The 72,089-nt window shown below is 31.9% G+C and overlaps 1 protein-coding gene and 2 long non-coding RNA genes across 3 annotated transcripts; 2 read left to right on the forward strand and 1 right to left on the reverse strand.

Annotated features, from left to right (window-relative positions):
* Nucleotides 1–2,996: 2,996 nt before the first annotated feature.
* LOC136270976 (uncharacterized) lies at nt 2,997–27,663 on the forward strand. Its single transcript, XM_066070025.1, has 7 exons — nt 2,997–3,422; nt 12,317–12,506; nt 12,745–12,855; nt 13,117–13,174; nt 13,570–13,745; nt 27,283–27,438; nt 27,602–27,663. The coding sequence occupies exons 1-7, from the start codon at nt 3,348–3,350 to the stop codon at nt 27,661–27,663; spliced, it is 828 nt and encodes a 275-aa protein (XP_065926097.1). The 5' UTR covers nt 2,997–3,347.
* On the forward strand, nt 15,864–16,412 carry LOC136271047 (uncharacterized). The gene is made up of 2 exons (XR_010708841.1): nt 15,864–16,253; nt 16,351–16,412. It is a non-coding gene; the product is annotated as an uncharacterized lncRNA (long non-coding RNA).
* Nucleotides 27,664–45,897: 18,234 nt separating the features above from the next.
* Nucleotides 45,898–49,541, reverse strand: LOC105324252 (uncharacterized). The gene is made up of 5 exons (XR_010708791.1): nt 48,884–49,541; nt 48,705–48,770; nt 47,904–48,139; nt 46,827–46,981; nt 45,898–45,945 (listed from the first exon to the last, which is right to left on the reverse strand). It is a non-coding gene; the product is annotated as an uncharacterized lncRNA (long non-coding RNA).
* Between the last annotated feature and the right edge of the window lie 22,548 nt (nt 49,542–72,089).

Here is a 72,089-nt window from a genome sequence, read left to right on the forward strand (position 1 = left end):
GCTAGGGGTGAATTTTAAACCCCCCTCTTACATTCAAACATACATGCTTCATAATTTGTACTTTTGCCCTTATAGTACATTATAAAAACTATACTATAATATAAAATTATCAACACCACACTTTTCTTTACTTGGGTCTATACTATGTACTTAACATGAAAAAACCTGACTACACTTCTATATAGAAACAAATGTCATTTTTTTCTAAAGGGAAGGTTTTTTAATTATGCTACTCTGTAATCAAACCATGAACTTAAAAATAACTAGAACGTCCTCCTTTCAGAGGATTGTTGGTATTGTATTGTTAAAAAAATCTGAATGGTTTTTAAATTACCAGTTTCTTATTTACGCAAGATGCAGGGGTCTTTTGGGATTGTTAATTACATGAGTGTTTTTGCGTGGACTCTCATAAATAGTTTTAAATAAATTTTAATATGTTAAAATTATTCTCTTCAATGTAAGTATATGTACTCTTTCATATATTAACCTCGATTGGCGAATGTTTTGTTTTTACTCTTTAATAATCGAATTCCCTCCTGGTGCCTCAACAGGTGTACACTATAGAAAGGACCAGAACAACGCTTAAAAAAATTAAATATGTTCGCAAAATTTTATCATCGAAATTAAACAAGAGTCCGGTTTTTGTTGGTTGTCAACTATGCATCTACACTGAAAAAAATATAAGACAAAGAGTCTTTTGTAAAATTAGTGTCGCTTTTTATTTAATCATCCATAGTCACTTTTTTGTAAAATAAGTTCTCGTTCGTAATTATGCGATTCTGTAAACAAACCATGCGCATCAAAATACCATGGGCGTCCTATATCTGACGAAACTAAGTATTGCATTGTTAAAAAAATCCCATATTTTGATGTTTTTCAAGTCACCAGTTTTATTCTTAATACTAGGTACAGGGGTCCCCGGGGATCGTTGGTATCAGATTTGTTATTCCATTGATAGTTTGAAATATTTTGAAATAAATACATAATATGCTAATTTTTCCTCCTCTGTGTAAGTACATTGTAAATGAATTTTTATAGAATCGAAAACATGTAGCTCATTTTAAAATTATTTCTTAATATCTAAATAACCCTTCTGATGCCTCAGCTAAATTGCTTGCTTTTATCTTAAAAGAAGAATTAAAAACACAACCAAGTTTGCGCAACAATGTCCTGTCTTTATTCATACCGTAATACCAAACCACTAAGCATGCAACATTTTTGGGTGTAAAGTTGCAGCAATGATTTTAAAAAATAAAATGAGGTTACACTAGTCTGTATAACCATGCACGCTTCACTCTTACCTAGCAAGCTATCAAAGCAGAGTGCCGGTGATCTGGAATGGATAACGCATAAATAAAGCACACGTTTTAATGAATTTAATGATTTAATAATTAAAAAGTTTATTTCACTTGGTACATTTTGCATTCATTTTTGTTAAGATTGGATGTGCCACATGATATGAATGCATGTAGTATTTTGCATTCTGAACTTGGACATTCTTCTTACTTTTTAAAGTTCAAGTCCCTCGGACTGAAATGTCACACATTCATTGGTTTAATCATGGCACGGTACTGCCGGATATATTTCTCTGTCCAGCTGCTCAAAATTTATATTCGGAAATATTCCTAAAACTTTGCCTACTTATCAACATTTAGTATTATTTACTACAGACCCCGCGCTCCGTAAATTAACTTTGTTCCTTGTTTTTGAAGCCACTTTAAATGAAATTACAGACATGGAAAAAGTAATTCAAATTAACAGAAAATATTTTGATTATGAAATAATTATGAAAAAATAAAGATAAAAAAATTTGCAGTTAGGGGATAAAAAATGAATATCTGAAAAATTCAATTTGTAAGTAACAACAAAGAACCCTGCGAGATTCGAACTCGGGATATGTACTGATCACAAGCCCAACACTTTATCCTCTCGGTTAGGGAGTAAGTTACATATAGCCTTCGATAAAAACCTTTAAAAAGACGAAAGAAATGTCTTTACGATCCGAGGTGTTATTCCTCCTGAACTTGGAGTAGTGGTCCTTTAAAATGTTCTTTAGAACAAAAAAGATAAGACAGCTTAAAAATTTGCGCATAACTCTGCTTAGGAGAGGGAGAAAACATTTAGAAATAAATAGACACTGAAAGTGAACAAGGGTACAGTTAAGATTTTTTTGTAGACTATTTAGAAGTGAAAGGTGAGAATGAGAATTTTGAAGAGTAGACTGTAAAACACTGTAAAAGTGGACGCGATTTAAGGCCACTTTTACATTGATCGCTTCTCGTGAATATAGGCCTGTTTATGATTGACCAAGGAAAAATATCGGGTTGATAGTTTTTCTAGACGGCGAGATTTTGATTTGATGAAATCCGTTGAGGCTTCAATTTGTTAAACCAGGCTTATTTGTTTTAAATCAATTTAATATAATAATGTTATCGATACATTTCTACCTATAGTCTGTCCCAAGATATAAATTTTCACAGCAGACACGTTAAACGCTGTATAAGTGCAGTCGCAAACGAAAAGCGAAATCAAGGAAGTGACTGTTACAGTGAACTTGCCCTTAGTATAAAACAGGGATTTTGATAAATTCACATTTTCATACAATGCAGAGAGTTATAAATAAATAAAATAAATATATGCATCAAGTCATTATGTTTTAAAAGATGTAGTCTTTCAATTGCAACGGTATGGGCAAATAAATTTTCATAACGTGCATAACTAAAGTTGTGTGCACATGCCATTGGGGTTATGGGATTATATATGTCTTTCGAAAGATAATGATTCAATGCTTAATTTTATCACATTTCTTCTTATTCCTGTTTGTCATAATTAAAAAGTAAAATATCTTTTACATCATTTCATAAAAATGCTTTTTCTTCTTAATCATACAATTCATTGTGTAATCAAACCCTGTGCACCAAAATTCAAAGGGTGTCCTCTATCGGAGGATTTTAAGTATTGTTTTGTTAAATACGCTCCCCATATTTGGATGTTTTTTTTTAACAACGAGTTCTTTTTAACGCTAGGTACAGAAGTCTCTGGGGATCGTTGGTTACAGGTTTGTAATTCTGTTGACTATATAAATTTGTAGTTTGAATCAGATACATATTTTTATTTTTTCTCTTACATGTTAGTAAATGTATTTTTACAGAGTCGGAGAATTTGAGAATATTTAATATATAAACTCTTTAATGCATAAATACTCGTAACCCTTCTGGTGCCCCATCAGGTGATATTCTAAAGAAGAAACCAGAAAAAATGTTATAAAATGTCAAGAACAGATTTACATTACATTGGAAGAATTTTTAAAACACAGAACAACATTACTTACTTTTGAAGGCGTCGAAATGAGTCTGCATTCCAAAGTATGTTTTGTGGTAGTGGGGACTTTCTTAGCCTCTCTTCTCGTTCAAAACGAATGTGTAAGTATATTATTTTCTGTTCTTCATAACATCTTAACTTAGCTCCCTAAATATCTAAAAATTTCATTAAGAAAAAAGAAAGAAAGAATTGATTAGCTACAATAACATTCAGTGCAAGAATTACCATTAGGAACTATTTTGATGAAGTATTTATTCGTCGAAAATTATTGACTATAATTTTTATTTTGTTTTACCCTTTTGTTTTTCATCAATGTAATACTGCGTATTCACGCCCTGAATGTAATCGTCATATGGAATCAAACCATTTTTGTAACGAACTAGAAAATTAGTTACAGTGACTGTCATCTTATTGTACTTTTATACCTATCGAATTGTAAAAAGTAATACTTTATGTAGATTTAAAAAAATTCTTTTTATGTAGGCCTATAAAATACGTTAAGTAAATGTAGTTTGTTCGTACACGTTAGCCGTATTAGGTTTATCGTCTAAAAGCCCTTGCCTAAAGACTCTCGTACGCACAGGCACCTGATGTTTTATATTATTCTCTTTAAAGGATATCATGTCCCCTCTTCCTAATCATACACAAAATACAAATTCCTGCCATCTTGGATTTATTTAAAACTGTCACATCAGCTGAACTTTCGCTTAAAACTCATCGGAAAAATTATTTTGCTTTCTTCTCTGTCTGTAGCCAATTTTTCGCATATCTAAGGCAGTTAATGTTGAACAATGTTTTTTTAAATATTAATGTACGCTTTGGTTGAATCGGTCGAATACATTAAAATATACAAGGTACACATCCCTGCCATCTTGTATATATTTGAAACTGTCACACCTGCTTTATGTTTTGCTTGGAACTCATCTATGATTTTTTTTACATCAGCTTTGTCTTCCCATCGGTCCTTCTAAATCTAAGTATGCAACCAATTTAACCAAAATGGCGAATTACACCTGTCATTAATAAAAAAACACCTCTCAATCTGCATCTCTACTTCCTTAGATATGGGATAAATGGCTAAAGTTGCATCGGTTGTAAGCTTAAATGTTGAAGGAGAAGATAAGAGACGGAGAAAATTGCAAAATAATTTTACCGATGAGTTTCAAGCAAACATCTCAAATTATGTGGCAGTTTAAAATTAATCTTGTCTTATTAAAATTAGATCTTTGATCCGCAAAGTTGCGATCTACTAGGAGCGGATAAAATATCTAGTTTTAATTAGATTGAAATAAATCCGAAAAAACGCCTATGCGTGCCTTGTGTATCGTTAGGGTACATATTTTTATTATAAGAAAAAAAAGATAAAAATATAATGCCAAATGCATGTGCTCGTACGCTACTTACGCACTCAATTAATTTCCTCAGTTTCATAGAAATTCGGTATGATCTTCATTCAACAAAAACAATATCAATGATCTTTTGTTAATGGAGCTATGAAAAAAGATTAAAACATCGATACATTCTGTAAACAAACTCCTGATTTTCAGTATTACATGCAATAATATCAGCGCAATGTTGGTGGTTCCTTATTGAAAGTGTAAAGGGACGTGCAAAATAATCCAACCAGTCTTAAAATGTTTAAAAGGTTAATCTAAATGCATGTACATATACTAAATTCAAGCAAAATAGTCAGCGATATTGATGCAAGAATATGTAAACCAGTTTATATATTTAACATATGGAAACCTAATTATACATGTAGACTTATTTTGAAGATTAGTTACAGTTAGAATACATTAATTTCATAGTTTGCTTGAAAATACAGTACTATATATAGCGCAAGGTACACGAACATGTACATCAGTGGTATTACGAATTTCAGAGAATAAAGCAAATTTCTTTGTCACTATCCTACATGTAGATAATGTTCGTTGGCCAATGATGCAGTTAATCTTTGTAATATAACTCTTTGTTATAAGGTAAATCTTTGAAAACTATTGTCGAAAGCATTTAAATGGTCCTTGAAACATTTGATATCCCAAAATGTATATTCAAAATTGTTACAAACACACACTGCATGAAAAGCAATGACTCATGCTGTCAATCTGTCAATAAGATATATATATATATATATACTAGTATATATATATATATATATATATATATATATATATATATATATATATATATATATATATATATATATATATATATATATATATATATATATATATAATTACTATTCCTTCTTGTATTCATGATTACTTTAGATTAAATAACCAGTATTTGTAGGGGGGGGGTTCTCGTTTTTTTTTAATGTTTAGGAAAGAAACAATGCATTTTTGACAGGAGTATTAATTCTGATATCAATTTATAAATTTAATTTTTTTTTTAAATTTACTGTATTATTAACATGAGGAAGTTTTTGTATTTTTTCTAACCATCTTTTTCAGTTGCGTAAATACACGTATCTCTGTCTTTGTTCTAAAAAGAAAGACATTAATTTATTTATCATATAAGGCACAATTTTTTAAAAATCATATAATTAAGAAGAAAACCGTTTACACATAATTGACGTGTTGACATGTGTTGAACTTAAACTACAGGGTTATTGTTTTTACTATAATTAATACAATCAATGACTAGGCATGCTTTGATATAATATATATTATTTTATAATGGAACCGAAGATGGCTTAACTCACATTATATTATCTTAGCTGCTAAAACACATATTACATTAATGATATCCATTCCTTTCTGAAACAATATCTTAAGTTCAGTTATTCACTTAAAAACTCTAATGAATTTTTATATCAAGCATTTTAATTTTACTATTGTAATCATAAAAGTAATCTAAAATTAATCATGATTACAGGGTTTTTTCAAAGATTAAATTACAATTACTTGTAAACAGAAAACTGGATGATTACTGATTACTCATGATTACTAAGCAACCTGTAATCAATTACAACTGATTACGATTACTGATTATAATTACCCCATCCCTGTTAAACAATAAGGTGAAATTACTGTGTACATGTAACCGGGTTTTGTTGCGGGATGAAGTATGAACACAAAGTCGATTTCAGGGTTCGACTCCTTTTTATTACACTTGTTTGGAAATTATAGGACAATGTAAATTTCAGGAAAAACTCTAGAAAAACACATACATAGAACATATAAGCACATGAGAGACAATACATACACAAACAGTGCACATACATTTACATATAACATGTATTTACTTAGGTCACCTATTTATTCTATTATAAGCAAACAGCAATAACTTGATAATTTATATTAAAACAATATTTCCAAATGATCAGAAATATGTACCGTATTAAATATCATTTAAACTATTTACAGCAATGACAAAAACATATAGTTACCAATTTTTGAAACTGAGTGCTGATCCTTATTTACCAGATTTCTGCATTACATATCATGCATTGATCACCATATATGACCTTATACAATCAATATCGTATGTTTACTTTAAAGTTACAGTCTGACTAATTTAATGAATATAACATTGAGAACAATAATGATAATCCATTCCACAGTTACACAAATTTCAAAACATGTCAAAAGCATTCATTATCCGCACTCATACTAGTTAAACAGATTTATTTATCATTTATTTATATCCTAAACCTATACTTTAGCAATTACTTGTTATAGTTTAAAAGAAAATTACTTACAGGTCTAAGAGTGGAAATTATCGTAAGTCATGAAGTTGACATGTCACATCCGTCTTCACTCTTCACCAAGTCTTGCAGAATTAATTACAAAACCAGATCAGAAAAGAAATACTCTCTTGCACGGTCAGCAGTGACCAATACTGACCAATCACAGAATAATACAAACATCTTTATAATAATGGAACATTCCAAAACAATTCTTTACTATATTTATTTAGACTAAACCCTTATCTTAAATAGGGGTGTTTAGGTTTAATCACACACAACACATACAGTTAGTATTGCAGTGCAGCTCAAAGAATGAGAGATTAATATATAAATGAATTAAATTGAATCAAAATACCTAATACTACATGTATATAAAACTAGAAATTAAAGTACGTCACACTACTTCAAACATATACATTCTTGTATACAACTAAACAAGAATGTACCAAATATATTTTAACACATGGAATTCAACAAAAACATCGTCCACTATAGCCATGTTTATGGATGGAAATTTAAATTGTAGAATTGTTTCAAATTTCAAACAATGAAAAGGCATTAAGAATCTAATATGTATTTTGTAGTTTAAGACATTTACCTCGCAGAACGTAGAAACATTTACATTTTATTAAAAAGTAAAACGAAATAAATAATGCTGTAGGAAACACAATAATAGAATAATTCATTTTTACCAGTGTGGGAGTAAAATGCCACCGAGGGTACAATATTCACGGTCTAGAACGAGGCTTTAATTAAATTGGTTAAAATTTATTATGTTTTAAAGCATTGCAAAATTTAGGCACAATGTTCATCAACAAAAAAATCCTAAATTACGCCTTATTTAACAGATTTAAAAGCCTAATATTGCACATCGTTACCAGCGATATATTTTAGCATTCCCAACACCCTATTAGTTACACGTAATCAAATGACATGCACTTACATGTGATATGGCCAATTAAATTTAAGAGACAAAATTATTCATGAAGACAAGAAAAGGGCAACGAGTAGGCTCAATTAGTAAGCAAGTTTGAGACTAGCATTGGGTGCTTGTGTAAATGAAGGTAACTGCTGTATTTTGTGTGTTCTAAATTCTTAATTGGTTGTTAATTTATCATATTAGTAAGATGTTTTCGATTGAGTTTGACTTAAATTAAAAATTATCAAAAACTGCTAACTTTTCTATAAAATATTTAAAGATTATATTTTCAGACTGGCTGGAGAAGCTTTCGTGAAAGAAAGCAAACAAATGAAAATCTCGTACAATAATGGCCTATAACTATCTCACTTATTTCATAATAACAGTTTCTCTTTTCAAAACACTTTAAGACTTATAAGGACTAGTGTTTTCTTTAATATAGAAATAGAAATAATATTATAGAAATATAGAATAGAAACTAGAGCAGAGCTCGTGGCAAAGCCCCGAGTAGGTCTTCCGTTGTTGCTGCGAGTTGAAAATATATGTTATATGGTGTCAAACGATTATAATTACTATACTTTCAGTTCTGCTTTTGTTATAAAAACGTGTTGTGATTGAAAGCCTGTATATAAAACGTGTTTTGAAACAAAGAAAGGAAGAAAATATTTTAGGAAAACTATTTGTCGAGCAGAGTTTATGTAATCGTTTCAAACATTCTTTAAAAAGTGAGATGTTTAATGGCGAGTTAAATTTTCAAGGGTAGCAAGCATTGTTATAAACAGTATGTACTCATGATTCATGTCAGGAATTGTATTTCTTTTTTAAACTGAACCCGCCTACAAAACACGTAAACCTTTCTCAAAGATAACTTCTATATTAAAATATTTCTAAATTTTTGAAGACTATGTGCACGTTTAGAATTGCGTGCTGACAAAATTTACAGACCCTAAAACGTACTACTACACCAAAAAAGCGTGCGGCCTACGTGCGAGAAACGTTTCGTGTAAACCTTTTAGAGTTTCATGTAAACCGTTTAGCGTTTCGGGCAAAGCGTGTAAATCGTTTCGAGCAAAGCGTGCGAGAACCGTGTGAAACGTTCATCAGATTTCATTCGGAACTCTCTGACAAGTTAATTGTTTCAAAATGGCGCCCGTGTTTTACATTACTTTAACAAAATTGAGCGAATTTTTAACAAACAAAAGAAAGGTATATATATTAAAAGACGACTAGTAACAGATAATTACATGTATATTTAACGTTTTCATGCGATGTTTCAGTACTGAAACAATATTAAAATTCGCTATACATAAAAAATATTAAATACAGTTAGTGAAACATGATTTCTATTGGAACAAACCTAAATCAACTTTAACTTGCACGATCATGTTTTGATAAGCATGTATTTTTATTATTTATTTACATCGATAACTCTTACTGAGACCATTCGGCTGTGTACAAGCAGCACACATAACCTCGGACATCGGGTGAGACCTGCACCTGGCTAAACCTGTCAATCAAACTCTGTGTATTTGTTTTCATTGGATGGTCAGGCGTCTCTCTTTTGTCAAAAGCCAATGGAAAATTAATGACTTCAAGGTAATCGGAATACGTATTTGATGAAGCACACAATTTAAATGATAGAAAATTTATTAATTATTTGAACAAAATTAAATGTAAACATAGAAAGGTAATAAAAAAATTAATTATTATGGGAATCTATACGCATGATTGACAATTCAAATAGATTATATTATGATTTTATTATTTTATGTAGTAAAATCACCCTTCCAACTGTTACTCAATTACATAACAATTGATGACCTGGGGCTATAAATGTTCTGAGCTGTGTGCGCTGAAGCGACACAAGATTATCGGTCGCATGCGGCAATTGAATTAACACAGACTGGCCGAATAAACAAAGGGGTGGGAAAGTGAAACAAAATGTTACACATAAGAAACCACCAAAAATGATTTTCGACAGATCTTGCTATCTTTTCTCCAATTAAAAAAAAAATCCAGCGCGAGCACCAGTCAGCGGGGCGGGAGGAGGGGGGGGGGCAGCAATGAGTTCGCTTCCACAATGAAACTACAGTAGTGATTAATATGTGACCGATAGAATCTAATCTAAAGTTGTTTAAACTCATGTGAATATTTTTTAAAATAATCATCGAATGCCTCAATTCAGGGCATTCCTTTATCGTGCTAGCACCTACCGCAAACATGTAACATGGAACTTTGATTATAATTTGATTTGATTTTTAAACTACCTTATACGCTATCGTATAAATCAATGCTTAATCAACTGTACAAGTAAAATAAATTTATCTTTTCATCTTAAACCAATATAATAGTTGAAAACATAATAAAATATAGTTGTGTCCGTGCAAAATATGAAACATAAACGCGTCATAAGGTACATGTAGAAGAACACGAACCGACCGCGGATCACTTATCCACTCTCGCCGGATCTCCTCAGCCATGTGCGAGGGATTATCATCATTTAAATGTTTAATATTTGAGGGGGGGGGGGGTGATTTAAAACATTAATTGTACAGTTTTTAAAGTAGTTTACATAAACAAACCAACCATTAGTTTATGTCTAACGATTTTTCCGATTTGGAGTAATATCGTTCATTAATATTCATTTACACTCAAATATTTAATTAAATATATACAAGTAGGACAAACTTTTATAACATAAAATTAAAACAGTTCTTGTATATACGGCTATATTAACTCAAACACGTTCATATGCATGTAAGTGCGAATCTTGTGTATTAAATACCCGCTTACCGCTAGGTAATGCAGCCGTCGCTGATCTCCTCGGCCGTGGGCAAAGAATATATTTCGTAAAGGTACAACGCACAGAAACGCACAGCTCACAACCAAGGAAGATTTGAAAAGTTTGCAATATAATGACCTTACTCTATCAAATAGAAGTTATATATTTTAAACTTAAACCCCACAATTGATCTTAGTCTATTATTGCTATAGAGAATGACATTGCTTTTATTAATTAAATGAACTATTTCTTACTTGACATCCAATCGTTTAATCCACAAAAGATTTTGTGTAATCAAAACTAAAACAATTCTTGAGTTCGCGGCTAAATAAACTCATATATGAGAGACGCAACTCTCGTGTATTAGATAACCGCTGACCGCTAGGTAGTCCAGCCGCGAGCATGGTGACCGATTTTCTCGGCCGCGGGCGAGGGAGAGCTTACGTAATGGTACACACACACACAGCTCTGATTCAAGGTAGATTTTAAATGCATGGAGTTAATAAATAAAATGTAATGCATAGAGTTTTTTAATTCCATATTTTGTGGTTAAAAAGAAAAGAAAAAGAATGTTTTGTTTTCCAATTGCCGTTTTTAATGATTGTGCACTAAGAACTTAACAACAATGACTTAAACTCCTAAAAAAAAAGCATGTACTCCAACAAAAAAAAAATTCTTATAAATTAATGCCTCCTGTATAAACCAGCATACTTTCTGCGGCAACTTTATGCCAGTTGTACGCACAAAGACTTTCGTTAACTTGTCAAATGAAAACAGGTACATGTCAACATGTAAAGCTTTTTACACTCATACTACACAAATCACTTACAAAAAAATATTTTTACGACCTTTATGAGATCCCAACAAACAACTTTTCCAGCGACATCTATATCAAAATCCAAACCGTTTTTGAGTTATTAAGCAAAAACTTTTAGGGGCTATTGGCCCTTAATTTAAGGGGCCAGCCCTTTTTTATTGGTGTCAAATGAAAGCCCTTGATATTCTGCACAACTTTTATTCTACATGTTTTAACAAAATATTTTTCGTTAAAAAGATATAAAGGAAAATATGTCTAAATTTTTGCACTTTTTGGAATCCTGTTTTTGACCCCCTACCTTTTCCTAAATAAGGAACGTAATTCAAAAACAAAAACCGATGTATACAACTTCAATGTCATTGTTATTCAAATTCGTTGGATTCCCATTCCCTGCTATCATAGTCTCGGAGCCTTTGTCTGGAAACCAAAGGCCCTAAAAAATTTTAAAAGGGGAATAACTCGTTAACGGAAAGGGAATTCTAACTTTTATGAATTGGTGAAGATAGTGTTTTGTAAATTCCATTAGCCCTGAAAATTTGAGCAAAATCCGTTCAGAAATGAGCAAGATATGAAGCCTCAAAGTTCGCGTCTAGGAAGAAAAAAAAAAAAAAGAAAAATAAGAATAATCTTAACCCGCACAATAATAGAAAGGTCTTCCGTTGGAAACGGAAGACCTTAATAAAATATTCTTTCACTTCATATATCAGTTAAATGATAAAAATACACATTACGCTTTTGTAAGAATACATGTATATAGTTGATAAAAAGAACCCTCTAAACTTTCAGAGAAAGCTTAACGGATACAAGTTTCCAGTGTACGCTACAACGTTTTGTCCAAGAAATGAAACAGAATGGATTGAGAGGTCGTCAACTCTCAACTGTAACAAAAGTAACGGTTACACGTGTTTACCGAACGAAAACTTCGATCAGCTCTTAGAGTACTGTTACATAGTACCTGTTGAAAGGATTCAGAAAGGTAAATGAAATTATTTAAAAGTAAGTGCACATTTTGTGTAATTAGCATTCGTCCATTTGACCTGTAAACAATTCCAATTTCTCTCAGACACCAGACAGTGTTTATTGATTTTCTGTCAAACTTTTTGTAAAATTTAAATTGGGTGCATTAATATTTAAATAGATTAAAACGTTTTGACAATATACAGTATTATTTATCGAGAACTGAGTAACCGTTTTATGCTTTGATTTATTTTCAGGTTTTTGTTTATATTTGGTGAAACGCGCTTCACGAACTCAGTCATACAGCTGCAGAAACTTTGCACAAGGATGTCATAATCACTCTTTCTTCAGCAATGAAATCTATAAATGTAAGTACAAACACTCTAAAAATTGAGTTTGTGTGATTAATATCACACGTATACGCTTACTTACTGAATAGTGAGATAATGATAATTTTGTTTCCAATTCCAAGACAGCAATAGTTACTATAAAATGTTACAAGTTTACCGTTTACGTAAGTGTGATTTTTTTGTAGTATAAGTAAATAAATTTGTAACGATAAACTTTTAAAATCAGAAATATTATATAGACATTCTGGAAACAAACAAGATTATTTTAATGCCTTACAGACCCGGCTTGCATTTCACTTGGAGATGGTTGTTTTCTTGCCGAACCATCTTGTAAAAGGTAACGTATTTTTCAATTTTAATTAAATATTGTCAAATATGTTTTGAATTTTTTTATGTTCATATGTTATTTACAGACAACTGCACTTAGGCTTTTGATGTTAAGCATAGAGAAAACAAAACAGATATAGAAAAACGTATTTTCAATTTTTAATTAAATATTGTCAAATATGTTTTGAATTTTTTTGTCGCTATCAGATATATTTGGCAAATGTTTGTTAATATTAACAGATGAGGATTCAGTTTTGAAATTATATAACGTGAGCAAATACTTACTGTAAAGTCTTGACCGCACCTGTTTGTCTTTTTTATTCAACGAAGTTCTTTAAAATTGGTGTACAAACACTGAAAATTAAAGTATTTTTAATGTTGCTTCAAATAATTTTCATCAAACAGTACAACGCGACCTCATATTCAGAGTACTACACAGCAATTTAAAAATGGTTCTATCAACGAATGGAATAGGAGTACAAACAACGATGATGATGGCGCTCTGTTTGCTGCAATATTATTAGGAATATTCATACTTCTCTGTATTCTCTCACTGCTGTCTGCCTACTACATGATAAAAAGTAAGTTTATTTTTTTCGTCTTGTGATACATTGGACTAATTTTACTATCATTTAATCCCCCCCCCCCAAAAAAAAATTAATGAAAAAATATCCAGTTTTACCTGTGTCGGAAAATTAAGAAACAACTATTCCAAAATGTTTTCGCTCGTTTGTGTCAAACATTTTCCTTTCCTCAAAAATATGAAGACATGACCATATGTAGTTATACAACGTAATAAATAGACACCTGTTTTTGTACATTTAGTGGCTGACATTGTAATTTACATGTTAGATACACTTTTAAAACTTATTTTAATGCATTTATCAAATGATTTAACGATAAATTAACATACAAGTTGAAGTATTTCTTTAAATATATAGATCCATCCTAATTTTTAAACTGAGATAAACATAAAAATGCGAATGAATTTTTATCTTTTTTTTTTCTATATATTAGTATCATGTACTGTTTTCCATTATATTGCACAGTTAGTGCTTCATTTGTAACTCAGTCATATTTTTGTTTCTTGTGTCATGGTAAATCAATTGATACGTAGGTCATACCTAAAGGATTGGTACAAGTTCCCTTTTTATCAATAAGAAACTCTACTTATTCTCAATAAGTTATAAATAAATAAACGGAAGAATATTTTATTTATTTCCAGGAAGGAATAAACTCCGGAAATCTTTTCTGAGACTTTTTTACCGGCTTATTGACCCTAAATAATAATATGAGGGTTGATCCAAAAGTAATGTCACAGATGCGATAAGATTGCGTAAAGTGACAAACATTCGTGCTATCTACCTTATTCAATTCAGACCTGACAATTTTAATGCATTTTGATAATTATTTCTGAAAAAAATATATTTTGTAGAGCATAAGGTAACGATAGTCGCCGCACGATAGCGACGTCATTTCTAGATCTTTGGCGTTCTGGTAGAATTTCGTACTCTATATAAAGTCGCAACGATGGTGTTGTTTTACATTTTTTTTAATCATTTTTGTTTTATACAGTAACTAATTAATCATTTTGTAATCGATGAATTAGTTTATTGGAGTAAAAACCCAGCTTTAATTTTCCTTCAGAGCGTATGTCTTCTATATATCTAATTTATTTATTAACATGACATATGCTTTTATCAGGTATTAAAACCACGATTAAGGTACCCTGTTCACTCACTCTCAATTTTAGGTTCATATATCAATTCCAGTACATTTTCAAGTGATTTCTATCCATCGAAGCAAAAAAATGCATCTTATCACTATTCGCATGTCAAGCCTTTTTACCCCTTGATCTAGAGACAAAAGGCATTCGTAGATATCCGGAATGGACAGTAACGGTCCATAATTTTACAAAACATTTAGAAAAAGTTAATAACATATCTGTTTTAAAATATTTTGTTGTTTGGGGCATTTTCAAATTTTGAAGCATATAATTTATTCATTAATACAGACATTAAAAAATGTAAATTGTGACGCGACGATGTCACGTATATATCATGCTATAAACTTCAATATCTTGTTAAGTGTTCAACGAAATTTCATAAAGATCTTAATTCGGATTAACAATGAGAAGCGTGGTTCATAGTGTGACATTAATTTTGGATCAACCCTTGTACATGTAAATGATAATAATTTTTTTTGGACCTTATCGTATATCTACTCCAAACATATTCCAAAAGTTGCTTGACTGCTGTGTAAATTTTAAAAGAAATTATGTAAACTTGTATTTTGTAAACACCGATTATAGGTTTTTAAGTAGTGGTGAGTAATCAGAAATCACTCATTTAATCAATTACCTTTAAAAAAATCGACCCAACCTGATTGCAATTGACTCTGAATGAAATTTGAATTTCAGAAACCTTATTGCCCAATTACAGTACGCTACTATTCATATTCTAAGAGATAAGTGTTATGTTATTGTGTAAATTAAAAAGGAAACGAAATGTTTTCAGAAGGGATCAAAGGTATTATTGAGGTACTATTAGTCCCCAGGAATGAATTCTTTAAAAAAATATAGCACAAATACATGTACAAATTACCCCAATTCATATTTCAAGAGATAAGTATACTGTGCATTTTAAAAGGATTTTTAGGAACCAGGATATTTGGATAAACGTTATGTCACAGGGCTACAATTGAGTATAATTTAGTATTTAGTAATTCATTTATTTACTCATTCATTCATCCATACATTTCATTATTAACTCATTCATAGTTTACTGGTGTTTGAGTGGTATTCGTGTTCTGTCACGTGATTGTGTTATTTTGGGTTGTGATTTACCAAATACGGTAAAAGCTACTGTATGTCTATATTTGGTAGTGGAAAAACAGGTTTTCATGGGTGTGTATGGTCAGTGCGCAAGTGTGAGTGATAACACTTAATTTATAATGCTTTGCACCATGATTTTAGAACATAACTCGTTTGCCAGCAGACAGAGACAGTTTTACAACTGGTCTGATTTAATAGTTTGAGATTGTCACTAGTTTCAAACTATTACTATTAAGTTTTACTGAAGGCGAATTTGGTGAGAAATACTTTCTTTAATTGTTTTTATCTTAAAATTAAAATATCTAAATATTATAAAAATGTATGCGTCAATTGTATGAGTGTTTTCATTTCAGGTCACCTTCTTATCATCATTATTATTCACGAATGCCATAATAAAGTAATGTTGGAAACTGGACCATCCTTTTATTTATTTATTTTGTACGAGGAATAACGACCCCGTGACAGTTATATTAAAGCCTCTTTTTGATCACCGGAATTAAGGTGGCTCAATACATCACTTTTTGATGACGCAGTACAAAAAAGCATGTTATTCCGGTAATGGCTGATTTGTATGAGACTGCTCTTATGAAAAAAAATTGTTAAATAAATGAATTTAATTTGTTAAATGGCAAATTCATTATTTACATGTATGGGACACCTTCATGTTGTGTCGAATTGTTTATCGAAATAAACAACAAAATCAAGTATAATACTAATACTATTCAAAAAGTAAGGGCTTTTCGACATTCCTTTTTCCACTCTTTGATTTAAAATGTCAGGTATAATCGATTTTTTTTTAAATTCTTCACCGCCTTGGTATAATTAGTTGCCTATATACATGTATGAATTTATAAGTAATGCAATTTTACAAAAATGCAACTTCAGAACTGTAAAAGTAAATACGTTTTCAATTTCTAAAAGATTATTTTCAAAAAATAAAAAAAGGTAAGTATTCATTTCTCGAATAGAAAACTTGGTATGCCTAGAGTAATTCTACGTTCTTTGAGCAAAGCGAGAAAACTTTTCAGAATCAATTTTTCAACGTTTAAAAAGTTGCAATTTCATGCCCTTAGAACTTCTATTAGGAGTCAAAAAGTGGCCCTTTGGACCATGATTTTTAATTTTTTCTCATTGCTCCAAACCAAAAAACCGAAAAGATTTCAAAAATCGGATGAAAAGTAGAAAAGGTTACAGGTAAACAGCTTTGATCCCTCTGGATCCCTTACTTGAAAACTGTTAGAGAAAATGTTAATCCAAAATGTCTTAGTTTATAATAAACAAATAAAAATAATATACAAGGGTCCATTTAATATTTTGTATTTTGCATGTGTAAACCGGAAATATAAAGACCAGAAGTCCAAAAAGGGACATAAGGGAGAACTAAACAATTGCTTAAAGAATTAAACATTAATTTTTAATTTTTTTCCGTTTTTAAAAAATCGTCAACGAAACTTTGTCGAGAAGAATAATAATAATAGAACTAAAACAATAGGTCTTTTCGACCGAAAGTCGAAAAGCCCTAATTATAGACTTTTCTTTCAATTCATTATCATCTTACAGCGTACGTAGTGCAGTGGGTTAGAGGATTCACTATCATAATGGACCTGTAAGTCATGAGTTAGAATCCCACTGGGGATTCTGAATTTTTACATTTCCAAAATTTTCTAACACGTATTATTTGGTCGAATATTGTGTGAGATAAAAATAGGCAACTTTTAAAAAATGGAGACCTATTACACTCCTCTCAGTAATTTACAAAATTGCTTCAGGTTGCATCTCAGAAAATTGCTTCAGGTTGCATTGCAGAAAGGTTAAAAACAAAACTGCTTACAATAATAAATGATGATCAAACCGGTCTTTTTTAAAAGGAAGATTTATTGGAGTAAATATTAGAATTGTATATGATATTCTGAGTTACACTGAATTCAATGATATTTCAGGCCTATTGATGTTAATAGATTTTGAAAAAGCATTTGATACAGTTTCATGGAACTTTATATTCCTAACTTTAACCTTCTTTAACTTTTAGTTTCAATCAAAACGTGGATCAAGTGTTTTTATCAGAATATATCCTCTTGTGTTATTCAAAATGGTATACTCTCCCAATATTTTAACCCTCATAGAGGCTGTAGACAAGGAGACCCAGTATCTCCATACTTATTTATTCTCTGCGCAGAAATTTTAGATAGTTTAATCCGAAACAATAGAGATATTAAAGGAATTGAGATTGACGAAGAAGAATATAAGATATCAAAATATGCTGATGATACATCCCTGATATCAGATGGGTCAGCATCTCTAGTGGTATACTTCAAACATTAGACTATTTTGCAGAAATATCAGGCCTAAAAATTAATTTCAGTTTAACAAAACTGATATGGCTAGGGAGCTAAAAATTCACCATAAATGTTTATCACCAATAAAGATGGAAATTTAATTGGGAAGAAACAACGTTCGATTTACTTGGAATAAAGTTTTCTGTTAACTTAGATGAAATGATAAATCTAAATTATACCAACAAGATGGAACAAATATTAAAGTTAAGAAAACAGTGGGAAAATAGAAAGCTTACCCCGCTTGGAAACTATCAATCATTAAAACCCTTTTTATTCCAAAGATGTATCATTTGATACTGACTTTACCAAATCCTCCAAGCCACTTTATAAAATATTTTTTTGAGAATAAACTGTATGAATTTTTGTGGGATGATAAACTACAAAATTAAAAAAGCTGCAGTTATACAAGATTATAAAGATGGGGTCGAAAGATGATAGAATAATCAGATTTTGTAATTGCTCTCAAGTCTAGTTGGACAAGACGACTAATATCATCCACGGATTCAAGATAGGAGAAATTATTTGAATTTGATTTAAATGTTACTATACCAGAACTTATGAACTTTGGAATACACTTTGTCAAAATTCTAAAAGATAGAACAAGAAATAAATTCTGGAAAGATGTCCTTCGAAGTTGGATACTGGTTTATAAGGCAGATATTTCAAAACAATGTAAAAACATATCAAATGACAACTTATACCATAAGTTGTCATTTGATATGTAAAAACATATCAAATGACAACTTATGGTATAATCCGGATATTACAATTGATAAAGAAACATTCTTTTTTAGAAATTGTTTTGATAATGGGATAAGATACATTAGTGACATATGTAATGCAAATGGTAGTTACATTCCTTTTTACGATTTTAATACTTTTTACAATGCAAAATTAAATTTTCTTCAATATTCAGGTCTTATTTCAGCAATCAAAAGTTATCAAAAGAAGGATGGCAGATGTATAAGAAATGATTATAATCTGAGATACCCAAACATATTAATAATTTTTATGAACTCAAACAAGGGCTGTAAGGAAATGTATAATGCACTTATTTCAAAAACGAAAGGGTTGCCCACATCTGAAAAAAATGGGAAGAAAAGGGATACTACTTTACAAGAAAAGAATGGAACCTCAATTATAATTTGCCGTTTAAATGTTCTCAAGAAACTAGGTTACAATGGCTTTAAACCCAGTTAATTTACAGAATTTCTGCAACAAATAAATACTTATGTAATTGCAATTTAATCAACTCTTCTTCATGCTCTTTCTGTGGACAGTTAACAGAAACAATAGACCATTTATTTTCTGAATGCTACCTCATAAAAGAACTTTGGGACAAAATTAAACACTGGCTTGATGATTTACAGTTAAATATGAATTTTGATAATAAATCTTTTTTATTTGGTTAATATTTGAACAGTGATATGCTTTGAAAATCTATTAATCTTGAAAATAACATACCATTATCAACAGCTGCTTGATGTTATCAAAATACATTTTTATAACATCAAGCAGCTTTTTCAGATAATTTGTCAACAGAGAAAGAATATATAAAAAATTGGGTTTTGGGGAAAAAATTTAAAAAAATTCAATAATAGAATTTTTAAATGTTATAAAGTCATATATTTTTAATGTGTTTGAAGGACATATCCATCATATGGCAAAAAAATTATTTCATTTTGTTGATAGTTAACATATTTAAAATTATCTTACAAAATCACTAAAAAACATTTTGAAATTCTTTAAAAATACTTACAGTATCACTATCATCATTTTAATATTTGAAAGGTATATGTTTTGTGGTCTTCTATTGAAAATTGGAATAATCTTTGGGTGTATAGAGCCACCTTAACGAGGCCGAGTCTAATCATTTCTACCCTAGATATTTTGATGAAATCGTAATTAAAGTGAATCACGCTGTCCGTCATCTGTGCAAAATTCGTGTACGGTTATTATTGTTTTTTGAGACACGTTGAAAGATTTTACTTCACACGAAACTTGCTCATGACCTGAGGGTGTGTCATGACCTTGACTCAAACTTATTTGGGCAAGGAGACAGGGAAATGCAAATTTTGTGTCCGGTCCATGACTTTTTATTAAGAGCCATAAGCTCTTTCTTCACACAAAGACTACTTATGATCTGCGGGTGTGTGCCATTACCTTTACCCAGGATCATTTTGATAAGATCAAGGTCACTTGCAATAGAACTGTAAAATTTCGTGTCCGGTCTATATCATTTTAATGGAAAAAGATTGGAAGTTTCTATTTTATATAAAGATTACTGATGACCCGTGGATATGACATGACCTTTACCCAGAAGCAGTTGTGTAAGTTCAAGGTCATTGTTTAATAATGCTTAATTCCTGTCTGTCATATCTTGTATAAATGGAAATGATTAGAATGTACAATTTGACATAAAGGTTGCCTATGAGGCCACATAAAATTAATTTATAGATTCTCAACCTTTCCCGCCCCGATATATTTATACCCGCACTTTCTAAAGAAAGTTCGGGTATATTGTTGTTACTCTGTTCCGTCCATCCGTCCGTCTGTCCGTCCGTCCGTCTGTCACGTTTTACTTTCTCAAACTGCTCTTACATCTTATAAACCAGCAATCTGAACTCTTAGTGTTTGATTTGGGGTGTCATGTTGTTTTGTAAAAAGGTTTCAAAAATTCTCTGGTAGTCCTGGGGGTCAAATAATTGGTAAAAAATGACGTTTTCTTCCCCGAACTCCTCCTACATTTTCCACAGCAGACAAATCATCTCTTGGAATATGTTTTAGGGTATCCTATAGATGCGCAATAAGGTTTCGGAATTTTCAATTTTGTCCTGGGGGTCAATTAATTGCTAAAAAATGACGTTTTTTTTTTTTTTTTTTACATAAAAACTGGTTAAAAAAACGTCATTTTCTTTTTGCAGTAGCCAAATGATCTTCTAGAATATGATTGGGGGTGTCATATTGAAGTGTGATCAGGTTCCAGAATTGTTTTTTATATTAAGGGGATCAGTGGGCAACAAAAAAATGACGTTTTTTTGCAAAAAAAGTATAGTTCCCAGAACTCCTCTTACAACTTTTGGGGTAGCTACGTCATCTCTGGGGATATATTTTGGGCTGTCCTATAGATGTGCAATAAGATTTTAAAAATCTAAATTTCATCCAGGGAGTCAAATAGTAGCAGAAAATTGACGTTTATCACTCAAAAAAACCCAATAGATCCAAGAACTCCTCTTATGATTTAATGGATAGACACATCATATCTTGGGATATGAGAGGGACTGTTCTAAAGATGTGCAGTAAGGTTTTCAAAATTTAAATTTCATCCAGGGAGTCAAAAAGTAGCAGAAAATTGACGTTTATCACTTCAAAAAAACATAGATCCTAGAACTCCTTTTATGATTTAATGGATAGACACATCATATCTTGGGATATGATAGGAACTGTTCCATAGATCAATGTAGATGTGCATTACGGTTTTGAAAAATTAGATTTGACCCTGAGGCCCATTATCTACATATCTTTTGATGCCCTTTAAGGATCAAGAATGTATATGGTTAAGGGGTGGGAATCTCAACCGTTTTCGAGATATTCGTGTACTTCCTGTTCGAGGGGGGTCATGACCACCCCCGGGGCCCATGACCTACATACCGTTTGATGCCCCTTGACACAAGGAAAAAGAATATATATGGTTTAAGGGTGGGGATCTCAACTGTTTTGAAGATATTACGCGGGGGTGTTAAGGAAGCATATGGAATCTGAGTTGCATGTAATTCCGTGAAATCACAAATCTTAGTTATTATGTACATATTTAAATATCTAAGCAACGAAACGTAGATCAAAAACAAATAAAAAATACTGAAGACAATTTTTTTCCAGAAATTAGTTTGTGTTACGTAGATTTACACATTGATGACGTCATGACTGAAAGTTGAATGTCGTGTGAATTTGATCGGAAAGCATTGTAAACATATTCCAAATATAACTAATCTAAGAACTCTAATAAAGTATTGTGGTGTGATTTATTGAGGATTGAACATAAGAATACTGGGGGAGATGTTAGTTTTATCAATCATTCGCTAAAAGGTATGTAAATTTGCTTTTATTTCTCGGCCAGGCTTTCCTCTGTCGTTGTTTACGATGTGAAAATCCGACTAGAACAACACTACCCCATATATATTGAACTTGAAATTTTATACGTATCGTTAGTTTGATCAATGCTTAAATTGAAAAGTGCTGCTAGAATCCCATGTTTTGTGTTGTTTTGATGCAATTTGCCGTTTTCCGTGCAAACTATATAAAAGTTGGGAAGGTTTTACTAGAACCGGATAAATAACTTTTTAATAAGGACAAACATAGGATTCTAGCAGCGGTTTTGATTAAACTGAGATGTTTTGCTTTCTCTTGGCACGCTTATTTTATTTTGGAAACCGCGGGGTAGTGTTGTTCTATCTCATTTTATGTTAAGGAATATACGTAAGCTATTTATAGTTGTCACGTGATAATGCACCAATGTGGCAGTGATGTACTACCCGATTTGATTGCACTGACATCTATTGTAAAGGATAATTTTAAGTTTTTGATCTTATTCAAAATAATTATTTAATTTCACGATTTTGAATATAACAGTCAAAATAAGACGCTAAATTGCCCATATGCTTCCTTAACACCCCCGCGTAAGGGACTTGCTGTTTGAGGGGGTCAGGACCACCCACAGGGCCCATGACCTACATAACATTTGATGCCCCTTGACATCAGAAACATGAATATATATGGTTTAGGGGTCATGAATATAACAGTTTCTGAGATATATGGTAATTTCAAATTCCTGGGGGGTGGGGATGACCCCAGGGGTCAGATCTAATAAACCCTATATATTGCAAGTAAGAGTCAATATATCATTATGAAAACCCTATATTATTATCTTTGTCCGTTTTCAAGTTATCATTTAAAATAGAGTCTACGATTCTTCCTAAAAGGTTCAATGTTAGACCCCACATCCTTTTGTCACCTGTTATGGTCACGACTTACATGCCATAATGATCTGATGCGCCATGACCTAAGGAGGAATAATATCTTTGGATTAAGGTGGGGATCTCAATGGTTTTTATGATATTTGATAATTTAAGGAAGAGCACTTGGGATCATGACCTACATACCATCTGAAATGCCTTGAACAAAGAAACAATAATATAATATGTACATGATATATGATTCAATTTAAGAACCCAGATATAGATCAATCATCTATGTTTTGTAATACTTCCTACATGTATGTATATATACATATATTAGTTTGTTTTTTTTGTTCTATACTATTCATGTTCATGACTGTAGTATGGCTTAGTCTTATTTTAAATTACATTAAAAAATTGTCAAATATATGACTTAATTTGGAACCCCCACCCCCAAACAAACTCAAATATAACCCCCCCCCCTTAATTGTCGAATAATCTATTAAATCAAAATAAAATTTGGGTGTCTAAAAACTTTTATAAACTGGTAAAAAATGTTATTCTTAAAAAAAATTACATTACACCTTGCATAATTGACATATGATCTATTGAGATATGATCAGAGGTCATATTTCTACCTTGGGATCAATAACTAGTATTCATTGACAAGTTAAAATTAATAACAATAAATGATTCAAATTATAAATGTTTATACTCCACATTCACCCCCCCCCCCCCAATCTAACCTGGTTCTTAAGATTCAGTCTTCTTAATACATTCTTACATGTGTGCAGTAGCAAATTTTAAATCATTTCTTGATTGCTTTTTCTCTCCTGATGCACATTAACATTTTGAAATTGCTTAATTCAATTTTTAAGATTTATAAACAAAATGTTATATGCATGTGTATTCGCCTATTTGGGGCAATTGTAAAGTCTCCTAAACAAAGCAGTGACATCATTAGGCTAGGAATTACCCACATGGATCAAACACTACTGTAACATATGAATAAGATAAAATACTTTATTGGGAGTTGATTTTAATCAACTCTCCTATGCACTTACTCAGGCAAAGCGAGTTAAAGACAACACCTGGGGGTCATTGATGTACTTTACACCATTTGATGCATCGTAATGACATTAGCAGATATTTTGTATTTTCCTGTTTCGTGGGGTCAGAACAGCAAGTCCCATAAGGTCATGACCTACATTGTATTTGATGCATTATAATACATTAAGAAAGAAATACTCCTTCCTTCCTACTATAACTCATATAAAAATGATAATTAAGTGTCTAGTACAGTTACTTACATGTAATACACAAATTTGATAAGAAATTGTTTATATATGGTCAAGATAGGGTCAACTCAATAGTGAAAGTCTGACAAATGAAAAAAACTTTACAAATGCGATAGGATAGGTAACGATGATAAGCTTATTTAAATATTAAAAGATGATGATACAGTATGCTGTCAAAGGGAGATCACATTTAAAAAGTGAAAGTAGAACTTATGTACATGTATGCTGGCATCTCATTATATTGTGCTACTGCTGCTACATGTAATATGCTTACCTATATTAGTCAACATCATAATGATAATCCAATTAAAACACAATAATGAATTCCTTTAGCTGATCTTTAATTAATCCTTTTCTGCATATGGAAAACACAGACATGTATGTATACACGCGAACCCATCTAATCGAAGAGCTGGGTAAAACTAGTACCCGCTAATGATACCTGCAGACCTGTGTTGTGTACGTAACTTCAGACAAAGATCAGTTATTTGTAACATGCATGTATTTTTATGACCTATTCTTCAAATCCACTTGCACCATTTTATTAGGTAAATAACAGCTTTAAGGTGGTGCAGTACACCTGCATATTGTGATGTATACTTCCTATTGAGATAAACAATAAAGTATATTAAATATTAATTAAATATATATTTACCCCCTAAATAATGTTACCCAACATTGAAGCGCAGTGGGTTAGAGCGTTTACATGTCTGTAAGGGCATTGGGGTCCAAGGTGTATTTTTGGTAATTTTACAATTGATATAAATGAATTTTCATTGGGGGGGGGGGGTCTGGACCCCTCACTCCCACCCCTTCTCTAAATCTGTGCACACGGTGATGTACATATGTATGCACACAGAAGCAAATCTAAAACCGGCAACCGCCACGGGGAGGGGGCATAATTTAATTTTGTTTGTAATAATTATATAGACCGTTATACTTTCTATGACATGAAATGTTAAGATGATTGATTAACTGAAAATTCACTGCAAACAGTTCAACCCCAAATTGCACATAAAGTGCTGCTCATGTGTATTATGGGATCTCATCCTTCAGTTATGAAAATTATAATTTTTAAATATATTACCGGAGTTTGCATGTGGCCTTCATTTTTAATTAAACTGGTACAAAACAGTGTTATTTAGGGGCAAACACTTGGTGCGGGTATTACTGTCTAATGACAGCATCTAGTTTATTTTATTTTTTCTGGAAAAAAAATCAGGCTCGGTGTATCGACATTTCAAAACATTTAATGGCTGCCTGTGTATAGTCGTTGGATAGTTTGTTTGTTATCATGGATACACGTCTTCATGCAGAAACAGTAATTTGAATTAAATGGAATTTATTTGGTTTGTACACAAATTCGTTTGTGTACTCATATTAGCATAAAAAATCTTTAAAAATACAAGTTTTCATTAAAAAAAAAACAAGACGGTGAAATCGATATTTTTAGAATAAGAAAAATCCACCCACCCGCCCCAAATTGTTTGGAAATCAAAATATTAATTTTAAGTGGCCTCACCTGTAGATATGTTCTGACTCGGGGTTTTGTCTTGTGTGCAAGTTCGATGTCACTGTAAGAAAAAGAAGACATCCATTAATTCTAATTGTCCCTTTCACAATAACTGCGGTCCTGCTATCTTGCAAAGCAAATTGATATACTCTGCCGAAGTTGGAGGGTAGATAATTAAATGACGTAATTGACCCATTTTATTTTTTGTCTTATTTCATAAAATTATACATGTTTGCTCTGCAGAAAAAAAATACCACGGTGACCGTGATGGGGTCTATAGAGAGTTGCTTGAATTAATTTTTTTTATCGGGAGAAGGGGGGGTATAACATTTACATGTATCAGCCTGCTCATAGTACCTCTAGGTTTGGTTTTTTACCAAAGGGGTTTATTTTTCTTTCAATTATATGAAAACTATTGTATTGTAAAAATTCAGAAAATAATGAAATAAAAAAAATGTTTACCTTTTTTTTGTCGAGATATTATGGCATATATTGGCTTAAAAAACTATTTTTAAAGAAACAACACTGTTAATCTAAAATGCTAATATGTTTCTATAAATGAGCTAATTACACTTTTTTTCTTTGTCATTATGCATAGTTTAAAATGCCGAAAAACGACGAATCAAAGGCGTCATTTTTTCTTTCTTGCTATATATCAGTATCATAATGCATTATCCGTCAACATATATGTAACTACTCCATCAGTTTTCAAAAAAGTTATTTGCATTTCATTTGTAATGTAAGCATCATACTTGATGGATTTTAATATATCAAAAAAGGGATTATGGGTTCTGTTAATACAAAATGAAACCCAGTTTGCTGTCACATTGTAAACTTAGTTCGGCAACTATCTACATGTACCCACTATGAAAATAAAATTATAAAAAATAAGTTACAAATCAACATAACAATTAAAATCATATTCTAGCAGATGATAAGTCTAATGCATAAAATGCAAGAGCAGTATTGGAATGAAAAACAAAACAGACCGACAGACAAACGGTCGGACGAACGAAACAGAATTAAATAATATTTCTGATATTATTTTAAGTGTGGGTATCATTTTTAAAATTACACAATACAATATCTTTGATCCGATTTTGGGGTGATATATCGTTTACATCAAATGACGCCCATACCGTTCTATGAAAATAATACATAAATCTATTTTCTTTAATTACAGTCCATCGAAGAAAAGATGATGTAGAATTGCACGAAAAGGGTGAAAGTGGACCATTACTTGATGATAAAATTCATTCTGTTATTGGAACAGACTGTAGCCACGAAGAGGAAGAGTGTACTTCATCTATTGAAAAAGACAAGGAAAAGATAAACCAAGGTATAAAAGCAAAACACAAAAACTAAAGTTATGTGTAGTTTTTTAATAAATTAAAATAATTACCTTAATCACCAAAAGAAAAAGCAATTCTCACACAATATAATCAAAATGGAAAGTGTTTAATAATGCCTTGATCTACACGGGTGTCTTATTCTACTTTTAGGTAGATTCAATGAACAATGGAAAATTAAACTGACAAACAATTCATCCATGGTACTAACATAAACACAATGATAATGTGGCAATGAAGATAACTAATATTTTTTCACTTTGATCGATTTCCATTTATTTTTTTTTTACAGGTATTTGTATTTTTTAATTTTATTAAAAATCACCAAAACGTGATGGAAGCAATAGCTTTAAAACAAATATATTAGAAAATAGGTTAAAAACCACACGTAGAGATTGACATTAAAAATTTTTTTTATTCTAAAAGCAAACTGCACAGAAAAGTTCTAATATCAAACATATCAACATATCTGATGTACTTACAGTCTCGTTTTGGAGATCGATTATTTCAATGTTGAACTTAATGGTCTATATGACTAATCGTATATCACAGAATGAGCCAAGTTAAGTATTATGTTTTCATTAAAAATTTTCGATAATGAAATAAAGTTGTATAAAGTTATAACAATCACATTTTAAAGAAAGAAATCGATAATGAAATAAATTTGTATTCATCTTTTAAAAATTCTCTCATTTTTTTTTTTTGTAAACGATTGACATTTGCAGTTTCTCGTATCTTGTTGATTTACCTTCACTACATTTACATATAGTTTAACAATGTTGATTAGGCAAATGCTCTGGAATCATTCCCATCGACCTAAATTTCTAACACGTTGTAAGTTGTGAACTATCTAGTAAAAATCCCTACCCCTTCACCTTAGATATACTTCCTGTATATGGCAAGATACATTAAACATGATCCTTCGGGTCATCCTTACCCCCTGGAACTGAAGATAACAAACTTTTTTGAAAACTATTGATATTTTTACCATTAAACCATAGAAGTCTTTGTTCTTTCTGCTATCAAATGATATACAGGTCTTGTATGGGGGTATTTTTGATCCCCCTCCCCTGAAACGAGAAAGTCTAAATACTTTGAGATAGGAAATATTCTTGAGATGAAACCCCATAACCATGTTGTTGCTTGTGTTATGGAGCATCAAATGGTATGACAGAGATTATCCATAGGAGTGGTCCCAATCCTCTGCAACAAGAAATATTCAAATATCTTGAAAACCTTTGGAATACTAACTTTACACCTGTCATATTTTTGTTTTTTGTGTCATGGTGCATCAATAGATATGTAGGTCATACCCAAAGGAATGGTACGAGTCCCCTTTTTATAAAAAAGAAACTCCTTCTTATTCTCAATAAGGTAGAAATTAGTAAACGTAAACATATTTATTTCTAGGAAGGTAATTAAACTCCGGAAATCTTTTCTGAGACTTTTTTACCGGCTTATTGGTCCTAAATAATAATGGATGACAACAAAAAAATCTTGGACCTTATCGCGTATCTAATCCAAACAAATTCTAAACGAAATTATGTAAACTTGTATCTTGTAAAAATCGATTATAGGTTTTTAAGTAGTGGTGAGTAATCAGAAATCACTCATTTAATCAATTACTTTTCAAAAAATCGATCTAACCTGATTGACCCTGAATGAAATTTGAATTTCAGAAAACTTATTGCCCAATCACAGTACGCTACTATTCATATTCCAAGAGATAAGGGTTATGTTATTGTGTAAATTAAAAAGGAAAATCTGGAAACGAACTGTTTTCAGAAGGAATAAAAGGTATTACTGAGGTACTATTAGTCCCACGGAATGAATTTTTGAAAAAAAATTATAGCACAACTACATGTACAAATTACCCCAATTCATATTCCAAGAGATAAGTATACTGTGCATTTTAAAAGGATTTTTAGGAACCAGGATCTTGGGGAGGGATGAAGGTTTTATTTAAGCAAGCCACATATGGTTCCCGGAATTAAGGGGGCTCTATACACCACCTTTTGATGGCGCAGTACGCAAAAAGCATGTTATTACGGTACTGGATGATTTCAACTGAGGGAAGTTGTATGGGACTGCTCTTTTCGAAAAGATTGTTAAATGAATGTATTTAATTTGATAATTGCACAATTCATTATTTACATGTATGGGACACCTTCATGCTGTGTCGTAACGTTTATCGAAATAAAAAATAAAATAAAGTATAATATTATAGAATTTTCTTTCCCATCATTGTCATCTTACAGCGAAGCGCAGTGGGTTAGAGGATTCACTATTATAATAGACCTGTAAGTCATGAGTTCGAATCCCATTGGGGATTCTGAATTTTTACCGTTCCAAAATTTTCTAAAACGTATTTTTGGGTCAAATATTGTGTAAGACAATTCTTAACCGGTGAAAGTATTTCATTTATGACGTACTTTATTCCACATTGATATCGAAAGATTTTCCATACGACCTTAAGGGAATGCAAGGGTGGCTTTAAATTTATCTCAGGTTGGGATACATAAATCCTCTAAGTTTATCTTCCCCTTTATTTATTTGACTTAGTTTTGCATTAAAGCAAATATTTACATATATAGGCCTATAATAAAATAAGAAGTATTTATCATTCCAACACAATATTTAGGAATTTCTTTCAACTCAAAAATTGAAAAGTCCCCAAGGTGTTTGGGCCTTGGAAATTAGGAACAATAACTCTAACCTGGGGAACTTTTATACCAAATAAATTTTTTTAAGTGTTAATTTGCAATGATTTTCATTCTTCATGTCACATTTATTAAAATACATTTTTTCATAACATCAAGCAGTTTTTTCAGATAATTTGTCAACAGAGAAAGAATATACATTTATGAAAAATTATGTTTTGGGGAAAAAATAAAAAGATGCAATGATAAAATTTTTGAATGTTATGAAGTCATATATTTTTTAATGTGTCTGAAGGACATATCCATCATATGGCAAAAAAAAATGTTTTATTTTGTTGATAGTTAACATTTTCGAAATTATCTTGATCAGAAGTTTGTATTGGAAGTTTCTATTTTATGTAAAGATTACTTATGACCTGTGGATATGTCATGAACTTTACCCAGAGGCAGTTGTGTAAGTTCAAGGTCATTGTTTAATAAAGCTTAATTCCTGTCTTTGTCATATCTTGTATAAATGGAATGATTAGAATTTACAATTTGACATAAAGATTGCCTATGAGGCCACATAAAATTAATTTATAAATTCTCAACCTCTCCCGCTCCGATATATTTTATTTTATTTTTTCTGGAAAAAAAATCAGGCTCGGTATATCGAAATTTCAAAACATTTAATGGCTGCTTGACATGTGGATAGTCGTTTGATTCCAGTCATGTTTGTTATCATATGGATACAGATGTCTTTATGCATTAACAGTGAGTTGAAATCAAATAGAATTTATTTGGTTTGTACACAAATTGCTTTGTGTACTGATAAAAGCAAAAAAAAAAAACTTAATAAAAAGTTTTTATTTAAAGAACATGACGGTGAAATCGATATTTTTAGAAAAAAAAATCCATCCACCCGCCCCAAATTGTTTCGAAAGCAGGATTAAAATCAAAATATTAATTTTAAGTAGCCTGACCTGTAGATATGTTCTGACTGGGGGTTTTGTCTTTTGTGCAAGTTCGATGTCACTGTAAGAAAAAAAAATCCACTAATTTTATTTGACCCTTTCACGAAAACTGCGGTGCTGCTATCTTGCAAGGCAAATTGATATACATTGCCGAATTTGTAGAGGGTAGATGATTAATTGACGTAATTTCATTTTTTGTCAAATTTCATATTAATTATGAATTATTATAAATAATTGGTTTTTTACCCAAGGGATTTATTTTTCTTTCAAATATATGAAAACTAGTGTATTGTAAAAAATCACAAAATAGTGAAATTTTGGAAACCGCGGGGTAGTGTTGTTCTATCTCATTTTATGTTAAGGAATATACGTAAGCTATTTATAGTTGTCACGTGATAATGCACCAATGTGGCAGTGATGTACTACCCGATTTGATTGCACTGACATCTATTGTAAAGGATAATTTTAAGTTTTTGATCTTATTCAAAATAATTATTTAATTTCACGATTTTGAATATAACAGTCAAAATAAGACGCTAAATTGCCCATATGCTTCCTTAACACCCCCGCGTAAGGGACTTGCTGTTTGAGGGGGTCAGGACCACCCACAGGGCCCATGACCTACATAACATTTGATGCCCCTTGACATCAGAAACATGAATATATATGGTTTAGGGGTCATGAATATAACAGTTTCTGAGATATATGGTAATTTCAAATTCCTGGGGGGTGGGGATGACCCCAGGGGTCAGATCTAATAAACTAATAAACCCTATATATTGCAAGTAAGAGTCAATATATCATTATGAAAACCCTATATTTTTATCTTTGTCCGTTTTCAAGTTATCATTTAAAATAGAGTCTACGATTCTTCCTAAAAGGTTCAATGTTAGACCCCACACCCTTTTGTCACCTGTTATGGTCACGACTTACATGCCATAATGATCTGATGCGCCATGACCTAAGGAGGAATAATATCTTTGGATTAAGGTGGGGATCTCAATGGTTTTTATGATATTTGATAACTTCAGGAAGAGCACTTGGGATCATGACCTACATACCATCTGAAATGCCTTGAACAAAGAAACAATAATATAATATGTACATGATATATGATTCAATTTAAGAACCCAGATATAGATCAATCATCTATGTTTTGTAATACTTCCTACATGTATGTATATATACATATATTAGTTTGTTTTTTTTGTTCTATACTATTCATGTTCATGACTGTAGTATGGCTTAGTCTTATTTTAAATTACATTAAAAAATTGTCAAATATATGACTTAATTTGGAACCCCCACCCCCAAACAAACTCAAATATAACCCCCCCTTAATTGTCGAATAATCTATTAAATCAAAATAAAATTTGGGTGTCTAAAAACTTTTATAAACTGGTAAAAAATGTTATTCTTAAAAAAAATTACATTACACCTTGCATAATTGACATATGATCTATTGAGATATGATCAGAGGTCATATTTCTACCTTGGGATCAATAACTAGTATTCATTGACAAGTTAAAATTAATAACAATAAATGATTCAAATTATAAATGTTTATACTCCACATTCACCCCCCCCCCCAAATCTAACCTGGTTCTTAAGATTCAGTCTTCTTAATACATTCTTACATGTGTGCAGTAGCAAATTTTAAATCATTTCTTGATTGCTTTTTCTCTCCTGATGCACATTAACATTTTGAAATTGCTTAATTCAATTTTTAAGATTTATAAACAAAATGTTATATGCATGTGTATTCGCCTATTTGGGGCAATTGTAAAGTCTCCTAAACAAAGCAGTGACATCATTAGGCTAGGAATTACCCACATGGATCAAACACTACTGTAACATATGAATAAGATAAAATACTTTATTGGGAGTTGATTTTAATCAACTCTCCTATGCACTTACTCAGGCAAAGCGAGTTAAAGACAACACCTGGGGGTCATTGATGTACTTTACACCATTTGATGCATCGTAATGACATTAGCAGATATTTTGTATTTTCCTGTTTCGTGGGGTCAGAACAGCAAGTCCCATAAGGTCATGACCTACATTGTATTTGATGCATTATAATACATTAAGAAAGAAATACTCCTTCCTTCCTACTATAACTCATATAAAAATGATAATTAAGTGTCTAGTACAGTTACTTACATGTAATACACAAATTTGATAAGAAATTGTTTATATATGGTCAAGATAGGGTCAACTCAATAGTGCAAGTCTGACAAATGAAAAAAATAACTTTTGCAACTAAAATGACAGAAACTTTACAAATGCGATAGGATAGGTAACGATGATAAGCTTATTTAAATATTAAAAGATGATGATACAGTATGCTGTCAAAGGGAGATCACATTTAAAAAGTGAAAGTAGAACTTATGTATGCTGGCATCTCATTACATGTATATTGTGCTACTGCTGCTAGATGTAATATGCTTACCTATATTGGTCAACATCATAATGATAATCCAATTAAAACACAATAATGAATTCCTTTAGCTGATCTTTAATTAATCCTTTTCTGCAAATGGAAAACACAGACATGTATGTATACACGCGAACCCATCTAATCGAAGAGCTGGGTAAAACTAGTACCCGCTAATGATACCTGCAGACCTGTGTTGTGTACGTAACTTCAGACAAAGATCAGTTATTTGTAACATGCATGTATTTTTATGACCTATTCTTCAAATCCACTTGCACCATTTTATTAGGTAAATAACACCTTTAAGGTGGTGCAGTACACCTGCATATTGTGATGTATACTTCCTATTGAGATAAACAATAAAGTATATTAAATATTTATTAAATATATATTTACCCCCTAATAATGTTACCCAACATTGAAGCGCAGTGGGTTAAAGCGTTTACATGTCTGTAAGGTCATTGGGGTCCAAGGTGTATTTTTGGTAATTTTACAATTGATATAAATGAATTTTCATTGGGGGGGGGGGGGGGGGTCTGGACCCCTCACTCCCACCCCTTCTCTAAATCTGTGCACACGGTGATGTACATATGTATGCACACAGAAGCAAATCTAAAACCGGCAACCGCCACGGGGAGGGGGCATAATTTAATTTTGTTTGTAATAATTATATAGACCGTTATACTTTCTATGACATGAAATGTTAAGATGATTGATTAACTGAAAATTCACTGCAAACAGTTCAACCCCAAATTGCACATAAAGTGCTGCTCATGTGTATTATGGGATCTCATCCTTCAGTTATGAAAATTATAATTTTTAAATGTATTACCGGAGTTTGCATGTGGCCTTCATTTTTAATTAAACTGGTACAAAACAGTGTTATTTAGGGGCAAACACTTGGTGCGGGTATTACTGTCTAATGACAGCATCTAGTTTATTTTATTTTTTCTGGAAAAAAAATCAGGCTCGGTGTATCGACATTTCAAAACATTTAATGGCTGCCTGTGTATAGTCGTTGGATAGTTTGTTTGTTATCATGGATACACGTCTTCATGCAGAAACAGTAATTTGAATTAAATGGAATTTATTTGGTTTGTACACAAATTCGTTTGTGTACTCATATTAGCATAAAAAATCTTTAAAAATACAAGTTTTCATTAAAAAAAAAAACAAGACGGTGAAATCGATATTTTTAGAATAAGAAAAATCCACCCACCCGCCCCAAATTGTTTGGAAATCAAAATATTAATTTTAAGTGGCCTCACCTGTAGATATGTTCTGACTCGGGGTTTTGTCTTGTGTGCAAGTTCGATGTCACTGTAAGAAAAAGAAGACATCCATTAATTCTAATTGTCCCTTTCACAATAACTGCGGTCCTGCTATCTTGCAAAGCAAATTGATATACTCTGCCGAAGTTGGAGGGTAGATAATTAAATGACGTAATTGACCCATTTTATTTTTTGTCTTATTTCATAAAATTATACATGTTTGCTCTGCAGAAAAAAAATACCACGGTGACCGTGATGGGGTCTATAGAGAGTTGCTTGAATTAATTTTTTTATCGGGAGAAGGGGGGGTATAACATTTACATGTATCAGCCTGCTCATAGTACCTCTAGGTTTGGTTTTTTACCAAAGGGGTTTATTTTTCTTTCAATTATATGAAAACTATTGTATTGTAAAAATTCAGAAAATAATGAAATAAAAAAAATGTTTACCTTTTTTTTGTCGAGATATTATGGCATATATTGGCTTAAAAAACTATTTTTAAAGAAACAACACTGTTAATCTAAAATGCTAATATGTTTCTATAAATGAGCTAATTACACTTTTTTTCTTTGTCATTATGCATAGTTTAAAATGCCGAAAAACGACGAATCAAAGGCGTCATTTTTTCTTTCTTGCTATATATCAGTATCATAATGCATTATCCGTCAACATATATGTAACTACTCCATCAGTTTTCAAAAAAGTTATTTGCATTTCATTTGTAATGTAAGCATCATACTTGATGGATTTTAATATATCAAAAAAGGGATTATGGGTTCTGTTAATACAAAATGAAACCCAGTTTGCTGTCACATTGTAAACTTAGTTCGGCAACTATCTACATGTACCCACTATGAAAATAAAATTATAAAAAATAAGTTACAAATCAACATAACAATTAAAATCATATTCTAGCAGATGATAAGTCTAATGCATAAAATGCAAGAGCAGTATTGGAATGAAAAACAAAACAGACCGACAGACAAACGGTCGGACGAACGAAACAGAATTAAATAATATTTCTGATATTATTTTAAGTGTGGGTATCATTTTTAAAATTACACAATACAATATCTTTGATCCGATTTTGGGGTGATATATCGTTTACATCAAATGACGCCCATACCGTTCTATGAAAATAATACATAAATCTATTTTCTTTAATTACAGTCCATCGAAGAAAAGATGATGTAGAATTGCACGAAAAGGGTGAAAGTGGACCATTACTTGATGATAAAATTCATTCTGTTATTGGAACAGACTGTAGCCACGAAGAGGAAGAGTGTACTTCATCTATTGAAAAAGACAAGGAAAAGATAAACCAAGGTATAAAAGCAAAACACAAAAACTAAAGTTATGTGTAGTTTTTTAATAAATTAAAATAATTACCTTAATCACCAAAAGAAAAAGCAATTCTCACACAATATAATCAAAATGGAAAGTGTTTAATAATGCCTTGATCTACACGGGTGTCTTATTCTACTTTTAGGTAGATTCAATGAACAATGGAAAATTAAACTGACAAACAATTCATCCATGGTACTAACATAAACACAATGATAATGTGGCAATGAAGATAACTAATATTTTTTCACTTTGATCGATTTCCATTTATTTTTTTTTTACAGGTATTTGTATTTTTTAATTTTATTAAAAATCACCAAAACGTGATGGAAGCAATAGCTTTAAAACAAATATATTAGAAAATAGGTTAAAAACCACACGTAGAGATTGACATTAAAAATTTTTTTTATTCTAAAAGCAAACTGCACAGAAAAGTTCTAATATCAAACATATCAACATATCTGATGTACTTACAGTCTCGTTTTGGAGATCGATTATTTCAATGTTGAACTTAATGGTCTATATGACTAATCGTATATCACAGAATGAGCCAAGTTAAGTATTATGTTTTCATTAAAAATTTTCGATAATGAAATAAAGTTGTATAAAGTTATAACAATCACATTTTAAAGAAAGAAATCGATAATGAAATAAATTTGTATTCATCTTTTAAAAATTCTCTCATTTTTTTTTTTTGTAAACGATTGACATTTGCAGTTTCTCGTATCTTGTTGATTTACCTTCACTACATTTACATATAGTTTAACAATGTTGATTAGGCAAATGCTCTGGAATCATTCCCATCGACCTAAATTTCTAACACGTTGTAAGTTGTGAACTATCTAGTAAAAATCCCTACCCCTTCACCTTAGATATACTTCCTGTATATGGCAAGATACATTAAACATGATCCTTCGGGTCATCCTTACCCCCTGGAACTGAAGATAACAAACTTTTTTGAAAACTATTGATATTTTTACCATTAAACCATAGAAGTCTTTGTTCTTTCTGCTATCAAATGATATACAGGTCTTGTATGGGGGTATTTTTGATCCCCCTCCCCTGAAACGAGAAAGTCTAAATACTTTGAGATAGGAAATATTCTTGAGATGAAACCCCATAACCATGTTGTTGCTTGTGTTATGGAGCATCAAATGGTATGACAGAGATTATCCATAGGAGTGGTCCCAATCCTCTTCAACAAGAAATATTCAAATATCTTGAAAACCTTTGGAATACTAACTTTACACCTGTCATATTTTTGTTTTTTGTGTCATGGTGCATCAATAGATATGTAGGTCATACCCAAAGGAATGGTACGAGTCCCCTTTTTATAAAAAAGAAACTCCTTCTTATTCTCAATACGGTAGAAATTAGTAAACGTAAACATATTTATTTCTAGGAAGGTAATTAAACTCCGGAAATCTTTTCTGAGACTTTTTTACCGGCTTATTGGTCCTAAATAATAATGGATGACAACAAAAAAATCTTGGACCTTATCGCGTATCTAATCCAAACAAATTCTAAACGAAATTATGTAAACTTGTATCTTGTAAAAATCGATTATAGGTATTTAAGTAGTGGTGAGTAATCAGAAATCACTCATTTAATCAATTACTTTTCAAAAAATCGATCTAACCTGATTGACCCTGAATGAAATTTGAATTTCAGAAAACTTATTGCCCAATCACAGTACGCTACTATTCATATTCCAAGAGATAAGGGTTATGTTATTGTGTAAATTAAAAAGGAAAATCTGGAAACGAACTGTTTTCAGAAGGAATAAAAGGTATTACTGAGGTACTATTAGTCCCACGGAATGAATTTTTGAAAAAAAATTATAGCACAACTACATGTACAAATTACCCCAATTCATATTCCAAGAGATAAGTATACTGTGCATTTTAAAAGGATTTTTAGGAACCAGGATCTTGGGGAGGGATGAAGGTTTTATTTAAGCAAGCCACATATGGTTCCCGGAATTAAGGGGGCTCTATACACCACCTTTTGATGGCGCAGTACGCAAAAAGCATGTTATTACGGTACTGGATGATTTCAACTGAGGGAAGTTGTATGGGACTGCTCTTTTCGAAAAGATTGTTAAATGAATGTATTTAATTTGATAATTGCACAATTCATTATTTACATGTATGGGACACCTTCATGCTGTGTCGTAACGTTTATCGAAATAAAAAATAAAATAAAGTATAATATTATAGAATTTTCTTTCCCATCATTGTCATCTTACAGCGAAGCGCAGTGGGTTAGAGGATTCACTATTATAATAGACCTGTAAGTCATGAGTTCGAATCCCATTGGGGATTCTGAATTTTTACCGTTCCAAAATTTTCTAAAACGTATTTTGGGTCAAATATTGTGTAAGACAACCGGTGAAAGTATTTCATTTATGACGTACTTTATTACACATTGATATCGAAAGATTTTCCATACGACCTTAAGGGAATGCAAGGGTGGCTTTAAATTTATCTCAGGTTGGGATACATAAATCCTCTAAGTTTATCTTCCCCTTTATTTATTTGACTTAGTTTTGCATTAAAGCAAATATTTACATATATAGGCCTATAATAAAATAAGAAGTATTTATCATTCCAACACAATATTTAGGAATTTCTTTCAACTCAAAAATTGAAAAGTCCCCAAGGTGTTTGGGCCTTGGAAATTAGGAACAATAACTCTAACCTGGGGAACTTTTATACCAAATAAATTTTTTTAAGTGTTAATTTGCAATGATTTTCATTCTTCATGTCACATTTATTAAAATACATTTTTTCATAACATCAAGCAGTTTTTTCAGATAATTTGTCAACAGAGAAAGAATATACATTTATGAAAAATTATGTTTTGGGGAAAAAATAAAAAGATGCGATGATAAAATTTTTGAATGTTATGAAGTCATATATTTTTTAATGTGTCTGAAGGACATATCCATCATATGGCAAAAAAAAATGTTTTATTTTGTTGATAGTTAACATTTTCGAAATTATCTTGATCAGAAGTTTGTATTGGAAGTTTCTATTTTATGTAAAGATTACTTATGACCTGTGGATATGTCATGAACTTTACCCAGAGGCAGTTGTGTAAGTTCAAGGTCATTGTTTAATAAAGCTTAATTCCTGTCTTTGTCATATCTTGTATAAATGGAATGATTAGAATTTACAATTTGACATAAAGATTGCCTATGAGGCCACATAAAATTAATTTATAAATTCTCAACCTCTCCCGCTCCGATATATTTTATTTTATTTTTTCTGGAAAAAAAATCAGGCTCGGTATATCGAAATTTCAAAACATTTAATGGCTGCTTGACATGTGGATAGTCGTTTGATTCCAGTCATGTTTGTTATCATATGGATACAGATGTCTTTATGCATTAACAGTGAGTTGAAATCAAATAGAATTTATTTGGTTTGTACACAAATTGCTTTGTGTACTGATAAAAGCAAAAAAAAAAAACTTAAAAAAAAGTTTTTATTTAAAGAACATGACGGTGAAATCGATATTTTTAGAAAAAAAAAAATCCATCCACCCGCCCCAAATTGTTTCGAAAGCAGGATTAAAATCAAAATATTAATTTTAAGTAGCCTGACCTGTAGATATGTTCTGACTGGGGGTTTTGTCTTTTGTGCAAGTTCGATGTCACTGTAAGAAAAAAAAATCCACTAATTTTATTTGACCCTTTCACGAAAACTGCGGTGCTGCTATCTTGCAAGGCAAATTGATATACTTTGCCGAATTTGTAGAGGGTAGATGATTAATTGACGTAATTTCATTTTTTGTCAAATTTCATATCAATTATGAATTATTATAAATAATTGGTTTTTTACCCAAGGGATTTATTTTTCTTTCAAATATATGAAAACTAGTGTATTGTAAAAAATCACAAAATAGTGAAATAAAAAAATGTTTACATCGTTTTTTGGTTCGGTGATAGTATGGTATACATTGGCTTATAAAGTAATTTTTTAACGAAACAACACTATTAAACTTAAATGCTAATATGTTTGTTAAATGAGTTAATTACACTTTTTTCTTTGTCTTCATGCATAGTTAAAAATACCGAAAAACGACGATGTGTAGGCACCGTTTTGGCATTTTACACTTTCAAATTCATAAAATTACAATTTCTCAACTAAGAGGAAAGTTAAAACTCTGTTTGCTTGTATATATAGTATAGTATAGCGGTTAACAAATTGTGTTATCCTATGGTGAACGTATTATAGTATACCACAACACTTTCATCTCGATACGATCCGGCCTCAATACTTACTTCATCTCTTATATGCACTGACACAATAAAATTAAGATGTGATAAGGTGCATTTACATGCTGCGTACAGGACGTATGGGTTGTCCTGCAGTTTGAAAATTAATAAATAATGGACCACTGGTGTACCAAGTCTGGTGACAGTTGCACTTACTTCAGTGGCCGGACGCATATACATGTAAACAAGTTCATGTCCAAACTCAAAAATAAAATCATAACAAATCAAAGTATTGAAATTGCTTGTAGACGAGGGCACCATTTCGGAGGAAATTATTATTTTGTTCCAGGATTATTTTTAACATCGAGATCTAGATACGCCGAGCGTTTCCTTTTTCAAGTGCCTCATTTTATATAACGTTTCGAGGTCATACCACGTGTAAGAAGTCCTTAACATTTTGTTCTCTGGCTGTTTATTTCTATAAAATTGGTCAATGTATACCGGTATATGCCTCTAATTCCACTGACAATTGCTGTCATTCAAAACAACAATTTTAAAACTTAAGATATAAACTGAATTCCGGATGAAAAACTCTAACAGGCAATTGCGCGCTTATTATATTGCGATAAAAATTTTCAGTACATGTACGCTTTCTATTCTTTTATCAAACTGTTTTTAAAAAGGGAAGTACTCAAGATTAGGAATTTAAGCTTATAATAAAATAATATAATTTATTGCATTTAGTTTTAATTTAAAAAATTTCGTATTAATATGACTCCTAGCTTGTTTGAAATCTATACAGCGTGTGTTGTTGTGTCCACAGGGACATATAATAGTATTATTTTATGCTTGATTTTTTTATTAGCAAATAGAGTAACTTTTCACATTGAATATAATTGTCTCTGAACAAGCACTGCTGACTTAATATAACCAGGAACTTAATTTTCATTTTTAATTTAATTAATTTAATTTTTTTTTATTTTAAATTTGCAGCTTACTCAACTTTTTATTAATAATACAAGTTTTAATGATAATATGACCAGTGTTTGCATCGTATATATATTATACAAATATTGACTGGGGTTGAGGGCAACATTTATTACATTAGCCCCCGAGGGACGAAATATTGCCCGACGCGAAGCGGAGGGCAATATTTTCGTCCCAAGGGGGCTAATATTATCAATGTTGCCCGAAAACACAGTCAACATTTGTTTTGTTATAGGAAGAAACGAACCAAAATTTAAGAATGTAATTGAAAACAGATCGCCGTAAATTTCTCAGCTAAACAAACAATTCACGAATTCCATTTTTTGTGCAAAGTTCATTTTCAAAATATCCTCAGCATCAAACGGTCACTGGTGATTTTCCGCCGCCCGTATGAATTAACATACAGATGTTCTACCTGATTTTACTTCAAAGTTATTCGCATATCCTTATATCCGTAATGATAGCAAACCGTCACATTGCGCGTCTGTTGTTTGCTTGTGTTGTCTGAATGTCTTTTATGACGTCACCTTGTTTTGGAGTCGCGAAGAGTTATTTATGTCAACGTTTTGAATCAACAAATCAGAATCGATTAATTGAAATAGAGAGAATATTCTCAAGGTATTATTCCTAGCCGTTCAATATTTAAAAAATATTGACCGGTCAATATTTTTCGGACGAGCTAATATAACAATTATTGACTATTCGTCTATATAGAGTTATATAGTGAGAATTTACTACTGAATATAACAAATATAAATATATGACTGCCGTCGTGAGAAAAGGGTCCTTATCTTTTGACGTCACAATGCTCAGAAAACGACGTCAAAGTAACAGCATTGTAAACGCATTTTTTTTATTTTCTGTTTCTATTTTTTTTTTGCGTCTGTGTTATGTTTTCTGAATAACCAGAGTCTGGCCTTGTTTTAATACCGCGATTAAAATTTGTTTCAGTCAAATATTACATGTTGTTTTTAAAAATAAACATTTGATAAATGAAATATACACATTTAACGTCAATATCTACACATTTCGAACGCGTAATATTGCACCCAAGTTGAGACGTCATAAAATTGCTGCTTTTGCATCCGTTATGAAACTTAAACACCACATTCATTTTACATTCTAGGGTGTGATGAAAATACGCTCAAATTGGAAAATCACTTTTTTTTTTTTATAAATCATTGTTAGAAACCAAAGACCCGTCTCGCATAAGCGTATAATTGAATGCGAGACTGGTCATGGATTTCCGATGATGATTTATAAAGTAATCTGAGTAAAATTATAGTTTGCATGAGCAATATATACATGCATGATTTAATAAAGTACAAAAAACAAAACTCAACTGCACACTCGTTGTTGATAAGAGGGGTTGAAGGCTGAGACATGCCGAATCGATGCAGAGCAGTATTATTCAAATCTAACAGTTATCTGTGCAGTAATTACTGTGAAACAATACAAGTCAAATATTTCAAATTATAAATTTGGAAGTTCATCTCACGGGAGGCGATTCTACATTTTTTAAATTAGTCGGAAGGAACACGAGAGAAGCGGCTATGTGTCAATTATAGTGCTACTGCCGACATATAAAATAAATTCTCGCATATTCTATTACAATTTAAGAATTTGCGATCAAATTTTGAAATTTTTTAACGAATTAAGAGACAATGTCAGTAAGCATCGAGCTTCGCATGGAAAGTGAAAATTTTAAAAATCATTTAAAACCATACTAAGTTATCAAAAGAGAAGCAAATAACAAATTTTTAACAAATTTTGAGTGATATTTTTTTTTGCTTGGTTTCCATGACAACAAAACAAATGTTTTGTTCCATATTGTCTATTAGTGAACAAAATCCTTGAAAAATAGGGATCTAAATATACAAAATGGGCCATTTTAGAGTTAAAAATGTACCTTTTTAATAGTTTACCTAAAAAGACAGTCATTTGTATAATATAATTTGGATGGAATTATTATTCAATGAAATGACATCATAGTTGCTATGACAACCAGAAGAGGATATGTTTTACTAGATACAGTATTGTCATAAAACAAAGCCATTTTAAACCCTTTTTTAAAAAAAAAAGCAACGACCTCTGCAAAAATAAATTATATCAGCATAATGACAGTGGTCAATATTATGTACATAATCAATAAATTTGGGTAGTTGGTTTTCCTAATTTTTTTGGCAGAATGATGAATATTTGCAATTTTCCACCATTTTTATTTCAGTTGGCCCTCTACATCGCCTATAAAAATTATGTATTAGTAAAAGTAAATATGAACTAAACATTCAATATGACTTGATTGTTAAGTTTTTACTTTTTAATGCTTTTTCTTTGTGCTTTAGGTCCATAGCAACGCAATTTTGTCCATAGCAACATCTTTTTGACACATCAAGTCATTAATTTATTTACGTTTATTTAACTGCATATATGTAGATTATTTTTATATATTTTTTTTAAATATTATGAAAAGAACATTTTATTATCATATTTTTCTTTTTATTCAATTAAATAATTCCCATAGCAACATAATTTTAAGCATAGCAACACATTTTTTGACACAGAAATCAGACCTAGAATATGTTTTTAATGACTGTATGTAGCTATATTTGATATTTTAAAAACATCATTAGTTCTTTCCAATCACTTCCATTCTCTTTTTTTCTAAATCATGTCCATAGCAACATTATGTTCTCCCTAGCAACACATTTTTGCCATACAAATCAGACTCGAGATAGGTTTTATAAGCCTTCACACACTTTATAAGTTACAATTATGAAATGTTTAAATTTTAAAACTCATAAAAACTTTACCAAAATAATAAAAAACACATTATGAAAAGGATTTGTATGGCAACACTTATCTTTGTGTGTAGAGAGAGAGAGAGAGAGAGAGAGAGAGAGAGAGAGAGAGAGAGAGACACACTTTGACGGAGATACAAACTTTATAATTTTGATAAATTTAACCAGTGTTTTTAACAGAAAAAAACCATTATACATAGCGGTAATTTTTCAATTGTTTGAATTTGTTTTCTTGTTAAGCAAAATTAACAGCAGAATATGCTCTACCTTACTACCGGTAATTTAATAGAAATGCAATTTTAACCATACAAATTTGTTTAAGGTAAAGTTTTGACTTGGTTACATAAAAAGTTATTTAAATATTTCTTGCTTCTAACAGAAGGACATCATACATGTATATAAAAATTGTTCATTGCCTAAATTTGTTTTTCCTAATTTTTTTTAACAAAATTATCACCCCCGTTTATGACATCTACAATGACTAACCTCAACAGTTCAAAGTGAAGAGTTTCAGTTGAAAATATACATGATGCGTTCACATAGCACACAAACAATACTACATTTTACAAGCGGCCCATGGTTCTTATCGGTCACCTGAGTACCTGCAGTGTGGCTCTTTCAATGTATATTCATGTGCATTATAATTATAGGGCTATTATGAAATCATTTTTATTATTCCGGGATAGTTTAATCCAATAAACTTTCAAAATTCTAAAAAAATTATTAAAACGTCATAGCATAACATACAGTGACATAATTGAACAAATCTTAAGAACAAAAAAATAAATGGGCAAAAATTACACCACCCTACCCTATACACAATTATTAGAGACCTGTCCTTACAAGAAAACTCCTGATCCAGGGGCCATGAAATTCATAACTTTGAAAGAGGCATTCTTCCTTATCATAACTATATACTTATTTCATCGGATTAATACCCACGAGCATAGGAGAACTACTGCATTTAGAGCCCCACCCTAACACCAGAACACCTCACCCAGGGCCATGAACTTCCCAATTTTGGAAGAGGCACTCTTCCTCATCATAAATATATACCTGGTATGTACTTCAGTGCATATATTAACTTTGGTTTAAATTGGTTCAGTGGTTTCAAAAAAGAAGCTAAAAATGTTCAAAAGTTTACAACCAATGTACAACGAATGATGACGGACAAATACAGATAGCAATAGGTCACCTGAGTGACTCGGGTGGCCTAAAAATAGTGAATCTGAAGTTCTAATAAAATGCTAAAGTGGCCAAGCTTCTGAAATTGTCCAAATCATTTTCAGCTTCTAGGTCCTTTTCTTCAACCATCTGATCACAACAGAAATCCTCCTCCTTTTTAAGTCCAATCTGCAGAAATAGCTGGAAACTTGATTTCCTGAAAGGAACTCATCAATTCTGAAAATGCGCTTTCCTTCTGCATTTCTCACTCTTCTCATCTCGGAGGCTACATCTTCTGGGTCAAGTTTATGACCACTGCTTTCTACAACCTCAAACTTTCAAGAAAGATTTTTGAGATTCAGTGAATCACTTAAACTCGCATTAATATTTTGACTTCAAAGCCCATCCTTTGTGAAGAACTTCAGCAGAACCAACTGGATATGTGTCTACTTCATTTTCCCCTTGTGTATTCTCCTTATCTGGCCCTGGGGCCATAAAACTTAGACGAGCTTACTTTTGATCTAAGTCTCACTTTTACAAAAGAAACATATAGTGGAAAAGTGAGACTGAGATCAAAAGTGAGCTCGTCTAAGTTTTATGGCCCCGGGGCCTGATTCCATCCTTTTTATAAGATGTTTTCTACAATTGGAACACACTCCTGTAAAAGTTGAAAAACTATTACAGTAAATGATGGAGATCTCATCTAACAAATTCAAACAAGAGGCCCAGAAGCCACATCACTAATCTGAGCAACAATAGCTCATCAAATTAACTTCATGGTATCAGAACAAAATATCTAAAATAACAATTAAGAGTATACCTTGTTTAAAAAAATCTTTAAAATTTACTGCACATATTCCTATGTTAAACATCAAATCCCTTTTTAAAAGACTTTTCAAAAGATTTTTTCTACTTATATTCCTTGGTTAAAACTGACCCAGTGGTTCTGGAGAGAAGTCAAAAATGCAAAAAGTTTACAGATGGATGGAAAGACAGACAGACATGTGGATGTAATCAGAAAGTAATCAGAAATGCTCACTTGAGCTTTCAGCTCAGGTGAGATAATAAAAAGCAAATCAATTATTTGATTACCTACGTTTAATTTTGTGTAACTGTTTGAAGAGCCAACATGGCTGAAAGCGCTCGCAGTAAAGAATTTATTTAATTTGGACTGTAACAACAGTCATTACAAAAACTCAGTGGTCCGAAGACTGCGGCCAGAATTTTTTTTATTCCTGCCAGTGAAATTAAAAAATTGACAAGTATGATGGACTTGTAAATATTTTAAAAGCCAAATGTCTAAAACAATTTGTAATCAATTTTGAATGTTACACATATGGATATATGGGGGCAAGTAAATTTTTTTGCAGGCCAATATATTTTGACAGACTACTGGTCCTAGGCTTTATTTATCAACACACACAGAGAGAGAGAGAGAGAGAGGAGAGAGAGAGAGAGAGAGAGAGAGATAATATAGAAATAAAGATTCTGTGTTTTTAATCTCAATGCCATATATAATAATCAAAATAATTGACAAACCTGAACCAATTCTAATAAGACAATCATAATACTTCTTCAGGAAGAATGACTGCTCTTTTGTTATGGTTCCTTTTGAATTGCTCTTGCTTTGGTGATTACATGTCCATCCAAGGGAACACATCATACCTGACCTCCATCCAACACCAAGAACATATCTAAATAAGATGTTAAAATTCATTTGTAAATGTGTTTTCATTACTTAACTAATTTTTTTTCACAAATGCCCACTGCATGGTCAAGTAATGATGCAATCAAAAGTTTTTACACATACTTTTGATATAATCAATCTGGCAGGCATATTTTTTTTTAATTCTACATTCCCAGTTATGTCTACTAATGCTTAATTTTTGTCTCACTGACAGTTTTACAATTGTCACTCAATATAAAAAAAATATGGTCAAAATCTTAAAATTTACTTTGCAATTTCTTATTTCACATTTTTTGACTTAGTATGCATCTGTAGACTTAATGCTGGTAGATTAAGTTTCTTGTGTATGCTGAACTTTTTGATGATCTGAAAGAATCTACCTCTATCTGCATTGTAATAATTGATTGATTCACAGTAATGCACAGAATATATCTTGCAATTAACATCAATATTAAAGAAGAGAAAGATAAGTGAGGAAAGACAGAGAGATGGTTACATAAGGAAATGCTCTTAGTTAAATTCACAAGTACAAGTATTTATGTACACTTCAGTCTATTTATACCTGTACTTATTTTTCCTGATTCAAAACATTAAAAACAAAACAAAGCAAACAACATATGAATTTGTCATTTGCAAGCTAGTGTCTGTCATTGTCAAACTGAAAGCACAGTTAATACAATTAAATTAGATGCTTTGAGATAGAGAGAAAATGATAGAGAGAAAATTCTAATTCACTATCAAGCAAAGGAAATTTCTATGGGTCATTTTTTCTGTTAATTCAGAGATTTACAAGCAACTCTTTCAAAACTAATCACATGTTCTTATTGATAAAGGTGTTTAATTTAAATTCTGCAAGTCTTTGAATTTAATTGTCTGATATTCATAACCATATTATGAAACATGATACATTCATAAGACATGTCACATACCTGTGTTTTGGACAGATGGTAAGTATTTCATCATCTTCACTGAAGAAACCTCCCCTTATTTTCAATAATTCTGATTCTGATTTTATACTTCTTCAAATTGAAAACTGTCGGAGGTGTGCATCTATGGAAAGATTACAACATGTCATAGGAATAATATGTCTTGGCCAGGTCTTTTTGTATATCCACAGGTATCATTCGGTGTGAAAAAGCTAAGCTACAGACAAACTGATTTCCATCTAAAAGAGAACAAGATATCTTATTAATATAAAAGCTTGTTAATGAACTGATATTGAGCATTCATGTATTTCCAAAACAAACATACATGTACTACATCTGAGAATCTAACTATGATAGTGTAATCTTATCAACATGGAGGCTTGATTTGGAATTAAAAATTGAAAATTAAAATTGCCCATTAAAAGAGAATGTATAATAAACATTCTGTCTTTTCGTATGTTTAGTGGGGGGGGGGGGGGGAGGAGAGAGAGATAGGGGTGGGGGTTATGTATTTTTCATATAAATTTGCATTAATTTATGAATGCTTTACATTATTACTGGTAACTTATTTGAAATCCATCCAACATACTGACAAAAATACACATATTTTCAAAAGATGCTGTCATTTCTCCGCAACTTCAAGCGGATGACAATTAAAACAATTAAGACAAAGTTCATGAGGCATTCCAATTCTTTCTAAAAATCTATGTAAAATTGGCAAAGAGTGTATTTTTATTTTAGAAATTAACAATTTAATTGAAATTATTCTAAACTCATCACATATGTTGACGGAACAACACTTACATTTACAAGTTGAATCAGATGTCATTCCTCTGCAATTTTAAACAAACATCAAGCAACCACAACTCCCTGTGAAATCAATCAAAAAGTCACAAATTTTTTATCCGTTTATGAAGCAATATAGATGTTTTACATTAAATATTTTTGGCATAGATCAGACATATTTATAAAATATCACCTACCATTACAAGTTGCTGTAAGTCCTCTGCAAATAAGCAGACTACAACCAACTGAGCAGACAGCATGTTTGGTTTCCACTTCCTGTTAGTTTAATTAAACCTCCGCCGCAGAAGAGTTCCATAAAGGGGGGTAATATTACATATTCAAAATCAAAGTTTGGTTACTTTGCTTTTAATGTTATTTCTTTTATACACATTGACTACCGTTTTTCACTGATAAATCTTATAAACCAATGTAAGAATTTTTTATCTAATATAGAATCAAAACAAATTCAGGTTGCTTTTTAGAGAAATTAATTTTTAAAAATACTTTAAATTTTACAATGAAAAATGTTAAAAAAGCAATTTGGGAAATAATACTTTGACATTCTGATTTCCAAATAAATGCAAAATTTAGTGTTATCAATTTTTTTCAAATTTAACAAAATTTTATGTTGATATGCATTGTTATTTTTACAAATTTGATGATTTGTTGGTATTTTAGTGTTTTTGTCTATTTTTGGTTGTTGCCATGGAAACAACGACCATGTGGCCAAAAATACCACATTTCTAAAATACCGCTTACCTATATTAATCAACATAACAATATCAAGGAAAAATAATTTTTTACACTTTCCACTTATAATATGGACAAAGCTCAATGATTACTGACATTGTCTCTTAAAAAGCTATAACTAATTATAACGGATTAGAAGAGTTTGAGAAATATTTTGACAGCGTAAAAATCTACTCTGATATATCACCTTTAATGAAACAACATTAAAGTATATACATGTATATCTGTACGAATGACAAACTTGTTTATTTTTTGAGCGCAACATACCTGGTATTTTGTTTTCTTGTGCAATTCAACAACCCAAATCCACATGTTGTGTGTACTTTTTGAACTAACGTATGTTACAGTCTTTGTTTAATGTAATTGATAACAAAGGTTTCTGTATGGTTTGTTTTATTCAGACACAGTTACTTTTAATTTTGTAATGTATATTTAAGCCCTGAAATATCATAAAACAATAATATAATTTATTTCATTAGTACAATATATATGTGTATTTCCATCAAGATAATATTTTTACATTATCTTGCTATAATTGTGCTTTAAACATTTAGCGGGAGGTAACTCTTATAATATACATGAATTACATTTCTCCAAAATAAGTCATAAAATATATTAATCAGATATAAAAATATATTCAAAAACACTTTCTCACCATTCTATGGGAACAGACTCGTAATACACCGAATGCGTTGTGAGATTAGAGTAACATATAGCTTGACTTGATTCTGTAATTTGAACAGAATAATTATTACTTAAAATAATCTAATTGATCATATAAATGACCAGTTTAATCAAATATGTGATCATCATAAAACTCTTACATAATATTGATTTGAGAATCAATTAATACTATAATAAATAAACCAAATATTGATCTTTATAATCAACACTGTATTCCATATTAAAAAAATATCTTTTCATTCCAATTCATTAATACTCATTAGTTTGTGATCATGGACTTAATTAATGTTTTCTACAATTTATAGGACAATTAATTCATTAATAGTAAGTGGTATAGGATATTATTATTTGAGTTAACTTACCAGAAAAAGAGCAAGGTCTGGTCCAAAATTCAATTGAGTGTCAATTTTAATATATAGTCTGCTCTGGTCATTGTCCAGACAAAGATTGTCAAACTTGGCGGTAAAACACATAAAGCAAAATATACAAACCAACCGAATTCAACCTGACACAAACAACCAATAAAAACCAAGATCACAAATATCTACTGACCAACAGCTTGATCAAGCACTGCCCTAAGGGTATAAGTACAGGTGTATGAATTAAAAGAAAGGGTGGATCTAACTTTTTTATACGTGTACTGTTTAGATGTATTAATTACAATAACTTTATTTAATTCTATTCAAATCAACAATTTTCACACGTACATAAAAAATCAGTCTTACCATGTCTGAAAACTCACCACTTTTTCATGGATTTATGGCATTTTATATGATTATATTCATCTCATATCAGTTACGTACATGATTCAAAATTCCTTAAATTAAACAGGTTTGTAAACGCAATCATTATACTACATTACGTTTGATATCAAGTTGATAAAATTGCCGTTTTAGAAATCAATTCATGTTTATCGATAAATATAAACACTATATGTGCGACAATTACAATTAATAACATGCATGGTCGTACAATTCACCGTCATAGATGATGGTTTCTCATCTTTTCTTTTTTTATGCAAGAAACAAATTTCGATGATACTGAAGTCAATGTTGATGTGGGTTTGTTACAATGTACAACAATAAAAAAATTCGAGAATCGCGATTTTTCTTAAAACTTCGGAATACCGTATGCAATTTTATGCACTCTATAAACGTCTATCATTTAATTTGTCATTTTGTTTAAAATTGATAATCACTTGGCCGATAGTTGTTGTATTCAATGAGAGAGAGAGAGAGAGAGAGAGAGAGAGAGAGAGAGAGAGAGAGAGAGAGAGAGAGAGAGAGAGAGAGATATTTATTCATTCATCGTGTAACATCGATAAGAAAGTTAGATTTAGTCAAAATGTAAAAATGTTACTTCTCACTGAGTATAAGCTACGTCTATCGGCACTGTACTACCAATTGGTGCAGAAGAATGGACAAATCTAATGCAGAAGTCTTATTGAAATTTACTTGCAATCTTGCATTTTGAAAAAAGCGGGTAATGCTTATATATAATTAATTATTTCAACGATTATGGTTTATAAAAATCGCATCACAAAAATACAAAGGTATGCGTGAACTTACAAAGCAATTGAATAGAAGTGTAGATTCAGCACGTGGGGTGGCTTTTGTATTTTGTTGGTCTGTCGTATTTGATATATTTAATTAGGCGTGTACGAGTACATTTAAACAATAAACACAAACAAATTGTCATTAAATGCTTAAACACACAAGATCTTGGATCTCTTTGTATATTTGTGTTCAGAAAGAGTTGACTAACCAGAATTGACAAAAAAGTGAGTTTGTGATATTTTGACCTTAAGGGCCCTTTTCTCATGACGGCAGTCCCCCAGCAATTTACTTAAAAAAAACTTCTGTCAATATGTGTTTACACTTGTACACGTGTATACACGCACAACTCTAATCCGCTTGTAAAATCACGCTGACAACCAAAATCACTCTGAAACATCGACAGCTCTGCCGGACAGGATTAGTCACGCATCATTGCACGTGACTTGGTAGACTACCTATGCCCCCGTCAACTAACTGTGTTGTATTATTTCGCGCTAAAGAGTAAACGCGTCTGGACGTTAAATTTAGCTTTCATTATTCTTATAGTAGGCTGAATATGTATACCAAGCATATCACAGAGTCTGCGTCATCTGTTTCACATTTGGATATTTTACTGGAAATAGACATTGATGTTGTTAATGGTAACAACAAAACTTTATGATAAACGTGATGACTTCAACTTTTCTATAGTCAACTTTCCTTTTCAGCTCACCTGAGCTGAAAGCTCAAGTGAGATATTCTGATCACATTTTGTCCGTCGTCTGTCTGTCCATCCGTCTGTAAACTTTTTTTTACATTTTGAACTTCTTCTCTAAAACCACTTGCCCTATTTCAACCAAATTTGGCACAAAGCATCCTTATGGAAAGGTGATTATAAATTGCAGAAATAAAAGACCGATCTTTATTTAAAACGGAGAAAACCTCGAAACTGTAGAAAAAGGGGGTGCAGTTTTAACAAGAGGCCAACTGGCCTTAACGGTCACCTGAGTAGCATATATCCCATACACAAACTTGTCATGGAGTCTCATATATGCATCTAATTAATTAGGTTTCATACTGGAGTAGAAAAATTATAAATTTGTAACGACGACCACATTTCAAAAAGAACTGAAACCTATAATTTTAGTGAAAAACTAAAAGATCTGGTCTACAAAATCATGAATTTAGTTTTCCTTTCAGGTGTGTGGGAGTAAAGAAGATAAGTTTTTAAATTTATATGCATTAACATCTATACATCCATTTTGGCCCTGCCCTTATCAAACCCATCCTTGAGGGGACATGAAAATTAAAATTTCAGTAGAGGACTTCCTGGTAAACATAATTATTAGTCCGGTTTTTTTTTTAAACAGATGTGTGAGAATAGAGAAGAAGATTTTTAAACAGTATATGCATTAACACTATATTGCCATATTGCGCCCCCCCCCATGTCCTGAACCCCTGATCCAGGGGCCATGAATGTCACAATTTAGGTAAAGGAGATTGTGGATATCATAACCATATATTCAGTTTTTTGCCCACATGTGTGGGAGTAGAGAAGAAGATTTTTTAAGATTTAAAACATTTTTACTATATGGCCATATTGGCCCCACCCTAGAGCCTGAACACCTAACAAAAGGGTCATGAATTTCACAAGTTTGGTAGAGGGCCTCATTGACATCATAACCATGCATTTAGTTTTTAACAAATATATATGGGAGTAGAGAAGAAGATTTTCTAAGATTGAATACATTTTTACTATTTGGCCATATTGGCCCCACCCTAGAACCTGAACCCCTGACTCAGGGGTAATGAATTTCACAATTTTGATAGAGGGCCTCATGGACATCATAATCATGCATTTAGTTTTTAACAAATATATATGGGAGTAGAGAAGAAGATTTTCTAAGATTGAATACATTTTTACTATTTGGCCATATTGGCCCCACTCTAGAGCCTGAACCCCTGACCCAGAGGTCATGAATTTCACAATTTAGGTAGAGGATCTTCATGGACATCATAATCATGCATTTAGTTTTTAAAAAAATATGGTAGTAGAGAAGAAGATTTTCTAAGTTTTAATACAATTTGACTACATATATATGGCCATATTGGCCCCACCCTAGAGCCAGAACCCCTGACCCAGGGGCCATAAATTTCACAATTGTGGTAGAGGGCTTCATGGACATCATAACCATGCAACCAGTTTTTTCCTTACATGCGTGGGAGTAGAGAAGAAGATTTTTGAAAATTTGGTTTTATTTCATATTTGGCCCCGCCCGTGGCACCCCAGGGTCGGTATGCCATGAATTTCACAATTTAGATTCTTTCTACCATAGATGCTTCACACCAAAAATGGTAACGATTGGCTTGGTAGTTTTCAAGAAGAAGTTATAAATGTAAAATTGTTAAAGCACGACGACGGACGAAGACCAATTGCAATAGGTCACCTGAGTGACTCATGTGACCTAAAAATCTTCTTCTCAAGAACTACTGAGTCTAATTCATTATAATTTAGCGTAAATCATCCTTATGGGAAGGAAAATATACATTTCAAAAATTATCGGTGAATTCTGTTTCAAATTTGAGTGATTTAAGAAAATAAAAATTAAGAGATAATCGCGGTCAATCAGTTTATAACTTCGGGTTCGGTATTCCATATCGAAAACGAAAGTGCTTTGTATGAAGCAGCCATGTTTGAATGTTGACGCATGACAAACGGGTCAAACTGACAAAGATGAATTTGCTTGTTGTGCAACAGTTTACGTGCGAATTGATACTTGGATGCTAAATATACTTGTGCCGATTTCGTGAAGTAAATTGAGGTTAAATCTTTCAATGCGTTGACATTCTTACTCGTGACTGTGGTTTTACGTTTTAATGAATTTCGTTTATGCTTTTTAACTTGAGGGCAAAATGTCTCCTGTATTTTGGAATTTTTACGTATCGAATCAAATAAGGACTTCGGTAAACCATGCATTGATAATTGTTTACCTGCGCAAAATGAGCAAAATCTGATGCACTAACAACAAATTATATTATAAATACTATACATTCTATTGGAAATCCGGTACGATCGCTACGTTATGGTTGATTATAATGCAACGTGTTTTGTTAAGATGCTCTGCATTTTCAGTCTAAACGGAGATTGTTTTTGCCGCTTTCTATATATATATATATATATATATATTTATATAATGAAAAATAAATTGTGCTCATATGAAAAGTAAATTATGCTCTTTCTTTGCTTTAGTGCATGTTTCTTCTGTTTTAATTGGTTTCAATTTCTGTTTACTAGCCATATTCAGCTGTGTCAAGTTTCGAATTATAAGCAAAACACAGAGCTTTGCGCACAGAACTGAGGCCATGCTTTTGTTCATTCTGAATAGGAAATACCAAGTTTTAAAATATTAAGTTAAATTCAATTAACTCCTGTGAACAAAAATTTACTCAAACCACGCAGAATTGTGAGTTTTGCATTTTGCTTATGATCCTACGATTGACGCTGAAATTTTGATTTCTCACTAAACGTTAAATACTTGTATAGAAAAATTAAAAGGATGATATGCTGTAACAACTTAAAGGGTGAATCTACACCAACTTTGTTGGTTTTTCCGAAAGAATCAAATAAAAACGACCTCTTTAAACAGTTTAAACATTACTATTACGGGGATAAATGTATTATGGCTATTCTTAAGAAAAATTTACAGCGAAAAATTATCTTGATTTGAATAAAGATGTAAATAAAGGGTGGGCCTAAGTAAGATAGAGCGATATGCATGTCAATACATTGCAGACTGAGGCTCATTGAGAGGGGTGGGGGTGGGGGCTAGACCTTTTCAGAAATCTTGACGAGCAAAAAAAAAAAAAGGTTTTGAGTACGGCTATGTCTAACTTTGCAAAAAAAGTTGGGGGAACCCTCCCCCCTCCACCCAGTTCCGACGGCTATGCATTGATTATACAATAATACATATATTATAAAAAAGCTCTTTAACATATCACATGACACATGTTTCATTTAAGTGTATTCTTCGATCAAGTGAGTAAGGTTATAAAACGTCGCACGAGTTCGTGGCTGGTAAACAATCGTTTATAATGCGGAAGATCAATCAAATGTTCTAATTTGAGCGCCTTGACGTGCAATTTTCTTTTTTCACATGTTTTGGAATTTTTTTTAATAAAATACAATAGCTAGTACAATGTAGTTGAAGATGAATATGTACTATGTTGGCATATCTCTGCCCCTTGTGTGCAAGTTGTTTTTCCATCAAATATGTCGACATGCAAGATAAATATGTTGACATGCAAGATAATTATGTCAACATGCAACATAACTATGTTGACATGCAAGAAATTGCAATCAGATAAGAATTATACAAAATCTCAAAAATTCTCAAATATTTATGCAAGATGCAAGATGCAAGATGAATATGTTGACATGCAACTTATAAGTTGTATGTCAACATAACTTAGTCGCATGTTAACATAACTAAGTTGCATGTCGACATAAATAAGTTGCATGTCGACATAAAGAAGTTGCATGTTAACATAACTAAGTTGCATGTCAACATAAATAAGTTGCATTTCGACATAAAGAAGTTGCATGTTAACATAAATAAGTTTCATGTTGACATCAATAGGTAGCTTGACATCAATAGGTAGCGTATCTAGCATCTTGAATGTCACATGTTGGCGATATTTGAGATTTTTTATAACTCTTATTTGATTGCAGTTTTCTTGCATGTCAACATAGTTATGTTGCATGTTGACATAACTTTCTTGCATGTCAACATATTTATCTTGCATGTCCACATAATTAATAGAAAAATAACATGCACACAACGTCAGAGATATGCCACCATAATGTACCTACGAGGGTCAATCAAAAAATACGAAGACTGTTCTCATAGCTATGTTACTTAACGTCATATCATTACTAAATTTGGTAGACATAATTTAGCAATAGTTTCAAACAATTTGCAAGAAAAAAAGTTAATAAATTCCTTCACTTCTAAGAATTATTTAGAATCTTATCCTGCAAAAATGAGGTCACGGCGCACGGTCAAAATTTGTGTTCTGTTAACAATAAACTATATAATGTTGAAAGTAATATCTCTATAAATTGGGCTTAAAACCAAATGATATTGAAACCTCACATTAATTAAAGTCATGGTATTTTATGCTCCAAATAATGACGGGATATATTGTTTTGTCGAACAGATATTAGTTACTAAGGAAAGATAGTCCTCTTTAGAGTTGACTAAAAAAACCGACGTCGCCGGACGTCACGGCGCAAAGAGAAGTACAAACAAAATAGATTTAACTTAGGAAAAAGCCGATACAAGCTGTGAAATTGCTCAATGGTGCAAAAAACAAGTCACCATTTATTTGCAATTTTGTGTTTAACTGTTATAAAGTTTGTGGGGTAGGTGGTTATTGTATTTTGAATATCAAACTGTCCGAAAGAGATCAGAAAAATCTGTAAATATTTGGTCAAAAAATAAGTAACGTCAACCGACGTTCAGGGTTATCCTTACTGTAAACTAAGAGATACACGGTCAGAAAATGAAAAATTTGATGAATTAACTTATGATTCTCGAACAAATGTGTGCAAATAAGATGTTTAGTGGTTCAGTGCCATTTTAAATTGTAAGGAGAAAGACACAAGGGACTAAGCGTGATATAAAGATGGGGTATATCTATAAACTGTGCGTGTTTAATCTTGACGTCATGTTTCGAACGTTACCGTGCGCCGTGGTGACAAAACATGCTGTTTTTAAAAAGGTGTAACAAAAATACTGTATCATCAAATGGACTAAAACTTTGCATATCACTTACATAAGTGTTGGTACACAGATGAATCTGTTAAGTATGACTTTCATGAAAAATATATGATAGACAGCCACATTGTCTTCGTATTATTTGATTGACCCTCGTATATGCATATACTCATATTTAATTTGATCGTTTTATAAAGTGAGGGGGCAAAACTAAAATAAAGGGAATTGGAAGTTAACAGTGTACCCCTACCAAAAATTTAGTTTTATATCTTGCTTAGGATCTTATTTTTGGTAAAAATGGTATTTCATACGGGTATAATGTCAAAGATTAATTGTAGGAAAATAGGTGTAAAATTTGGATACAGTATATTTTATGATATTTTTTTTCTATCGAAGGGCCATATGGCATAATATCCTTTGAAGACCCATATAGGCCATTGCTGCTCAGGTGAGCGATGTGGCCCCATGGGCCTCTTATTTATGTAGCAAGATACCTTCATCACAGTTTCTAATGCAAGGCAAGTTACTGAAAAACAGGCTGATAAAACAGGACTATCAACAGCCTCGCTTGAAGTTATCTTTTCGTACGTTACATGGTCGATACAATGACCTTGTCAGCATATACAATCTTCCACTGGGCCGCATGCTGACTGCCGAGGTGTGCCGAGAGCCTCATTCTACATCTCCTTTTTAGAGGTCCGAGTTTCATTTCTTCGTTTTATGGATTTTTGAGATGGTTAACAGTTTGTTATTGTCATTTTTTTTTTACTTAATTAGGTCTTTCCACCTTTCGGGTGAAAGACATTTTGTATTTTTATGTTTTTTATTAGGTCTTTCCACCTTTCAGGTGAAAGACCTTTTGCTTTTCCTATGTTTTTTATTAGGTCTTTACACCACAGTGTAAAGGCCTATTGATATTATTAGGTCTATACACCACAGTGTAAAGGCCTATTGATATTGTTCTGTTTGTTTTTAGGTCTTTCCACCTTTCAGGTGAAAGACCTTTTGTATTTCTTATGTTTTTAGGTCTTTCCACCTTTCAGGTGAAAGACCTTTTGTTTTCTTTATGTTTTTTATTCTTATTTTTTTTCTCTATTTTCCAATGGACAGCTTTTTTATTATAAGACATATTGAAGCAATTTTTCCTTCATATAATTATGTCTCCCCTTTCAAAGGGGAGACATATTGTTTTTGTCGACTTTCTTATTCTTATTCTTCTTATTAAGGTCTTCCGTTTCCAACGGAAGACCTTATTGTTATTGCTTTGTTTCTTTTTCCCTATTCTTATTAAGGTCTTCCGTTTCCAACGGAAGACCTTATTGTTATTGCTTTGTTTCTTTTTCCCTTTTATTTTTTTTTTCTTACGCTTTTTTGTACAAGCGATTTTTTGAAAACGACTTGACCGATTTTCGTGAAAATTTTAGATCTTGTAGATATTGATAAAAACCTTATATATAATTTTTTATTTTAATGACGTCATTTCCGTTCGGGAGATATTGACGTTTTAGTGATTTTTAGAGGGCCATTTTGTCCTGCTATCTCCTCCTAAACGAAAAAAGATATTGAATTTAAATTTTCAGGGATTGTAGACTAAAGATTGTAGATGTGTTTAAAGGCATTTGTGGTTGTCTGGCTTCAAAGGCGTCGAAGCTCGCCTGGGCCCGAAAATCGAGTTTAAAAAAACGACGTAATTTTTAATGGTTTTCGTTCTTTATCTCCTTTCCTGAAAATATTTTACCATAACATATAGAGCAAATAAAATTTATATTTACAGGATCTTCCGTTTGATAACAAGAAAAAGGGGCTGGTCCTTTAAATAAGGGGCCAAAAGGGCTCTAAAGTCTTTCTCCTATGGCACTTTACTGAGAAATATTTTGTAATATGTTTAAGAAGCAAAAATGTTCATTTTTTACTAATAAAACTATACATTATAAATTTATTATTATGCGTTACGTAATTAGGGGTTTTAAGGGGCCAAAAATCCAAAACTTCGATCGAATATATCTCAAAAAGGACAAATATTTTAAAAAGCAATATAGAATAAAAGATGCTTAGAATGATGTTTTAAACAATATTCAATCATAAAATTTTTGTTATCTGGCCCCAATAAGGAGATTAGGGGTCGGCCCCTTAAATATCATATCCCAGATAGCTCAAAAACGGCAAAGAATTTCTAAACACTTGTTGTACAAAATATGTTTAATATCAAAAGAACTTTCGTATGATGCCAAGAAAAAGGGGCTGGCCCTTCAATTTAGGGGCCAAAAGGGCTCTAAAGTCTGTCTTCCATAGCACTTTACTGAGAAATATTTTGTCACATGTTTAAGAAGCAAAAATGTTCATCTTTTACTAATTAAACTATACATTATAAATTTTTTATTATGCGTTACGTAATTAGGGGTTTTAAGGGGCCAAAAGTCTAAAACTTCGATCGAATATATCTCAAAAAGGACAAATATTTTAAAAAGCAATATAGAATAAAAGATGCTTAGAATGATGTTTTAAACAATATTCAATCATAAAATTTTTGTTATCTGGCCCCAATAAGGAGATTAGGGGTCGGCCCCTAAAATGTCCTTTCCCAGATAGCTCTTAAACGGCAAAGAATTTCTAAACACTTGTTGAACAAAATATGTTTAATATCAAAAGAACTTTCGTATGATGCCAAGAAAAAGGGGCTGGCCCTTCAATTTAGGGGCCAAAAGGGCTCTAAAGTCTTTCTTCTATAGCACTTTACTGAGAAATGTTTTGTAATATGTTTAAGAAGCAAAAATGTTCATCTTTCACTACTAAAACTATACATTATAAAAATGTTATTATGCGTTACGTAATTAGGGGTTTTAAGGGGCCAAAAGTCCAAAACTTCGATCGAATATATCTCAAAAAGGACAAATATTTTAAAAAGCAATATAGAATAAAAGATGCTTAGAATGATGTTTTAAACAATATTCAATCATAAAATTTTTGTTATCTGGCCCCAATAAGGAGATTAGGGGTCGGCCCCTTAAATATCATATCCCAGATAGCTCAAAAACGGCAAAGAATTTCTAAACACTTGTTGTACAAAATATGTTTAATATCAAAAGAACTTTCGTATGATGCCAAGAAAAAGGGGCTGGCCCTTCAATTTAGGGGCCAAAAGGGCTCTAAAGTCTGTCTTCCATAGCACTTTACTGAGAAATATTTTGTCACATGTTTAAGAAGCAAAAATGTTCATCTTTTACTAATTAAACTATACATTATAAATTTTTTATTATGCGTTACGTAATTAGGGGTTTTAAGGGGCCAAAAGTCCAAAACTTCGATCGAATATATCTCAAAAAGGACAAATATTTTAAAAAGCAATATAGAATAAAAGATGCTTAGAATGATGTTTTAAACAATATTCAATCATAAAATTTTCGTTATCTGGCCCCAATAAGGAGATTAGGGGTCGGCCCCTAAAACGTCATATCCCAGATAGCTCAAAAACAGCAAAGAATTTCTAAACACTTGTTGAACAAAATATGTTTAATATCAAAAGAACTTTCGTATGATGCCAAGAAAAAGGGGCTGGCCCTTCAATTTAGGGACCAAAAGGGCTCTAAAGTCTTTCTTCCATAGCACTTTACTGAAAAATGTTTTGTTATATTTTTAGGAAGCAAAAATGTTCATCTCACATTTATTTAACAACATATTATAATTCTTTTATCATGTGTTCCGTATTAAGGGGTTTTAATGGGTTTTAAGGGGCCAGAAGTACCAAACTTTGATAACATACCTCAAACAGAACAAATATTTAAAAAAAAATTATTTTGAAAATCAATATAGAATAAAATGCTGAGAATGATGTTCCTAATAAAATTCAACCATCAATTTTTTGTTGTTGCCCCAATAAGGAGATAAAGGGTCAAATATCATAGTCAAGGTCATATAACCTTCAAAAAATCGCACGGAAGACCTCCTCGTTGCTCGCAACGAGATCGTGTCTAGTTATTATTATTTTTTTTCTTCCTATTTTTGTGCACGCGATTTCTCAGAAACGGCTCGGCCGATCTCAATGAAAGTTTCAGATATGATAGATATTGGTCTGAACCTGATTAGAAAAATTTTGTGTTGATGACGTCACATCCGTTTTTGAGATATTGAGATTTTTCTAATTTTTATATGGGTATTTTGTCTTCTGTCGTTCTCCTAAAGTATAAGAGATATTGAGCTCAAATTTCTACGGTTGGTAAAGGAAAGATTGAAGTTTTGCATGGTTGTTGTTTTGTAAGTTTCGCACTTCTGGCGCCAAAGCTCGCTAGGGCTCGAAAATTGACATTAAAAAAGCGTCGTAAATTTTTGTGCTTTTCTCTCTGTATCTTTTTTCTGGAAAATATTTTATTAAAACATGTAATGTAGAAAAGGCTTATATTTACAAGCCCTTTCGGCTGATATCAAGAAAAAGGGGCCGACCCCTAAAATTAGGGACCTAGAAGGCTCTAAAGTCTTTTACCCATAGCTCTTCACCGAGGGATATTTTGTAATAGATTATAGAAGCAAATATGTTTATCTCACAGTTATGTATTCAAGCAATGTAATGATTGTATCATGTGTTACGTAATTAAGGGTTTTTAGGGGCCAAAAGTCCAAAATTTCGATCACCCATATCTCACAAAGGAAAAATATTTTGTAATGCAGTACAGAAGAAAAGTTGTTCAAAATGATGTTCCTAACAAAATGCAACCGTCAAAATTTCGTTGAACGGCCCCTAAAAGGAGAAAAGGGACCGGCCCCTAAAACCTTCTTTCTCATATATCTCCAAAACGGTAACGAATTTCTAAACACTTGTTGAACAAAATTTGTGTAGAATTAAATAACCTTTTATTTGAAATCAAGAAGAAGGGGCTGGCCACTCAAATTAGGAGACCAAAGGGTTCAAAAATCTTTAATCTGTAGCCCTTTACTGAGAGATATTTTGTGAAATATTATAGAAGCAAATGTGTTTATCTTATAGTTCTGTATTCAAGCAATGTAATGATTTCATCATGTGTTACGTAATTAAGGGTTTTTAGGGGCCAAATGTCAAAAAATTTGATCACCCTTATCTCAGAAAGGTAAAATATTTTGTAATGCAGTATAAAAGAAAAATTGTTCAAAATGATGTTCTCAACAAATTGCAACCGTCAAAATTTCATTGAACGGCCCCTAAAAGGAGATAAGGGACCGGCCCCTAAAACCTTCTCTCTCATCTATCTCCAAAAGGGTAACGAATTACTAAACATGTGTTGAACAAAATTTGTTTAGAATTTAATGACCTTTCATTCCATATCAAGAAAAAGGGGCTGGCCCCTAATAAAAGGGGACCAAAGGGCTCTAAAGTCTTTAATCTGTAGCCCTTTACTGAGAAATCTTTTGGGAAATGTTCTAGAAGCAAATGTGTTTATCTTATAGTTAGATATTCAAGCAATGTAATGATTTTATCATGTGTTACGTAATTAAGGGTTTTTATGGGCCGAAAATTTTCTAAACACTTGCTGGCAAAATGTGTTCAGAACTAAATGTCCTTTCATTTGAATCCAAGAAAAAGGGACCTGCCCCTTAATTTAGGGGATAAAAAAGCTCTTAAATGTTTTGTCTATAGCCCTGTAATGAGAGCCATTTTGTAAAAGGTTATTAAAGCTAGATTAGGTTAAAAAAGCAAGAGAACTTATACAAAAACAATACAATAAAGCATTAGTACTTCATTCCTTTTCCATAACATGTTTGCTGTCGAAAATCAAAGTCGATGATGTCATATTTCATTCTTAAAATCGAACGGAAGACCTCCTCGTTGCTCGCAACGAGATCGTGTCTAGTTATTATTATTATTCTTTTTTTTTCTTACCGATTTTGTGCAGACGATTTCTCGGAGATTAGTGACTCGATTACGCCCAAATTTTAAATATAAACGTGATTTTATCTAAAGCTGATATTTAATTTTTATTTTTTGAAAAAACACTTCCGGTCGGAAGTTATCGTCCGTTTACGATTTTAAAAAGTCAATTTTGTCTGTTGGGTTTCTCAAAAACGAGTAAAGATAAAAGGCTGAAATTTTCAGAGATGATAGATCTAGCGTTTTTCTGGTGAACCTCGGTCAAGAGAATGTCCGCCGTCACTTCTGGTCGTCACCGGAAGGAAATTTGAAAAATTGAATTTTTCGACTTTTTTATTTTTTAATATTTTTCTTTTAAATTTCTACACCTTATAGTGACCCTTTCACTGATTAAGAATATGTAATTAGTTTTAAAATCGATCAAGGCAATCTCGAGAAATTAAGCGTCAAAGTTCTGAAGCGGAGTCCGAGTAGCGCAGTCGTTATAGTCGCGGTCATGTGCCTAGGCGACCCGGGTTCAAGCCCCGAGTGCCGAATTTTTTCCCCCCTCTTTTTTGTGCTTAGATCTGATTTTTTTATCTTTAAAATGATGGATTCTGTTATTTTCCGTTTTGATTTTGTAAAAGAAAATACAATTATAGCGTTTTCCCCGTATTTGAGTATTGAGATCCATAGCTATGTATTCATACTGAAATAAAGTTAACATGTTGAAAAAAATCAAAAGTTACATCTTTAAAACAACGCTTATACATTGTTCTAACATATGTATTTTGTTTAAGAATTGTGTAATATGTGATATTTAGAATTTAATATTCTCCATTTAATATAGAAGTCACTGACCGACCCCCCCCACCCCCATTCATAAAATCATTTAGTTTTTCTGACCCGATTTTACTTGATCTTTGATCTTGGACCTTTAATTTCAACTTAGTATCATTCTAGATTATTGTACTAATTACCAGACCAATTCGTTCATTATTAACAGAGTTATGAACTTTTTGGCATTTGAGTTTCAATCGTCGTGTTTGACATGTACTGTACAAAAAAAATCTAACTCCCGAGTCCTTCACTCAATTCTAATGAAAATTCGTGAATATAAACCTCGGACCCCATTCTTATTGTCTGTCAAATATGCAGCGGATTGAACAATTAAGAAGAATCAAACGGCGCTTATAGCCTATACGCGGAAATAAAATTTACACACTACACGCACCGACCCCCCCCCCCCCTTTCACAAAATCATTAAGTTTTCTGGACTGATTTGACTGAATCTTTCATTTTGGACCTTTATTTTCAACCTAGTACCATTCTAGATGACTGTACTAATTACCAGACCAATTCGTTCACTTTTAAGAGAGTTATGAATTTTTGGACATTTGAATTTCGATTGGCGTGCTTGACATGTACTGTAGAAAAAATTTTTAACTCCCGAGCCCTTCACACAATCCTAATGAAATTTTGTGTAAATATACCTCGGACCCCATTCTTGTTATCTGCTAAATATTCAGCGGATTGAAGAATTCAGAAGAAATTCCTGAGATCAAGCGGCAAGTATAGCCTGTACGAGGATTTAAAATGTACACAGTACAAGGGATGTAAGCAGCCGCGTGATATTTCTGTTGCAAGTATATTTCTTGTTTTCCGTTTAGTCTGTATCTACGATAGCGTGTGAACTTCTTATGAATGTTAGAACTGTGGAAATTACTGTCATCAAATTTTTACCGAATAAAATTACGTGTTTCTGATTTCGTTATTTCTACATTTATAATGATTTTATCAATCCTGTTGAAATAAAACAGTCAAACACAATAATAAACGACACGAAAAAAAATCTCAACTCTGAAATACATGTGTAAAATGCATCAGTCATTGTTTTAGGACTTTACTTCCCCTAATTGTCGTTAACCGAATCCGAGATCCACACCTCAAAATTCTACTTTCGATTTATTTACGACGAAAATCAAGCTCGGGTCTTTTCACCCCCCTCCAGACAAAAACACGCATCAATATTTCAAATGACTTCGCATTGTTACCAAACCTGTGTAGTCAGACATCTCACACATCGTTCCTCATCTCATACAAAAATTCAGCTCCTGTCCCGGGCGGAAACGCCCCAAATTCAAAGAGAAATTTGGGAATTATTTCGCGTCAGCCATGTTTTCGTGAACCTTTGCTGAAATACTGTTATGACACCTGCAAAGGCCTCACCGGAGCTAAAATTTCTTCTTTCTCTCTATTTCTTTCACTCCATTTTTTATTATTTTTTTTTTATTTTCTAACTAAAATATTCAACATAAAGGGGTTGTTGGACTGTAGTACAAGTTGAATAACACTCTTCCTTTAAGATTTAGACAAAAACAGCCTTTTATTATTAGGGTCTTCCGTCTTCAGCGGAAGACCCTTCTATTATTCTATTGTTTCTTTTTCACTTTTCTTCTTCTTATTAGGGTCTTCCGTCTCCAGCGGAAGACCCTTCTATTATTCTATTGTTTCTTTTTCACTTTTCTTATTAGGGTCTTCCGTCTTCAGCGGAAGACCCTTTTATTATTCTTCGGTTTCTTTTTCACTTTTCTTATTATTAAGGTCTTCCGTTTCCAACGGAAGACCTTATTGTTATTCTTCGGTTTCTTTTTCCCTATTATTAGGGTCTTCCGTTTTCAACGGAAGACCCTCTTGTTATTCTTCGGTTTCTTTTTATAAGGGTCTTCCGTTTCCAACAGAAGACCCTTTTGTTTTTCTACGGTTTCTTTTTTTTCTTATTAAGGTCTTCCGTTTCCAACGGAAGACCTTATTGTTATTGCTTTGTTTCTTTTTCCCTATTATTAGGGTCTTCCGTCTTCAGCGGAAGACCCTTCTATTATTCTATTGTTTCTTTTTCACTTTTCTTATTATTATTCTTTTTTTTTCTTACCGATTTTGTGCAGACGATTTCTCAGAGATGGCTCAACGGATTTCATTCAATTTTTCAAGATTAACGTGACTTTATCTGAAGTTTATTGTTTTTTATCCATTTTTGAAAATACACTTCCGGTCGGAAGTTATCGTCCGTTTACGATTTTTAAAAGTCAATTTTGTCTGTCGGGTTTCTTAAAAAACGAGTAAAGATAAAAAGCTGAAAATTTCAGAGATGATAGATCTAGCGTTTTTCTGGTGCACCTCGGTCAAAAGAATGTCCGCCGTCACTTCTGGTCGTCACCGGAAGGAAATTTGAAAAATTGAATTTTTCGACTTTTTTATTTTTTAATATTTTTCTTTGAAATTTTTACACCTTATAGTGACCCTTTTACTGATTAAGAATATGTAATTAGTTTTAAAATCGATCAAGGCATTCTCGAGAAATTAAGCGTCAAAGTTCTGAAGCGGAGTCCGAGTAGCGCAGTCGTTATAGTCGTGGACATGGCCCAGGCGACCCGGGTTCAAGCCTCGAGTGCCGCAAAATTTTTTTCTCTTTTTTTCGCTAAGATCTATGATTTTATCTTTGAATTGATAAGTTTAATCTTATCTATTCAAAAATTGGACGGAAGACCCACTCGTTGCTCGCAACGAGATCAAATCTAGTTATTATTATTTTTCTGCCTTTTTTTGTGCACGCGATTTCTCAGAAACGGCTCGGCCGATTTCAATCAAATTTTAGGATGTGATAGATAGTTGTCTGAACTTGATTGGAAATTTTTTGTGTTGATGACGTCATATCCGTTTTTGAGTTATTGAGATTTTTCTAATTTTTATATGGGTATTTTGTCTTCTGTTGTTCTCCTAAACTATAAGAGATATTAAGCTCAAATTTTTACGGTAGGTAAAAGAAAGATTGAAGTTTTGCATGATTGTTGTTTTGCATGTTTAGCACTACTGGCGCCAAAGCTCGCTATGGCTCGAAAATTGACATTAAAAAAGCGTCGTGAATTTTTGTGCTTTTCTCTCTTTATCTCTTTTCTGGAAAATATGTTGTTAAAACATGTAATGTAAAAAAGGTTTATTTTTTCAAGACCTTTCTGCTGATATCATGAAAAAGGGGCTGGCCCCTCAAATTAGGGACCTAGAAGGCTCTAAAGTCTTTTACCCATAACTCTTAACCGAGGGATATTTTGTAATAAATGATAGAATCAAATATGTTTATGTTACAGTTATGAAGCCAAGCAGTAAAACGATTTTCTCATATGTTACGTAATTAGGGGTTTTTAGGGGTCAAAAGTCCAAAACTTTGACCACCTATATCTCAAAAAGGAAAAATATTTTGAAATGCAGTATAAAAGAAAAGATGCTCAAAATGATGTACTTAACAACATGCAACCTAAAAAATTTGGTTCAGCGGCCCCAATAAGGAGATAAGGGACCGGCCCCTAAAACATTCTGTCTCAGATATCTCAAGAATGGTAACGAATTTCTGAACACTTCTTGAACAAAATGTCTTTATAATCAAATGACCTTTCATTTGATACCAAGAAAAAGGGACTGGCCCCTAATATTAGGGACCTAAAGGGCTCTAAAGTCTTTTACCCATAACTCTTTACCGAGGGATATTTTGTAATAGATTATAGAAGCAAATATGTTAATCTTACAGTTATGTATTCAAGCAATGTAATGATTTTATCATGTGTTACGTAATTAAGGGTTTTTAGGGGCCAAAACTCCAAAATTTCGATCACCCATATCTCAGAAAGGAAAAATATTGTGTAATGCAGTACAGAAGAAAAGTTGCTCAAAATGATGTTCTTAACAAAATGCAACCTTCAAAATTTCGTTAAACGCCCCCTAAAAGGAGATAAGGGACCGGCCCCTAAAACCTTCTTTCTCATATATCTCTAGATCGGTAACGAATTTCTAAACACTTGTTGAACAAAATTTGTGTAGAATTGAATGACCTTTTATTTGATATCATGAAAAAGGGGCTGGCCCCTAAATTTAGGGGACCAAAGGGCTCTAAAGTCTTTAATCTGTAGCCCTTTACTGAGAGAGATTTTGTGAAATGTTTTAGAAGCAAATGTGTTTATCTTACAGTTATGTATTCAAGCAATGTAATGATTTTATCATGTGTTACGTAATTAAGGGTTTTTAGGGGCCAAAACTCCAAAATTTTGATCACCCATATCTTAGAAAGGAAATATATTTTGTAATGCAGTACAGAAGAAAAGTTGTTCAAAATGATGTTCTCAACAAAATGCTACCTTCAAAATTTCGTTAAACGGCCCCTATAAGGAGTTATGGGATTGGCACCTAAAACCTTCTTTCTCATATATCTCCAGAACGGTAACGAATTTCTAAACACTTGTTGAACAAAATTTGTTTAGAATTAAATAACCTTTCATTTAATATCAAGAAAAAGGGACTAGCCCCTAAAATTAGGGGACCGAAGGGCTCGAAAGTATTTTATCTATAACCCTTTATTGAGGGATATTTTGTGAAATGTTATAGAAGCAAATGTGTTTATCCTGCTGTTATGTATCAAAGCAATGTATTGGTTTTGTCATGTGTTTTGTAATTTGGGGTTTTTAGAGGCCAAAAGTCCCAAGTTTTGAACACCCATATCCCAGAAAGGTAAAATATTTTGAAATGCAGTACAGAAGAAAAGTTGTTCCAAATGATGCAAAAGGGGTCTAAAGTCTTTTATCTATTACCCTTTATTGCAGGATATTTTGTGAAATGTTATAGAAGCAAATGTGTTTATCTTATAGTTATGTATCAAAGAAATGTAATGATTTTATCATTTTTTTCGTAATTAAGGGTTTTTAGGGGCCAAAAGTCCAAAATTTTGATCACCCATATCCCAGAAAGGAAATATTTTTTGTAATACAGTACGAAGAAAAGTTGTTCAAAATGATGTTCTCAGCAAAATGCAACCTTCAAAATTTCGTTAAACGGCCACTAAAAGGAGATAAGGGATCGGCCCCTAAAACCTTCTTTCTCATATATCTCCAAAACGGTAACGAATTTCTAAACACTTGTTGACAAAATGTGTTCAGAATTAAATGTCCTTTCATTTGAATCCAAGAAAAGGGGACTGCCTCTCAATTTTTGGGATCAAAGAGCTCTAAAATTTTTTATCTATAGCCCTTTATTGAGGGATATTTTGTGAAAGGTTATTAAAGCTAGATAAGGTATAATACGTTTATATATCCCAACAATATAATGATTTTCTCTTGCGTTACCCAATTAGGGTTTTTGAGGGACCAGAGGTAAACAAGTTTGATCTTTTCTATCTTAATTGAAAGAAATGCAAGTATTTAAAAAAGCAAGAGAACTTAAAAAAAGCGATACAATAAAGCATTAGTACTTCACTCCTTTTTCCATAACATGTTTTGTTGTCGAAAATCAAAGTCGATGATGTCATATTTCATTCTAAAAATCGAACGGAAGACCTCCTCGTTGCTCGCAACGAGATCGTGTCTAGTTCTTATTAGGGTCTTCCGTTTCCAACGGAAGACCCTTTTGTTTTTCTACGGTTTCTTTTTTTTCTTATTAGGGTCTTCCGTTTTCAACGGAAGACCCTCTTGTTATTCTATTGTTTCTTTTTCATTATTATTATTTTTCTTTTTCTTTATTTTTCTGACTTTTTCAAAGCTTAATATCTCAAAAAGTTTTCAACAGATTTACATGAAACTTTCAGGGATTATGAAGCATTATTGTGCCTCTAAGTTTGAAAATTTTCAACTACAACGTCACTTCCGTTTTTACGTTACGTCAATTTTTAAATTTTAAAAAAGTAATTTTGTCCAGGGCATTTTTCAAAAACGGTTCAAGATAAAGACTTGGAATTTTCTGTGTTGAAGAAATGATCGTTTTTATTTGGACATAAGACTGGAAATTAGTTTCCGTCACTTCCGGTCTAAACCGGAAGTGTTTTTAAATTTTCGAATTTTCGAATTTTTCGTTTTAATTTAAAATGTTTACGAGGTTTGTAGAGTTTGTTATGCTGAACACGAATCTGAAATCCGTTTGAAAATCGGACGATGCATTACAGAGATATCGGGGTTTAAAAATTGATTTTTCCGGAAATTTTGATTCCGCGTCCTTGGTTTAAAAAATAGTGTAATGTTTAAAGTAAAATTAACTCGTACCAAAAATAAATGTTAAGTCGTACTTAAACACATTCGGATATTTTTTAATTAAGTCGTTCTTGAAATCAGAAAGGTTTTTGTTAATTCGTACTTAAAATCATTCGGATTTTGTTAAGTCGTACCAGGAATAATTCGATTTTTTCATCTTTTTATTTTAGTTACTCTTGTTATTGGTTTAAGAGCTTTGCTTCTTACAGGAACTTCCAGCTTTACTTCCGACATTAACGGAAGACCCACTCGTTGCTTTGCAACGAGCTTTGCTCTAGTTCTTATTATTATTATTCTTTTTATTTTTTTTCCAACTCAAATATTTTAAAAACGCTTGCATCGATTGTTTTGAAATTTACAGCTTTAATGTGTATCTAAAAGATCTCTATGATATGAAAAAATTATTTGATGACGTCATCAAATTCGTCAGATATTGACGTTTTTCACGTTTTAAAAAGTGATTTTGTCCAGAGCTTTTCTCAATTTTGATTTAAGATAAAGCTATGATATTTACAGAGTAGGTAGAACTACCGTTTTACTTATGACATAAGGCTGGAGACTCAATTCGGACACTTCCGGTCGAAACCGGAAGCTAAACTAATTTTTTTGAATTTTCATGTTTTTCAAGTTTTAAATTTTTACATACATTTCTTACATTAATTTGCATGCTGAGTTCAAAACTGAAATCCGTTTTTAATTCGGACGATGCATTACAGAGATATCGGGGTTTAAAAATTGATTTTTCCGGAAATTTTGATTCCGCGTCCTTGGTTTAAAAAATAGCGTAATGTTCAAAGATAAATTAACTCGTACCAAAAATAATTGTTAAGTCGTACTTGAACACATTCGGATTTTTTTGGCTAAGTCGTTCTTGAACTCAGAAAGGTTTTTGTTAAGTCGTACTTAAAATCATTCTGATTTTGTTAAGTCGTACCAGGACTAATTCGATTTTTTCCCATCTTTTTATTTTAGCTACTCTTGTTATTGGTTTAAGAGCTCTGCTTCTTACAGGAACTTCCAGCTTTACTTCCGACATTAACGGAAGACCCACTCGTTGCTTTGCAACGAGCTTTGCTCTAGTTATTATTATTCTTTTTATTTTTTTTCCAACTCAAATATTTCAAAAACGCTTGCATCGATTGCTTTGAAATTTTCAGATTTTATGTGTTTTTGAAAGATCTCTCTGATATGAAAAAAAAATTCGATGACGTCATCAAATTCGTTAGATATTGACGTTTTTGACTGTTTTAAAAAGTGATTTTGTCCAGAGCTTTTCTCCTTTTTGATTTAATATAAAGCTATGAGATTTACAGAGAAGGTAGAACTACCTTTTTACTTATGACATAAGGCTGGAAACTCAATTCGGACACTTCCGGTCGAACCCGGAAGCAAAACCAATTTTTTTCAATTTTCATGTTTTTCGATTTTAAGAATTAAACGTACGTATCTTACAGTACTTCTTTTCATGCTGAGTACAAAACTGATATCCTTTTGAAAATCGGACGAGGTGTTACAGAGATATCGGGGTTTAAAAATTGATTTTTCCGGAAATTTTGATTCCGCGTCCTTGGTTTTAAAAATAGCGTAATGTTAAAAGTAAAATTAACTCGTACCATAAATAATTGTTAAGTCGTACTGTAACACATTCGGATTTTTTTTGTTAAGTTCTTGAAATCGGAAAGGTTTTTGATAAGTCGTTCTAAAAATCATTCGTATTTTGTTAAGTCGTACCAGGAATAATTCGATTTATTTCATCTTTTCAATATAGTTACTCTTGT

This window comes from Magallana gigas, chromosome 8 (genome assembly GCF_963853765.1).
Source record: "Magallana gigas chromosome 8, xbMagGiga1.1, whole genome shotgun sequence".
Classification (NCBI taxonomy): Eukaryota; Metazoa; Mollusca; class Bivalvia; order Ostreida; family Ostreidae; genus Magallana; species Magallana gigas.

Excerpts from the sequence above, each read along its gene's own strand:
- LOC136270976 (XM_066070025.1), top strand. The coding sequence starts at position 3,348 with ATGAGTCTGCATTCCAAAGTATGTTTTGTGGTAGTGGGGACTTTCTTA. Across the intron at positions 3,423-12,316 it reads TTCTCGTTCAAAACGAATGT|AGAAAGCTTAACGGATACAA; the intron begins GTAAGTATATTA and ends CTAAACTTTCAG. Across the intron at positions 12,856-13,116 it reads CAGCAATGAAATCTATAAAT|ACCCGGCTTGCATTTCACTT; the intron begins GTAAGTACAAAC and ends AATGCCTTACAG.